The following is a 67163-nucleotide window of genomic DNA, read 5'->3' as shown; positions in this document are numbered from 1 at the left end:
CAATGTCCAAACGTTCTCCAGCTTCAAGTCCATTTCCCAGTGTACCTTCATGAATAGATGACTGTTTTATCAACATGATTTTTATAGACTATATTTTTAGAACTTTCTCCTTCTAATGATATTCAGACTATCTAATGACCACAGCAATAGGAGAGAAATACAGAGCTTCCACATTGGGAAAGGTGTTCTGAGCTTCAAGTAAAACCCAACCAGACAACTGAAAAAGCTAATTTTTTTCAACTGAAGAATAAAGGAAACAGAACATTACCGATGATCCTTCACCAGTCATGGTAAGCAGAACTAGATATGATAGGTAGACATAATTTCTCATTCTAGTTTATTCATCTATCTCTTTTTGTTACATATTGTTAGATTTCCAGTTTCTCAATAGAAACTTACATATTCCACCTGAATTTATGTCTACCAGATACTCGGCTATTTCTGATTTTCGGCTTCTACTAACTAACCCTCTAGAGTTTAATAACTAGTTTTCAAAAGACTTACCATCCAGATGTTCCCGAAGCGTTCCATTGCCAACATATTCAACCACTATAATCCGCTCGTCTCCATGCTCCAAATATCCATATAACCTTACCAAATTCAGATGTTCAATCATGGACAAGGTAAGTATCTCATTCTTGAACTCCAATGCTATGAGCTTGTCATATGTGGCCTGTACAAAATTTCACGTCATTTTGCAAGAAAACAGCAAATGACATTAACTATTGTCCTAACCATGCTTTAGCAATTTCAAAGAATACTACCTGTTTCCAACAGTGATATCATTTACTCATCATATCAATGATTCTACTCATAAATTCTTTCAAGAAAAGGGAAGCTTAAGCAATACTATTATTGCAATAATCTGTATAAGGTACTATCACAATTATCGAGGCATAGTTGTCTATACCTTCTTGGCACGCTTTACAGCAACAAGAGATCCATCTCCAAGCCTTCCCTTGTACACTGTTCCAAATGCACCCTCACCAATCTTATTCGCTGGAGAGAATTTTTCGGTTGCTTTGAAAATCTCTTCGTAAGAAAAATTCTTCGTCTCAATTACTCCACTCAGAGCACTTGAAGAATTATTGGACTGAGAGAGCTTAAACTTTGATGAGCTCTTAGTGTCACTCCATGTTGAAATATCAGTTGAAGCTGCAGGGTACAAGAAAATATCAATAAAATCAAAATCAATTCTCTCTGCATGATATTTGACTTTTGAAAGGACCCCACCAGCTAAACCATTCTATGCACTATATATAGAAATAGCATCTACCAACCAATCTGCAATATATATGATTATATCAGATTGATGCAGAACCAACATGAAACTTACAGGAAATCCCGCTGATTCGGGTATTAGTTCTTGTATCAATCACAGCAGCACCTTTTGGGATGGCCTCTCTTTGTCCAAAAAGAAGAATTTTGAAAACGCCAGCAACTTTCTTCACAGCAGCCTTCAGGGCAGCAAATCTCTGGTGCTTGGGTTTGTTGTTGTTGGCATCTTCATATTGGAAATTGGAAATTGGTTTTCTTCTGTTTGAGTGCAGATTATGAGGACTTGGTGTGTTCTTCATTTCCAGAACTTATGAAGTAACTTTTGACCTACTGATGTGATATTGATCATATCTTTGCTGGAATGTAACGAAATTGGCATTTGTGGTTTATATTCAGCCTTCTTGTATTTATGGATCTCACCTATAAATTTATTACATGTGTTTATGCATTGTGAGACTAATTCAAGCAATTAGTCGTGATTCCATGTCTAATGAAAGACAACTCAGCAACAGTAATTTGAATTTTTAAACTTTGTATGAACCGGTCAGTGAAAGAATTTTATAAGGTAGCCCAAAAACAAAATTAAGAATATTTTTTTTATCATTTGGTCAATATTGGACAGTATTTAATAGTCGGCAGTGGCACATCCTCAGCACAACTCAAGTGTGGGCCTAGAAGCCATTACTTCCAGAACGGAAAAACCCAGAAAGCCCAATGATTGATTTGAGCCATTTGAAATATTAATTTAAATTTGGATATCGGGTAAGAAAGAAAATGCTACTGTCAGTCGTTCTCGTAGAACACAATGAGGGGAACTAACAACATCTTTGAAACACAGAAAAAGAAGAGTGAATCCAGCATCACACCTCTGAAACACATTTATACATATCTTTTACAAAATTTGGTAAACAGAATCCCCATGTGCACCTGAAACAAACTGTTGATGCATCAGGAAGAGGAAAACTAAAAAAATCCACTGTACACATTTTGGATTGATACAAAGGACAAAAAGGTTATTTATCGATACAGAGGATGGCTTCCGACATTCTGTACCATTCCTCATGTCTGCCTTCCCACATTCTGTCCAATTCCATAAGTCTGCTCCATTAGCCACAGTTGAACAAGTATAACCATTATCATCGACAAGCGATATGATGTTGCCAGCACCAGCAGTCTTAGAATGTCATTCATGAGCTGTCAAGCAAAATTAATGCACACACAGGAATATAAAAATGTGTAATGCTTAAAAGGTACAAGTATAACAAAGCAATAACAAATTGATCATAGTTTATACCCCCATAGTTCCACCCATAAAATGGGTTCCATGAATTTGACCATATTCCAAAATCAAAGTATTTCCTTAAAATGTTGTTTAGAAAGCTAACATCTGGTGACTGAAAACTACATGAATGGTTTTTGCAAAGACAGTGTCATGTAATAGACATTAATCCTACAAAATCCAACTAAGAAAAGTTTAGAACCCTCCATAAAGGAAAAGGGGGTGGGGTCGGTAGGAATATTGAATTCAAACAATCAATCAAATACAATAATACTTACTAGGTTCATCAAAATTTACTCTCTCTCCAGTAGAAAATACGTTGTAGAAAAGGGCAGCAAGAACATATAAGAGTGATGTAAACAACAGAAATCCCTGGAAAGAACCCACAAGTTCAACAAAGAAACCAGCTCCAACGGTTCCCAAAATGGCAGCTAATGTTCCACCAGTATTTGAAATTCCTAACACAAAAACAAAGGGTTGATAATATATCGTACAAAGTTATAATATTAGTATTTCACTGATTTACACTCCGCTCTCGAAGCATTTCATATATTGAAAATTTTATTCTAGTTTCCCATACCATGTAAAACACCAGAGTATTGTGGAGCGATTTCCTGGTTAAAGAAAGAAAGAAATAATTAAGGCACAGAAAAAGTGAAGAATCAATTCTAAGTGTACTAACAGATATATGACTCAAATATCACTATGCCAACCTGAAGATTCACAAGAAAACCAGAGTGACTAAAAGATTTCAGCCCTACTGCTAAAGTAAGCCAAGCAGATGCAACTGCTGGACTTTTTGCTGTAGTTAAACCCACAAGAGCTATCCCAGGACCAAGGAAACCAATTGACTGCACAGAAAGAACAAATATTCACATTCCATAAAGCATGACCAGAAATTAATTTCATATGGTATATATAGTTTCTTAAAAGAACAACTTTGACAGGGCTACTTCTTTTTTCTTTATGGTACTATCACAGAAGATGAGAAGAACTTTTGATCACACTAAATTTCCAGATTACAAGTATACAATATAATTTTTGCAAATAAGCTCAAACTAGGAAAGTTTCTTTCTCATCTATTCTATTGATTATCCAATTCCTATTTGAAGTGAGACCTTCAGATTATGGAGGACCATCAGCCTTTTAGTCGAAGGCTGCATTACAGTAGAACTAGTATATCAAATTTTATTTCTTAGACATACCTGCATGATCTTTCGAGTTAAAGTGACACTCATGCCATTCCGTATCATTATGTCTGACCACAACCCACCAATATATCCCATGATTGCCATGACAGTCCATGGAACAGCACTAAACCAAGCAGCTTGTCTGAGGTCAACATGATACACCTGTAGTAGTGAGTCATACATAAGCTACATAACCCTCACAATACAGAGCGGAAAAGAAATTATAGCTAGGTATTAGGCCTCACTGAGTTGAAGTAAATGGGCATCCAGGAAAGAAAAATGAAAAAACCCTGCACAATTTGAAAAAGTCAAAAAAAAAAAAAATTATGAGTTCGTGTAGACATATAATTTCCACACAAGGGTAAAATGTAAAAATGAGTTTTTGTAGACATATAATTTCCACACAAACGTAAAATGTAAAAATGATCGGACACAAGAACTATCTAAAGAAAGTTTGCTCCCGCTTAGATGATGATATATTCAACACATGTAAGGGACAATAACAATATGATTCTCAGAGTAGAATAACCTGGCATGAGATATATGCATTACCCAGCTATGCATGGCATTTGCAATTATTAGGGACCAGGTTGGCAGTTTAGAAAGCAAGCGCCTGAAAGGAGGGATCACTTTGGTTGTCTTAGGTTTATTCTCTACCAAGGACTTCTTCCGCTCATTCAATATGTACTCCAATTCATACTTTGATATCTGAGGATTTCGGTCTGGAGTACTTGATGTTGCAGATAACCATACCAAAACCCAAAGAAACCCGGATAAACCAAAAATCACAAATGGTCCGAATATACCACCTTGTGACATGAGGATTGGAGAAAGCATGAGTCCTACTGAACTTCCAAGCTGAAATCCAGCCATTGCAATCCCAACAGCCCTGGCTCGTTCAGTTTGTGGAAACCATCTGAAACAAAAAGTTGATACTTCGATTAACATCTTATCTTCACCTACTGTTAACCAAAAATAACCTGTTCGGAAGCACATCTTGTATATTAATTAATGTAAATTGAAAATAAAGAAAGCAAGTTTGTAGGCCATCTTTACCTTGCTACCATGTTGTTCATGCAAGGAAGAGCCACTCCTTCTGCAATGCCGAGGAGAGCTCTCATAGCAAGGAGAGCCCATAGAGAAGTCTCTGCAGCCCATGGTGTCAGAAAGGTAGCTAAAGACCACAAAGCCACTCCCCAGGCCATGACTACCTTACCACCATAATAGTCCACAAGAGTCCCTCCAGCTATGGGAGATATGAGGTACCCCCAAAGGAAAGATGACTGCCATAAGTGATTTTTCCAATAAGTTTCAAGTACTTTAGACTATGTACTCTCATATAAATAAAAAATTTAGAGCAATTTTCTTGAAAACCCATGAGTTAAACTGTTTTAGCTAAAATAATAACACTGCTGACAGTACATTAAGTCGAAAGATTGAACATTTTCAGATATTTGAACAGCTTCTTCACTCCCCAATAAAATCAATCACCAATTATTTGTTAGATAATTTTTGGTCCACTCTTTGGTGATTGGAAGTCAACCTAAGCAAATTACTCATTTTGCAATTTTCATTTCTGTAACAAATTTATTTAAGAGATAGATCAGTCCCTCAACTGAAAGGCATTACAAAATTCAAACTTTCTGTGCTTCTAGATATCGTAAATTCGAAGAATTTTACTTCAACCAGAATTAAAAGAGATATACCAAACAGCTAAAAATATATATAAGCAGCAAAATCACCTGAACAATACCAGCAAACGATCGGCTCCAACCGTTAGAGAGCGATAACGGTACAATCGCCACCGACATCACAACCCGGTCCGCGTTACAGAGAGCCAAAGCCAAAGCAAGCATCGCCACCACTTTGACCCTCTCGGAGGTGATGAACTCAGCGAAACTCGGCGCCTGAGCTTCGTTCTCGTCCGGAAACGAATCAAACTGAGCATTTTTGGAAGAAACCCCAACTCGGTGCGAGAGAGCGGTGCGGAACTCAGCCGAGTCATGCCGAAGTCGAGTTCTCAGCAGCGAGCTACCGGAAGAAACGTCTCGGAATCGGTTGTTTCGGTTCGTCGAGTCGAAGAAACGCGGAAAAGGTTGTAGCTTCGGCGTTTCGGGTATCGGAACGCTTCGGTCTCGAGTAAGAGTGAGATAAGAACTGCGGATTGCAGAGTTCATGGTGTGTGGCGCGACGGCAGAGAAAGTCACAGTCCGCAGAGGACTGAGTGACGACGAAAATCGGGTGTAAAATGTTGTCCTGTTAAAATTACGGCGACTGCCCTCTTGTTTTGCTTAAAGTGCGTTAGGTGGGTCTGTAAATTTGGTTAAAGATAGAGGGTTAAGGTGTTCATTAATTTTGCATCCATGGCCGTTTCTCGTAATTATCAGCGTACAGTGGGTCCATTTCAGTTCAAATGGCATATTAGTGCTGGTGTTTTCAGATTACGTGTTAATAGTTATACTTTTTTCTTTCATTTTTTCAATCTATCAAAGTTAGGAAGGGCTGCGGTGAAAATCACATGCATGATTCACGTGTATTATTAGGGTTTGAATTTAGTACCACATTAAAGGTATGTGTCAATCTAACTAACATCCTGTTGGCCTACTTTTTATGTGATTACACGCAATTAGTTTTAACGAAAATTTTACTTTCTTTTTTGCCAAAACAAAAGTTTTGATGAAATATGATGATAAGGACGATAGATCAAATTTGTGGAGTGAGAACTTTGAATAGTTGACAGATTATATAAATAAAAACTCTTAAATGTTGTAAAGTATAAAGTAGTGGAGCCCACTTACTATTTTTTTGTAGACTTTGGTGCATGATTGTATTGTAGATTCACAGGTGGATTGTAGATTCACGGGTGTTATCCACCCTTTCCCTATAAAAGGCTTCTCTCTTATGCAAAGAGAGACAATGATCTATGAGGAAGAGAATAGAGGGAAACGGAAAGAAACAAAGAAGAGGAAAGAGAGAAGAGGAAAGAAAGAAGAGGAAAGAGAGAAGAGAGAAGAGGAAAGAGAAGAGGAAAGAAAGAAAGGGAAAGAGAAAAGAGGAAAGAGAGAAAATGAAAGAGACAAGAGGAAGAGAAGGAAGAAAGAGGAAAGAGAGAGCAGAGAGAAATTCTCCTAGAGAGAAAATTCAGTGAGCCACACATATTGTAAACACTAAAGTTGTAGCCCTATTATTTTACATAGTGGAAAAGTTACTACTGCTGCTCTCCGGGGACGTAGGCATAGCCGAACCTTGTTAAATACTGTGTCTCATCTACTTTACGTGCAGCTCAATATTCGCACATATTTCAGGTCATTTTATAACATTAAATAGATACTTCTTCCACCCTTATTTCTTTTCATATGAAATACAAAATGACTATTTTGAAGCGCTAATAATTTTTGTTATGTAATTAGTTTCATGTGTATTTTATAATCGAGGTCATTTTTTAGTATTTTAAATGTTTTATTATTTTCTGCATTTTACTATATATATATATATATATTACTTTTTCTTGTTATTATATAAATTATTTCTTTTATAATAAAAAAATCCCTAATTGAAATGGGAATGGTCAGTTGTCTATAGCAAACCATACGATTTGATTATGTTTCTTCATTTAAGTATTAAAAAGAATACAACTTTCGCATATTCATTAGAGCATTGAATTGAAGCATGGTTCACCATTAAACAAAACACAAATTAGGCAAGAGCTACCATTTACACTCCCTATATAAAACATTAGAAAGTTTAGCATCCATGTCAATAGAAGGCCAACAAAGAATAATAAATACAATACAATGGGGAAGAATAGACCAATAATAACCAATTGGTCATTTGGTCTCTGTCCTTCCAAGGCCAGCAACTGCGCCGTGAATGTTAATCCATACCATTGTCAACATTCTGACTCTTTAATCAATAAAAAATAATCAACTATAAATAGAAAGCAATCCCAAAGGAGATTCAACCTTGTTCCCCCACCCCCCACAAGCAGTTCGTTTAATCCGGATATACTCAGAGTTTGCTAGAAGCTTGTGTACGAAACATTGAAAGTCTACCTTCAGCAATAATCTCACCAGTTGCTTTGTTTCTCACAAGTACCAACGTTCCAGTGTAACCTCCTCTTTGCCCTAACCTTTTTGAGATGATCTCTAACTCATCCTGCAATTTTGACATCAAGAGAGGTCATATGTTAATAGCCCTTTCGGGGCATCCACTAAAATTGGAACGATACAGAGTCAAATGTCATAGCAAGCCAGAAATCTTAAATGCAGATTTTATATCAAGAGAACATTTCAGCTCACCTCCCTTAATTGGCGGCGAGCATTGCTACCACATCAACGGCGGTTGGATGAGTTTAATTTTTGTGATTCTTGTAGCATGTGAATTAAATCACACTCATCCAATGTCAATTAATGTAGTGGTATGCTCACCACCAATCAAGGGAGATGAGTAAAAATGCTCTCTTATATCAAACACACATAACAACGAAGATCCAAAACACTAGAAACAGAGAAGAATAGCCAAGATATATCAGGTGCTATATGCATGGGAGTGATAACCACAATATTTTTTAGGATTGGTGACCATTTTAACAACCACATTCTGCAAATAAAAACATGAATGGACATATTTCTGATCAACTGAAGCCACATTTGATGTCAAAGAGAAAATCTGTTGGGGAGGCTTGCTTAAATGTCAAAGAGAAATGGGGATTTGAGGGGAAGGCTTTTGCTTACATCAAGCTTGGCAGTTGAGAGATGGGAGATAGACATATCCACTGAAACATTCATAGGTAGACCCTCAACAAAATCTACGGAAATACCGACAACATCAACCAGGTTTGCAATTGCCCCACTGGCCAACTTCCCAGTTCTATCCTGCAAACAAATTAAAGAACCAAAATAAAATATTTGGCAAATAAAAATACCAATTGTACAGAAGTGTCCAACACAAAAATCAAAGCTGTTTGGTCGAGAGATCTCATAAGTTAAACATAGTTATACTAGGCACTTAGTTCAACTAAGTCTATGGCATGCTCAACCCACATTCAAGACCGGATTTCGGGCGGTGAAATGCATACACAAATTATCTTTCTTCAGGTGACCAGTGGCTGTTAAAGTGAGGTTTTCCGCTCCTTCCTAGTCTAGAATGATTAACACCTTATCATATTCGAAAGGGCAATGCAGAAGTTTAAGCTTCGCACCATGTCAAAATAATTCAGAACAAAAACTCAGCCATTATTGGAAGAGACCCAATAGTTAAAGAACACTAATTTGCTCTTATGGATAAAAGAGTGATTTCTCCCTACAAGCAAAAAAACAAAAATAAATAAATAAATAAGTCCAACTGGGCATAGGTTAAATTGTAAATTTGAAATTTGTCCTCAAATTGTAAGGAGAAATGATTGTTCATGCATAAGTAGCTACAAGACGAGAACTTTTAATAGTTAATTATAACTTAAGGCAATTAGTGGAACAAATCCCAATACAACGTGAGTTACAACTTTCATGGAGTAACTAATTAAGCAAAATAATATCAAATTACCAACTAGAAATAATCAAGCTACAGCTGAAATTACCTAAATTTTTAAGTTAAAAACAAAAATTCTTCTCAAAATTTTGGGCTGAAATTAAAGAACCCATTTTCAATTTGAATTTTGAAGAAATTAATTCGAAAATGTACTTGCAAATACAACCAAACGAGTGACTTACAGTGAGGCGGGGAGGGACCTTGAAAGAACAGACGATGAGTCCGGGTTCGACTCGGACGACTCGGTTGCCAGCAAGAGCGAAAGTGTCGTAGAAGCTCTTCCCTTCGCCCGCTTGCCGTTCTGGAACGGCGAGTCGCGACACGGCCTCGGACTCGTCCTGACTCAGCCCCAGAAACTTCTTCGCCCTCTCCATTTCTCCTTCGTCGTTCGGATCCGTCTCTCTCAAGACTCGCTCCAGACACTGGTAAATCAACGTCGCAATGTTAAGAGCATGCTGCTGGCTCGAAAATGACGGCACGTGATCGTTACGTCTGAGGAATTATAGGCCTAGATTGCCAGTTCCCCCATAATTGCAATAGATTTGGATATTTGTGTACTCACTCATGGGCCATAACCCAACATTGTTTTGATTTTAAATTAGGGGTCCAACTCGGGTTGAGCCAATCCAGATATTTGAGTTGATACAAGCGATGTTAGCGGAAAAATGCGTATAGATAAATGATCTTAACCACTTGAATTATAAGCTCCGAATTATGAATTCAACTTGCTTTTTTAATCCCGATTGAATATGTTAGAAAAAGGTAAAAACTTTCATGAATTTGAATATGACGTCATCCAGATTATTTCTTGATTTAAGTTGGGTAAAGGCCTTGTCAGCCTGAAGTACTTGCACTCTTCCTGTGTCACTGTTGCGCACGAGAGTGGATTTTGAGTAGAAATAACATTTTCTTTGAATTAAAGATTACAACATTTAGCGTCGAGTCACAAAAAGGCCAAATAAAGAAGAATCTGGGCCAATAACCTCGTCTCTGTCCTTCTAGGCCAAAAATTGGCCATGCTTTTAATAAAAAAAATAATTAATTGCAGAAAGACAAAACAAACTCAGAGTTTGGGAATGGGACCAACATGTGAACGAAACAATGAATGTCGACCTTCAGCTATAATTTCCCCAGTTGTTTTATTTCTCAAAATGACTATTGTTCCAGAACAACCTCCGACTCGTCCTAACATTCTTGAAGTTATCTCTAGCTCATCCTGCAATTTTACATTAAAAACATAATCATATGTTATAAGTCTCTTCTCGAACATCTGGTAAAATTAGAACGATACAAAGATCATATGCATGTGATGAATACACCACACATATGTGACAAGTAATTATGGTAAATCCCACAACTAGAAATACAAAATAATAGCCCAGATGAAATACAAAATTATGAAGCCTGCTGGGGTCAGCTTAAATAACTAGAGTGGTAGGAGAAATGGGTTAGAATTAGGAGAAATTCTAGGGTTCGAATCAGGTCAAGCATACGTTGCCGTATACGCAAAGTGCACACAAGAACTGGTGCCTCTCCTAATCATTTTATTTGCAACCAAATTTTGCAAGTAAAAAGGGAAAAAAAACTAAAGGAGACATTTCTAATCAGTTTAAACCGGACATGTATCAAAAAGAAATGGGGACTGGAGTCGAAAGCTTTACTTACATGAAGTTTGGCTGTTGACATGTAGGAGATGGAAATGTCCACAGAAACATTCATAGAGAGGCCTGGAACATAAGCTACGGCAGCACCAACTATATCAACAAGGTTTGCAATTGCACCATTAGCCAAATTTCCACTTCTATCCTGCGAACAATTTAAAACTCTCTCATATTAAACAAAATCTTTTCAATAGCCAAGTTAATTAATGAACCTAACCTATAAAGATTTATAAAATAAATAAATAAATAATTATAAGGGCTTGTAGCTCAAGTGATTAATTTCGAGAAGACTCACGGTGAGGCGGGGAGGGACCTTGAAAGAACAGACGACGAGTACTCCGGGTTCGACTCGGTCCAGTCGGATGCCTCGAAGAGCGAAAGCATCGTAGAAGCTCGACTCGCCGTATCGGGTAGCTGGAATGACGAGTTGCGAGACCGACTCTGACTCGTCCTGGGTCAGCTCCAGAGACTTGTTCACCTTCCTCATCTCCATATTTGCTTTCCCACCTACCTACCGAACCTTCGCTTGGATCCAAAACTGAAAGAATCAGCCCGACAGGGTAGACTGGCATTAAAGTGAAAAGTGCCTTACCGTAGACAATGTCAACTTAGACATATAAAAAGCCGCGTGATGCATACCCAAAATAATATTCATAAATAATGGATAATAAAATAATAATAATCTAAAAGAAAGAACACGCATTGCTTCGACCATTATAAAATGGGAGATTTATTATTATATCTAATGTGAGTGTCCAAATTATAAAAATACTTTATATGAAATGGACTTTAGAAACACACAGAAAAATTCATTTACAACATAATAAAGAGGCTTTTAACTTCTAATAAATTACAAAACTGCCATCAATTTCTTAAAACAAGTTCAACCCCAAAATCTCATAAAAATACCCAAAACACTCAATAGGACATCAAAGTAATTTAATAATTAATGTTAAATTCAATAGGGCTAGCTGTGAATTTTTTGATTTTTTTTTGGTTTGTTAATAGAAATTCAATAGTGTAGGGTTTATTTATAATATTAATGCTAAGAATGGGTATATCACTAAATATCTCTTATAAGATCAACATTGCAATGTAAAGAGCATATTGTTGCTAAACGATGGGCCCCTGGACTATCATGGGCCATAACTCAACATTGTTTTGTGAACTCCCTGCGACTATGGTGGAGCACACTATTCTGCAGCATTGTTCACTGCTTCTCTGTGGCATTGTTGGTGTAGAAACTGTATATTCGATTATAATATTTGAGATATTACAACTTATATTTATACCCAAACTATAAGATATCTTCTTTGTGGTTACAATGAAACGGAAAACCCATAAGTATCTTAATAAAGGCTAATAACAACATAACAGCTAAAACACTAATATATTGTCATTGAAGACCCTTAACTATAGTAACTCCCGTAACCCCCTAACAATTGGAAATTGAGATGTAATTCCATTTTAAAACCTGGTTATGAGCCTCTGCCATATCCTCATCACACACACGATTCTGCAGTATGCTAGTGAGTAGTTTGAGATTAATATTGTTATTAATATTAAACCTAAAAGAGAAGTCATTCAAATCCAATGGAGTCCTCCATTGTAATTGATGTTGGTCTGCTAAGGGACTCTAGTGGAACATGGATATGTGGGTTTTCTGCTAATCTTGGGACTAGAAATATGATTGAGACTGAGTTGTGGAGTTTCTTTAGAGGATTGCACATGACTTGTACTAAGCCCATTAGGTCCCTTTATATCGAAGGTGATTCCATGTATGTTGTTTATTTGATTACTATACTTGTTAGCAGTCTTACCCTCTCCTTTGCTTGATTGAAGATATTGTGAGGTTTTACTGAACTGTGATTGGAGACTAGGGATGGAAAAAATCCCCTTCGGGTCAGGTTCCCGACCCTAATGGGGGAAGATTTAGGGGGGAAAACGGGGATGGTATTGTTAACCCTATTTCCAAACCCGGCCCAATTAATGATGTATTTGTTTTTAATTAGTAAATGTATAATACAATATATTTAAAAAAAATTAAAAAGTTACACTAAACTTTGTAAGATGGTGAAGCTTTGGGTTAATCTCAATTTAGCACTTTCAATTCTCACCCTTAAGGCATGTTTCCCTTTGAACTCTCAATTTTAACAATCAAGTACCCTAAACTTTTCAGTTTTTTGCAATCTGATTCCAACATTAACTTCATCATCAAAATTTTCATTAATTGCCTACGTGACAGGCCTGGGTCTTACTTATTCACTTCTTTCAATGTCAGTTGAAGGGTATTTTCGAACAATTGGTGTATTCTTGCCCAAACTTGCAGAAAATGTGTTAAGTTTTTAACAACAATACTTGCGGAAGATAAACTGGCAGAAAGAGATAGCCCCTATTTTGAAAACATTTGCAGAGCCGCTTTGGAAGAGGAGGCCTTAGTTCCTCCTCCCCTTTCCTCTCCTCCTTCCCACTTCTTCCTTCTCTCTCTCTCTCTCTCTCTCTCCTCTATGAGAGTCTTCTCTCTCCTTTGTGAGAGTTCTTCCTCTCCTCTGTGAGAGTTTATGTTATTTTTCTGTTTGCTTGTTTTTGCTCCTTACCTCTCTGATTCTTCTCTCCAACTCCTTCTCATCCCTTTGATCTCCCCCAAGTTCTCCTCTTCCCCTTTCCCCATGTTTGACTTCCTTTACCTCGTCCTCTTCACCCTCACCTTAAATTTCCCTAAATTATGCCCAAATTTGGAAAAACTTTTGTCTTCCCCACCCATAAATATTGTTCTTCAATCTACACTTCTCATCTCTATATCCATTGCCCCTTCTCTGTTATGGTGTCCTCTACACATTCCCTCCGACTATGTCCCTACTCAAGATCTCAACCACTAGCCACTGCTCCTCAGTTCCATGGATGAGGATGCTTCAAAAGTGCTCTTTGCACTAGCTTCTAGGATTATGGTAGCACTCTTTGCGTGGGTGGTTTGTCCACCACCATTCTCTGTTCTAAGCAATGGTTTGTCTAGTTACTGGTTACCCATCTTTAGCGGTTGTGGATTTGCGATGGAGGCGCAGTAGGAGGAAAGTGGCGGCTGTAGCTTCTCTGATTTAGGGTTCTTCCTTTGTGTTTGTATTGGGCTAGATGTTTGTTTTAGGGTTTTCTTTTATGTGGCTTTTTTTTATTTCTGTTGGGCTGAGGCCTTGTAAGATCAAAAGAAGCAAATAGGTGGGACCCAAGCCTGCCACGTAGGCAATTAATAAAAATATTAATTGTGAAATTAACACCGGAATCAAATCACAAAAAATTAAAAAGATTAAGGTACATGATTGTTAAAATTAAGAGTGCTGGGACAAACATGCCTTAAGGGTGAGAGTTTAAGGTACTAAACTAAAATTAACCTTATTTTTTTATTTATTATAATATGATTTTATTACTCTTGTCAAATTAAATTGGGCTGATTTTGAGTAGTTGAGTGAAATTTTTTAGTTCAGCTGACTATAACTGATGAGTTGAATGATAATTTAAGGTGAAATTTTAATGTTATAATATGAATATATTTTTTAAAATCTTTAGAAAAGGAGTTGGGCCAAATTTAGGATACCATCCCCCCAATGAAGACAAGGACAAGGATTCCTCGAATATTCATATCAGGAACTGGAGCAGGGATGGAAAGAAGGAACGGGAATGGTATCGTCATACTCGGCCCTAACATGCCTGTTTTCATCTGTACTGGAGATGCGATGTATGCCATGTGTATAGGGGAGCAAAGCAAGGGCATGGTTTATCTTCGGGTCTTCACCTCTATAAGTCTGCTTCTAACTCCATCTTAAACATTTTGCTCGATGATGAGTTAGGAAGGGCCCAAGATAGGGTTGTGATTTGTGAGTTTCTTCTTTTGTTTGTCTTTGGCTTCCCCATGCTTTGTAACCAAAAAAATAAAAAGTAGGGGTACAACTCGGGTTGAACTAATTCGAATCCACTCAAATCTAACTTGATTTTTAACCTTGGATATGACGTCATCTCGATTATTTCTTGATTTAAGTTGGGTAAAGGCCTTGTCCGCCTGAAGTACTTGCACCCTTCATGTGTCACTCTTACGCAAGAGTGTGAAAACTTAATTTTGAGAACAAATAACATTTTCCTTGAATTAAAGATTACAACATTTATCTTCCAAATTCTAGCCGCTCTCTCCCTCTATGAGTCCTAAAGAAAAATTCCACATAGAGGGAGGAGGAAGAAGCGTTACTGCCCTCCTCCCCCTCCTCTCTTCTCGTCTTTTTCTTTTAGGTTAGTGAATAAGTCCACTGAGATGTTTTGAATAAAAAGCCCCTTACGGTGGTTTCTTTTAAGTCATGGTTAGATTGAAGTTCCCATAACCCCTTTTAGTCTATGTTCTCAATCAAATCCTACTCCTAAAACCCGCTCTGTAACGCCACTCATGTTCTTTAAGTTTGATTCTACATCGTCTTTGACAGAGGTTGCTGCAAATCACCTAATTATTCTTTGGCAAAGTTGTTGTTTTCGTTTATTTGTTCGCTTTTATGCGCAGGTAGATCGCTGAAAATCATATTTTCCACAAATCTGTTATGAATGCAGTGGTGGGTGTGGCCGCAATGACACTTCTTCAGGTGGTGGTGGTAGAGTTCGTTTAGGCTCATGAGTTGATTTAGGAACTTGGTTATGTTGAGTTTGTGAGCTTTATTTGGGCTTATGGCAATTGTGGTGATGTGAGCTAGTAGTTTTAGTGCTGCTTTTATTTGCATTAGTTTTGCTTTTAACATGTTAGTTTGATGTCTTTGATTGTATTGTTAAAATTTATCTAATAAAATTTCTATTTGATAAAAAAAAAAAAAAAAAAAAAAGACTACAACATTTAGCATGAAGTCACAAAAAGGCCAAATACGAATAGTACAATAAAGAAGAATCTAGGCCAACAACCTGGTCTCCGTCCTTTTAAGCCCAAAAACTTGGCCATGCTTTTAATAAAAAAACAATTAATTGCAGAAAGACGAAACAAACTCAGAGTTTGGGAATGGGACCAACATGTGAACGAAACAATGAATGTCGACCTTCAGCTATAATTTCCCCAGTTGTTTTATTTCTCAAAATGACTATTGTTCCAGAACAACCTCCTACTCGTCCTAACATTCTTGAAGTTATCTCTAGCTCATCCTGCAATTTTACATTAAAAACATAATCATATGTTATAAGTCTCTTCTCCGATATCTGATAAAATTAGAACGATACAAAGATTATATGCACGTGATAAATACACCACACACACGTGACAAGTAATTATGGTAAATCCCACAACTAGAAACACAAAATAGTAGCCCAAATGAAAGACAAAATTATGAAGCCCGCTGGGGTTAACTTAAATAACTAGAGTGGTTGGAGAAATGGGTTAGAATTAGGAGAAATTCTAAGGTTCGAATCAGGTCAAGCAAACGACCACACACACTCTCGTCCTACCCATTTGAGTGTGGTGCCGTATGCACAAAGTGCACACAAGAACTGGTGGTGCCTGTCCCAATCATTTTATTTGCAACCAAATTTTGCAGTAAAAAGGAAAAAAACTAAAGGAATTATTTCTAATCAATTTAAACCAGACATGTATCAAAGAGAAATGGGGACTGGAGTGGAAAGCTTTACTTACATGAAGTTTGGCAGTTGAAATGTAGGAGATGGAAATGTCCACAGAAACATTCAAAGATTGGCCTGGAACATAAGCTACGGCAGCACCAACTATATCAACAAGGTTTGCAATTGCACCATTAGCCAAATTTCCACTTCTATCCTGCGAACAATTTTAAAACTCACATTTAAAACTCTCTCATATTAAACAAAATATTTTCAATAGCCAAGTTAATTAAAGAACCTAACCTATAAAGACTAAAAAAGAAAAAAAAGTGTAAGAGTTTGTAGCTCAAGTGATTAATTTCAAGAAGACTCACGGCGAGACGGGAAGGGACCTTGAAAGAACAGACGACGAGTACTCCTGGTTCGACTCGATCCAGTCGGATGCCTCGAAGAGCAAAAGCCTCGTAGAAGCTCGACTCGCCGTATCCTTTAGCTGGAATGACGAGTTGCGAGACGGACTCTGACTCTTCCTGGGTTAGCTGCAGAGACTTGTTCACCTTCCTCATCTCCATATTTGCTTTCCCACCTACCTGAAAGGGTATACTGGCATTAAAGTGAAAAGTGCTTTACCGTTCACAATGGCAACTTAGACATATAAAAAGCCGCGTGATGCATACCCAACATAATATTGATAAATAATGGATAATAAAATAATAATAATCTAAAAGAAAGAACTGGCATTGCTTCGACCATTATAAAATCAACATCGCACTGTAAAGAGCATATTGCTTCCAAATGATGGGCCCCTGGACTATCATGGCCCATAACTCAACATTGTTTTGTGAACTCCCTGAGACTATGGTGGAGCACACTATTCTGCAGCATTGTTCACTGCTTCTCCGTGGCATTGTTGGAAATGGAGATGTAATTCCATTTTAAAACCTGGTTATGAGCCTCCGCCATATCCTCATCACACACACGATTCTGCAGTCTGCTAGTTAGTAGTTTGAGATTAATATTGTTATTAATATTAAACCTACAAGAGAAGTCATTCAAATCCACTGGAGTCCTCCATTGTAATTGATGTTGATCTGCTAAGGGACTCTAGTGGAATATGGATATGTGGGTTTTCTGCTAATCTTGGGACTGGAAATATGATTGAGATTGAGTTCTGGAGTCTCTTTAGAGGGTTGCACATAACTTACTAAGTGCATTAGGTCCCTTTATATCGAAGGTGATTCCATGTGTGTTGTAGTTATCCATTATTATTAGATCATTACCCGAGTCTATATTTTCCTTTTTTAATTTTTTACTTTTCCAGAGTTATTATAGGTATAAAGAATTTAACACTTTAACGTTTAATACTTTATTATACATGTACATATGTATTTTTCAATAATATATTTGTGTTCTATATATATCTCACGTGTTTTAAAAAGCAAACGTACAATAGTCATATTGTACATGTACTTACGTGTAGAATCTCCTGCTCTTGGACTCATTATAGTAGTAGCAACATCACTTTAAGGGCGGAGTCATAAATTTGTTGGGCATGATAAGTAAGTAGGGATAAGCAACTCGGCCAATTTATGATTCATGTTAGATTGATTTAAGCATCAAACTAATAGCATAATCGAACTAAACAAATCTATTAACTCATTTTAGTTTTCAAACTAGTATGATAGGATAAAATTATACACCAATGTTAACCAAAAACAAAATACCGATAAACCCAATCGAGTTCATTGTGTTATCCTTTTCAAGTTGCAGTGCAACAAATAAAAGATAAATTCACAAAAAAATATTGACAAGAATTAAAAAGCTGATATGGTTTCCCTATTTCGTTTTTACATTGCTTGACTTTTAATTTGAATTGCCCCTATATTTATAACTTCATGGCCCTGTCGTTGAATAAATTGTCTTCCAATTTTGGGTTTTAGTCCAGTTTCTTGTATGGTTTTGTTTTGTTTTTTTTCTTTAAATTTATTTTGTCAATAAAAATATCAAAAATTTTAAATATAGAGGAATAGGAAACTCTAAATTCTAATTAATTCTTTAATCGACTAAATAGGTAATCCATTGACTTTTATTAATTTTTTCATGTGTCAATTTTAACCTTTGAGGTAAATAAGAAAACAACAGTAATTGAAAATCCAAATTAATATATCGATTATTTCCTTCTAAATAGATTTCAGATTTTAAATTTAGAATCCTTCTATTGCCGCCATGACATAAAAGAAGTTCATATAAAACAATGAAAGTAGGAGAATTAATGATGATATCTTCCCAACAAATATTTATCTGACTACTAGATAAATCTATATATATAAAGCAAAAGGCAGAGAATGGTGAAACATTCAAAATACCAGAAAATATCCTTGGTTAATGCAAACATTAAGAACTAAACTTATTAATTAAATGAGGATAATATGGTAAATTCACACTTTTTATAAAAAAAAGTAAAATTAAATAAAAAATAATGGATCCTATTTTTATGGAACACTTTTTAATTCTAAAATTTAAAATTTTTAAAAAAAAATGCCTCTCGCAAGAGCGGAAGTGCATGCAGAGAGGCTAGTATAATATAATATATCTAATTATTGGGTAAATCTATATATATAAAGCAAAAGGCAGAGAATGGTGAAACATTCAAAATACCATAAAATGCCCTTGATTAATGCAAACATTAAGAATTAGAATTATTAATTAAATGAGGATAATATGGTAAATTCACAATTTTTCATATTAAAAAAATTAAAATTAAAAGAAAATTCAGATAATGGATCCTATTTTTATGGAACACAACTATCTATTATCTTTTTTAATTCTAAAATAAATTTAAATTTTTTTAAAAAAAGCCTCTCGCAGGCGCAGAAACGCGTGCAGAGAGGCTAGTATAAGATAATGTACCTAATTACTAGGTAAATATAACATAATGTACCTAAATACCAGGTAAATATAACATAATGTACCTAAATACTAGGTAAATATAAAATAATGTACCTAATTACTAGGTAAATATAACATAATGTACCTAACACATAAGTAGTATACTCTACTCTACCTGATAAATATGTAGATTTTAGATAAAATGTGTGGATTTGAGTGATACAACCAATAATCGTAAAACGCCACAACTAAAATGTGGGAAAAATAGGAAAATCTTGAAGATAATTAACTATCAAGGAACAAAGGAATTGAAAATGATGTGGGAGTAGGGGGGACACAAAACCCGCATATGTTAATCGTTAATTGCATCTTAATTAAAGAAATTATGTGGGAATGAACTTTACAGAAACAAAAACATGAAGAAAAAAAGTGAGCTAAACAAAATCAAATGTAAAACAATGAGAGTAAATTAGTGAGGAATTGTATTATCAAAGAAGAAAACATACAAACAAAATCAGTGAATAACAAAAGCTATGGAAAATAGTAAAGAATATTTATATGTACCTTGTGTACAGGTTGCCATAATGCAAGAATACAAAGCCACAACAGAAAAAAAAAAAAAAAAAAAAAAAAAGCCAACATTCATATAGGAGCATGACTGAAATATAATAGCTATTTCAAAAATTATAGGAGACGCGATTTGTTGCCTTATTTAATTATTTCAAAGATATAATAGCTAATTATTATGACAAAAATAAATTTCTACCTATTTAATTTTTAGGGACATGATGGGAATAACAAAGTAAATTAAAAATGAAAAAACAAATATGTAAGTATCAAAAAATCCAAAAAATAAATGTAATCATACGTGGCAAAAAAGTGAAAGAATTGTTAAACTGGATGAGAGAAAAAAATTATGGTGTTAGATCTATTTTACCAAGTATGGATGGAGTAAGAAAACAACAATGCAGTAGAATTCTGGCTTGTAACTTAAAAAGTTCATGAGGGCTAAAACAGATTTCCTCTTGCCTTAATCTTTCAATCATGTATCCTTAACTGCACTTCCACACTTAATCAATTGTAAAATTAGGTGACTACTATAGTCTGAGGATTGATGCTATATTGGCTGCTCTGGCTGCTGCAGCCACCATGGGAACAAGTGATCAAAACCTTCCTTTCTTCACCCAGTGGTTTTAGTTTGACAAGTATAGCCGCACGGCTATACAATTTAGTAAATAAAAAGTTAAGAAAAAAGCACCATCTTTGTTGCTTTAGTTTATACTCTAGAGATATTAATTTGCTAGTTTCAACATATCCAAATTAGATATTAATCGGCCACTATATAATAATTTAATATATTTGATTTCTATTCAATAATATGTGAGATTTTTTTGTAAAATACGTGAATTTTGTGTGTCTTATTGAAATTTTGTAACAAAATACATGTATTAAACATGAGAAATACTTAACGTAGATTTACAATACGAGTATTGTACGTTTACTTTTTTTAAAAAAGTGAATTTTACTGAGTCTTTAAGACATGTATAAAACATATTATTGAAAAACACGTATGTATGTGTATAATATAGTATTAAAGCGGGGGCAATAAAGACTCGGGTAATGACATGTGGATAATGTTATAAACTACTCTTATCGATAAACGAAAATTAGAGAAAAAATTTAATATATATATTAATTTCTTTAAAAAAATAGAATATCTAGCAGTATAGCTGAGCGGCTATACGTTATAAAATGACTACGAGCGAGATAGAATGGATCTCCTTGAATTCATTCGAACACGACCGTCTTTTAGCCCCTCTCTCTCGCTCAGATAACCGGCGGCGACCTCTCTTCTTCAATCCTCATCTCTCTCTTTCTCGCTCATAGCACCATCGTCATCTCGTCCCAAAATGGAGATTCCAAAATGGTTTTTTTTTTTTCTAGGCGCAAGCTCCTGCCTAGACCGCCTAGCCCCGCCCAGCGACTGCCTAGCGCCCGCCTAGGCCATTTATTCAGTAATATTAACAATATGAGTGAGTGTGTTCAAGTATTTAACTTGTAAAGAAGATTTTCGAACAACAACAGATAACCCAGAGAAGTTTCATGGAGTTATCACAATGGTGGCTGTTGGCCAAGTAAGTCTCATGGAGATGGTGTTATCACAATGTGCTATTTGTATTAATTCTTGATCTTTTCTGTTCTTTCTGTTTATGTCTTGTTTTGATTTGTCTCTGTTACGTGCTACGTTTATTCATTTTAGCACCTCTAGTAGTCATTTTCACCATTAAAGTATAAGGGTTTTTGCTTAAATATCGGTGGCTCAAGCCTGCTTTTGTTAGTTTCCGTTGATTTGTAAATCTTTCAGATAATGTCCCCTGTGTCTATTTGCTTGATATTACAATTTGCAGTTCTATTTTTCTACTTGAAGCCTAGTGCTAGTTCTATTTGACTGAGACCTTTCACTTACATTTCATGAACATTAGTACCCACTTTCTATGAGTAGGCCAGTTATTGTTTTTATTTAGTAAACTAGGCTACTACTTACCTGACATAGTATCTTTTATTTTAAACATCTTTATTTGCTGATTGTAACCACTTTTCCAGTCAAAATCTTCTGGTATATAAATGCTGTGGGCTACATTTCTGAATGTAATTTGGGAAAGCGTGCCAAATGGTTGTGCTATTCATGATATTTTGATGCTTGTTCACCGAATTCTGACTTGTGTGTTTATTCTGAAACAATTGGTTAACGTTGTTGCATCTGTCTTGTAGCACTGCTGTGATTGCTTACTGCAGCATGTATCAAGACGGGGAGGCCTCAGACTCAGAGAGCAATTGAACAGGTGGAGCAGCGGCTCTCAAAAGACGGGTGGCCAGAATACTATGACGGCAAGGCAGGGAGATATATCGGGAAGCAAGCGAGGAAGTACCAGACCTGGAGCATCTCAGGATATCTGGTAGCTAAACTGATGATCGAGAACCCAGCCAATCTTTCACTAATCTCTCTTGAAGAGGACAAGAAGATAGCCAAGCCAAGGCTCACCCGCTCCGCTTCCTTTTGCGTCAAACCAGTGGCCGCAGCATACATGATGCATTACAGGTATATGAGATTTCTCTTTACCCATGAATGCTGGAGGGAAACTAGCTGATTAAACTGATTGAGTTGCAGTTTTGTGATTCATTAACATGATTTGCTAGTATGCAACTGAGATATACAGCCCCTGCATTTTCCTTTTCAGTTTCTTAATATCTGGTTTTGAATAGTAAACGGTCTATAGGCATTTTGGAAAGTAATGCAACATGGCCATTGTTCTGCTTATCAATTATTTGGCTAAGTATTTCAAGCTTTTATGGTGGGAATTTTCCTCCTATTTTCCTGCCAAATTCAGTTTGATAGGTGTGCAAATATTTTTCTTTTGTGTTGTTGATAAAATTATTTATACAAATGTGCCAAATTGTGATTTGGGGAAATAAGTAATGTGAGAAACAATATATATTCAAAAGGCTTGTAGCTCAAGTGGTTAAGACAAGTACAGATTTGTTTTCCTCTCAATATATAGACAGGGGAAAAAATAACTATATATAATGACTCTTAAAAGACCTCGACCCTCAAGTTCAGATTTGAACAAGTGTCAAAGTCTGTACTTTTACCCTTTGGCTGCTGATTATGGCTTTGAGCCCATGCTCTGGACCATGTATGTTCTTTGTTTTTCAGGTGATTTCTTTCTGTAAAATTACTACTGGATCTTGTTAAGAAATGGTAGGGAGAAAATGAAAATTAGTCTTGGGGTTACAATTTTCTCTTCTTGTTTGCACTTTTAGTTCAAAATTTTGGGGTCTTTAGAATTTGGGCTTGAACTTGAGTTGCTAGTTGTTGACCAAATTTGGGTTATGTGATTTGAACTAATTTTGTTATACGACGTCTCTCCTGTTGCCATATCTCATTATCAAAATGATAATGTGAACCAGTTTGTGTAGTGGACTGCTTGTAGGAGTGTTCATGAAACTAGAACTATATGATACTCAATGGAATAGTGACAAATTTTCCGAGTTAGAATTTAGAAATAGGTGCAGACATGAAAGGAATTCGTTATTGCAAAGTACCTTGCCTGCTGGAGGTGCAGTTGATTGTCAATCTTGGCCTTTGAAACAGATTATGGCTAAGATTAGTGCTGAGGTATTATTAGGTAGTTAAAGACTAGATTGTTTAACGTAAAGCATGTTTTGTCTCACCATCTATATTATAAAGCAGGATGCCTTTAGCTGAGCTGAGATTCTTCTCTGTGTTCATGTTCCCTTTTCCTGTGTCTTAGAAAACTTTCATTTTCTTCATTGGTAATTGGCGATTGTCATAGGTTCTTTTGATAGATATCGGTATTGTTGAATAATTTCTGTACTTGGTGTACGTTAAGTGTTTGGAAGGCTAATGGCACAAAGTTGTGATGGCAGATTAAGAGGGCGACAGAATCTGCTGAAGGTTGTGTGAAAGACTTCATCTTTGGATAAAAAGGCAACCTGAAAGAGAAATTGAGAAGCTGGCCCTTAACGGTGCAAAGGAATATCATTAATCTTTTTTTTCGAAAAAAAAAAATGAACGTCCTTAGTTAAATAGGCAGTTAACAATGTATTGAGAATGATTCTGCTGTTCTTGTTAGTTTTATGTGGTGATATTTCATGTTTTGTTTCATTTCATGTATGATCTTCACCTGGCTGCTGAGATAAAACCAAATTCAGTATGGATATGATTCTTGGGCATTTGAGCAGTGTTTTATAATTTTGGAATCCTTTGCATTATTTGGAAATGGTCACATAACGATAGAAATTCTTATTTGATCGGTTAACAAATAGTTCTATTCGAAAAATTAACGACACATATTAATGTTGTCATAGATATGCAAATACAATTATCAATTAGTATTTTTTCTCATGTGGTACGAGATTATACATATAAAAATAGAAAATAGATGGTTTCAACTAAGAATATATTTTAAAGGAATATTCTTTTTATCTACTAATGAGGGGAGCGAAGGTAAAGACATACATCTCCAATGTCCTCTCCTTGACCTCCTCTGTTTGTACACAGACTTCATAAACAAATTCACTTGAAACACAATAGTAATGGATAATGTTATAAACTACTCTTATTGATAAACGAAAATTGGGAACAAAATTTAAAAGAAAAAAAGGATCCCACTATGTATATATATACTCGGTGTTTTAATTTTAATTTTTTTTTAAAAATAGACTTGTTTTGACCCAGGGTGCATAAATAGAATTATTAAAGAGTATAGCCGTGCGGCTCTAGCGTTGAATATCTAAAAGTATAGCCGTGCGGCTATACGCTATTAATAGAATATAATGACTCCGAGACAAAATGGATCTCCTTGAATTCATTCGAACACGAGCCGTCTTCTGGCCCCTCTCTCTCGCTCAGACATAACCGGCGACCTCTCTTCTTCAATCCTCATCTCTCTCTCTCTCTCTCTCTCTCTCTCTCTCTCATAAGCACGACCACCTAGCGACCGCCCTAGCAACCGCCTAGACTGCCTAGCCGCCCGCCTAGGCCATTTTATTCAAGTAATATTAACATATGAGTGAGTGTGTCATGATTTAACTGTAAAGAAGATTTCAAACAACATCAGATACCAGAGAAGTTTCGACACAGACTATCCTCTCAGGAACCACCCATTGCCTTTCCCAATTCCACCAACTGCAGAACTATTCCACCTTTTGGTTTTGCGTTTTAGTATCGCAACTTTGATTAAGAACGTCAATATACGGGGATGAATCGAAGTGCTGTTTCAGTTTTTCTGTTTCTCTGTTTCTCTTACTCTCTGTTTTCTATGTTTCTCCTTCTTCGGCACAGTTGGATCGCCACACTCACATGTCGATGATCCTACGTCATCTAATTGGTTCCTCTTCCATTAGTGGTGGTATGGGATTTTGTTCTGCACATTTCTTCATATTTTACTGTTAGAGTTGCTCTGTTGTGACCTTCTTTTCGGAGCCTCCCTTTCTGTTGCATGGTTTTTGCCCCTATACAAGCCTTGGCAGTTCCAAAGTAGGGAGCAGTTTTTGGCGGTTCATTTGATCCTCTACAAGCATTGCAGGTCCAAAGTTGGGAGCAGTTACTAACGGTTGTGTTGGGTGTTTTCAACGTTAACAAATAAGTTCGGAGTAGTTTCTTGTGGTTTGATGGTTACTACAACACCAAATAAGTTTTGCCTTGTTGGCCATGTTATGTTGTTACATTTAGAACGATCATCTTGGTGTTTTCTTTGTTACTTTTGTTTTCCTTTTGTTGTGTCATTGTGTTTATTTTTCTTGTTTTGTGTCTTTAGTTTTCTTTGGTTTTAGTAGGCTTTTGTTTCTTTTTATGGTTACTTTTTGTTTTGCTTTCGTTTTAGCATGGTCCTTGTAGTTGTTGTCTTGTTTCAGTTTGTTTTTTAAGTTTCTAATAAGTTTCTTCTACACTCAGTTTTGTGTAGTTGTGTTCTTATTTTTGTTTTAAGTAGACATTTGCAGATTGTCGGTTAAGTTCTCATGGTGTGTATGCACTGTTCTTTTTTCTTTTTTTTATTATTTTGTTTCCAGCTTTTGTGCTTCTAACTTTATTTTTTAACCTTTTGTTTGGGTTTTGTTGGCTAGTTCTCTTTTCTTACTGTTCATCCACAACCAAACTTGCATGGAACATGGCATATGCATATCAAAACCAGAGTGTCACTTGTTCCCTCATATATACAAACGTCACCTTAACATAACACAACATACATTCCTTATTCTTTCATGAATTACATGTAGTACATGCAAGCAGCTGACCCGACAAACAGCAACTAGAATGATACTCGAATATCAAGCAATGTCATCAACTGAGAAATGAACTCTGGGTGGCCCGGCCACACTGCTCCAGTAACCAAATCTCCATCCGTGAAGCAACCATCTATTGGATCAGGTTCCAGCCATTTTGCTCCCGACAAAACCACATTAAGCTTAACCGCTGGATATGCAGTACATTTATTTCCCTAAAATTTAGTCAGTTAACAACAATTAGGACATGATTAAAAAAAGTTCATAATGTGAAAATAAGTAAATCAACCCTCAATTTCAAGAATCACCAAAAGGCAAACAGATTACAACTTAAAGGTGGTTTCTTTTTTACCTTGTCATAAAATACTCACTCAGTAAATCAACCCTCTTACAAAATTGATGATACTTTACAGTCTCACCCTCTCCTTTGCTTGATTGAAGATTGCAAGGTTTTTGACGCAGCACAAGCAACAAAGGTTTCAAGCGAAACCGTGAGTAACAATAAAACTGGATTCCACCAGAAAATTAAGAGAAGCTCTCTTGGAATAATATGATTAAAAGTTGAGTTCCAGATACATTAGACAAACCTGTCTAAATACACATTTCTCAACAACCCTCAACCCTTCAACTACTAGGGGAGTTATTACATAAAACTGAAAAAAACAGGATTAATTTGGAGTCTTAATAACGTAACTCCTAAACTGTCCAAAACAGAATTTATTGGAAAATTAACTACCAAACTTTAACTGCAGTTTTGGAAGGCCAAACGACCTCAGAATGCCAAAATCCACCTTATGTCACAGCAAAGCTGTGAGTTACACTCGTGGCTTCGTTCCCTTTCCGAAAAGGTATTTTGCGTCCTAATCGGAGCTTGGACGACAAAACTGCATATTCCCGCTACGTCCTTTTTCTAGCTCAACCGCGATAAAATCTGCCATCTGTTCTACATCAGTCCCCTCCACCTCCGAGGAACTCGACCCCGAGTTATGATTTGGATAAAGGACCTCATCTTCACGGAACTCATATAAATCTGCAACATTAAAAATATTGGATATTCCCATGGAATCCGGTAACTCAATAACATAGGCATTATCATTGATCCGTTTGAGCACTTTGTAAGGACCATATTTTTTTGGTTTAAGCTTGCTATATGTGCCAACTGGAAACCTCTCCTTCCTCAGAAATATCATCACAGAATCACCTTCCTGAAACACTTTAACTCGCCTATGCTTATCCGCAGCAGCTTTGTACTTAGCATTAGTTTGCTCAAGTTTCTGCTTGACTTCATCTCGAACAGCCACTACTTCCTCCGCCAAATTTTTTGCTGCCACACTGGTTTGTTGGCCTCTAGGCAGTTTCACCAAATCTACAACATGGTTAGGCATAGCAGTATAAACAATGGAAAATGGAGACTTCCCGGTGGCACTATGGACTGCACTGTTATACGCAAACTCCACCTGCGGTAATGCATAATCCCATTGTTTTGGCTTCTCTCCACAGACGCTGCGTACCATATTGCCCAATGTTCGGTTTGTAACCTCAGTCTGGCCATCGGTTTGGGGATGGGCAGTGCTGCTACGATTCAAAGTAGTCCCAAACAGCCTCCACAAGGTGATCCAAAAATGGCTCAAGAACTTGGTGTCACGATCGGATGTAATGGATGTAGGGACCCCATGCAAGCGAACAACCTCCCTGAAAAACAGTTTGGCTATATTTGATGCATCAGCAGTCTTCTTGCAAGCTATGAAATGCGCCATTTTTGAGAACCGATCAACCACCACAAATACAGAATCCACTCCCCTTTGTGTTCGGGGCAAGCCGAGGACAAAATCCATAGCAAGATCCTGCCAAATATCGTTAGGAACTGGTAATGGCATATATAATCCGGTGTTTTGTACCTGCCCCTTCGAAGTTTGACAAGTGTAGCACTTGCGCACAATAGTTCCAACATCTCGTTTGAGCTGTGGCCAGTAAAATCTCTCTTCCATCCCTGCAATTGTTTTATCACGACCCAGGTGGCCACTCAACCCTCCACCATGCAAGTCCCGAATGAGCTTCTCCCTCAAAGAGGAAATTGGAATACACAGCTGGTTGCCTTTGAACAAGTATCCTTCATTAAGAAAGTAATCTGCCATCGGCTCTTGATTGGTGCACTTAGTCCAAATTTCCCGGAAATCAGCATCATCTTCATACAATTCCTTCAGACATTCAAACCCCACAACTTCTTGAGTCAGCGTAATTAACAATGAAGCTCTTCTACTTAGCGCATCCGCCACACGATTTGTCTTGCCGGAAGTATGCTTGATAACGAACGAGAATTTCTGCAAGAAAGTCACCCATCTAGCATGCATTTTATCAATATTTTTCTGGCTGTTAATATACTTCAACGCTTGATGATCTGCAAATAAAACAAATTCCTTCTGGATAAGATAGTGCTCCCATTGCTTCAAAGCCCGAACAACCGCATAGAACTCTTGGTCATAAGTACTCCACTTTTGACGTGCATCGCTCAATTTTTCAGAGAAGAATGCAACTGGCCACTTGTCTTGTGAAAGCACAGCTCCGACTCCCACACCGCTGGCATCACATTCAACTTCGAAAACTTTCTCAAAGTTTGGAAGGACTAAAACTGGCGCGGTGCAAAGCTTTTCTTTTATTTCTGCAAAGCTCCTCTCTTGCTCCTCTCCCCAACTGAACTGGCCCTTCTTTAAACACTCTGTGATAGGTGCAGCGATAGAGCTGAAATGCCTCACAAATATCCTGTAAAAGGTGGCCAAGCCACGGAAACTCCGAACTTCAGAAACTGTTTTTGGAGCTGGCCAGTCAAGGATTGCCTTGATCTTCTCGTCGTCAACCTGGATACCATTCTCACCAACAACAAAACCCAAGAACAGTAGCTTATTTGTGCAGAAAGTACATTTTTTAAGGTTCACAAACAGTTTATTTTCTCTCAAAACGTCTAAAACTTGCCTCAAATGCACAAGATGCTCTTCTTTTGTGGTGCTGTAAATTAAAATGTCATCGAAATAAACCACGACAAAAGAGCCAATAAATGGTCGAAGAACCTGATTCATGAGTCTCATGAAGGTGCTAGGCGCATTTGACAATCCGAATGACATCACCAACCATTCAAATAATCCGTCCTTGCTCTTGAACGCTGTTTTCCATTCGTCGCCAGGTCTGATGTGAATCTGGTGATAACCGCTTCGCAAATCTATCTTGGAAAACACCTTTGAGCCGCTAAGAACATCCAGCATATCCTCCAATCGTGGAATGGGAAACCTGTACTTCACTGTTATCTTGTTGATTGCTCAGCTGTCAACACACATTCGCCAAGTCTCGTCTTTCTTCGGAACCAACAAAACAGGAACTGCGCAGGGACTCAAACTCTCCCTGATAAATCCCTTCCGCAGTAATTCTTCAATCTGCTCTCTGAGGATGTCATTCTCCTTGGGGCTCATCCGATAATGGGGCAGATTCGGAAGGCTAGCTCCAGGCACCAAGTCAATTCGGTGTTGTATGTCCCGCATAGGTGGCAACTCGTTTGGCAGATTTTCAGAAAATAATTCCTGAAATTGAGACAAAATCTGCTGCACATCTTGTGGAATGTCACCTCCTCCTCGGCCAAGTTTCAACAACCCCTTCAACACCAAGGGACAAAAACACTCAGCTTCCTTGACTGCCTCGTTCAACTCCTGCTCGTTGCTAATTAGGGTTAGGAAGCTAGAATTCCTCGTCTTGGCCTCAACAGAGGGTTTTGAGGGCTGTGTAGTTGCCATTGCAATTTTCCGGTTGTTCCAAGAGAACAGAATGACATTATCTCGTCCCTTGAAAGTCGCATCCACATCAAATTGCCAAGGACGCCCTAATAAAATATGGCATGCATCCATGTCAATAACATCACATAAGACATCATCTCTGTAATGCTTACCAATAGACAGCGGCACACGGCAAGTCTCAGCTACACGAACCGAAGGGCCTTTTTTAACCCAACCTAGTGAGTAAGGGCTGACATGTGGTTCCGTTGATAGCTGCAAATATTCCACCAATTTCTTTGACACGAAATTCTCGCAACTTCCATTGTCGACGATCACATCACAAACCTTGTTTTTGATTGAGCAGAGGGAACGAAAAATATTATGACGCTGCCCCTCCTCCTTTGGTGCCAAAAGAACTCTCTGCAAAACTAGGGTAATCTTCTCCATTCCTTCTTCAACTGCAAATTCAGCCCCTGCATAATCATTTTCCCCGACTTCATCGTTTTCTTCATCTTCATCGGCTTCTTCGATAAAGTTAGCCTGCTTCCGCTCTGGACAAACATTAGAACGATGCCCTGGTTTTTGGCAACGGTAACATATGTCCGTCATGGGCTTAGCATACAGATTCTGGGACTGGTTTCGGAGCTGCCCTCTGTTGTAATTCCGGCTGCTGCCCTCGTTGAAGTTTTTGTTTTGGCCAACTGTTGTTGGTTTTGTCATCCCTCCAGAACTCTGCTGCTGTGCTTTCCCCTTATCTCCTGCGCCACTAGAAGCACCAGCAGTATAATCAGAGGCTTCCGTCGCATTCCTGCGGAAGTTGGGTTGGCGTTTCTCCTTCTCCAACAGTTCAGCCTTCAATGCCATGTTAATCGCCTCCTGCAAAGTCCATATATTCTGCATGCCAATTTTTTCCTGGATGGAAATTTTCAGCCCATTGTTGTACCTTGCGACCTTTTGATTGTCAGTTTCGGTCAAATGGTTTCGCTCTGCCAAACGCATGAACTCTTCGGTATACTCAGAAACCGAACGGGTGCCTTGCGCACAGCCTAGGTACATACGGTAGAGAATCTGCTCATAATCTGTGGGCAAGAATCGTTCCATCATAAGCGACTTCATCTTCCGCCATGTTCGAACCCTCTGTTTTCCTTGCCTCCGCCGTAAATTTTGCAATTGATCCCACCAAACAGCCGCTGTAGCTTTAAGGCGGAAAGCTACCATCTTCACCATCTTATGCTCAGGAACCTCCATAATATCGAAAAACCTCTCCACTTCTACAAGCCAATCCAAGAAGTCTTCAATCTTCAGATTTCCCCAAAAGTTAGGAATTTCTGCTTTAATCCGATAATCGCCAAAATTCTCGTAATTACGATTATGATGACGAGGATTATTAGCCGGCGGTGGTGGTTCTTCAAGTTCTTCTTCTGACTCGGACTCACTATCCGGATTAAGTTGCCTCCTATTGTCTCTTCTCTCGCCATCTCTTCTTTCGTTATCTCTGCCTTCTCTCCTATTGTTGCCACCAAGAGCTTGCAACAACAATTCTCGCATCTCCCCAAATTGGTTGGTTAGGTTGTCGATCCGTCGGTTTTGAGCGTCCAGATCTGCTCGGGTAATTGGGGTTGGGACATCAGCTTCTCGATCACCCATAATAAGATAAAGACAAGAATACCGAGACGGGAGAGACCCGCTCTGATACCACTTGACGCAGCACAAGCAACAAAGGTTTCAAGCGAAACCGTGAGTAACAATAAAACTGGATTCCACCAGAAAATTAAGAGAAGCTCTCTTGGAATAATATGATTAAAAGTTGAGTTCCAGATACATTAGACAAACCTGTCTAAATACACATTTCTCAACAACCCTCAACCCTTCAACTACTAGGGGAGTTATTACATAAAACTGAAAAAAAAACAGGATTAATTTGGAGTCTTAATAACGTAACTCCTAAACTGTCCAAAACAGAATTTATTGGAAAATTAACTACCAAACTTTAACTGCAGTTTTGGAAGGCCAAACGACCTCAGAATGCCAAAATCCACCTTATGTCACAGCAAAGCAGTGAGTTACACTCGTGGCTTCGTTCCCTTTCCGAAAAGGTATTTTGCGTCCTAATCGGAGCTTGGATGACAAAACTGCATATTCCCGCTACGTCCTTTTTCTAGCTCAACCGCGATAAAATCTGCCATCTGTTCTACATCAGTTTTACTGAACCGTGATTGGAGAAATCCCCGTTGGGTCAGGCCCCTGATCTTAATGAGGGAAGATTTCAAGTGGAAACAGGGATGGTCCCGAACTCGGCTCAATAAGTGATGTATTTGTTTTTAATTAATAAATGTATAATAGAATACAATATAACAATTAAAAAGTTACACTAAACTTTGTAAGATGGTGAAGCTTTGGACTTATTTTTTGGGTTAATCTCAATTTAGTACCTTAAGGGGTCGTTTAGCACGGCGGACTATCATGGATTGGACTAAATCTTGAGACTGTTTCGGATTAGCTCGGATTGGCCTAAGCTGGATTAAGTACTGACCACTAAAAAATAATTCTTATAATATTAACATTTAATTGGGGTTTTGACCTAAAAGATAAATAAATGCTACAAAGAAACCCAATTCAAAGATTTATAACAATATCTGGCCAAAAAAAAATATTACAGTCTCATTTAAGTTAGTCTCGTCTCTTACCAAACAAGGGTTTTGAGTACTATTTAACCCAGTCCAGTCTAGTGAGGCGTACCAAACATGGCCTAATTAACTCTCACCCTTAATGTATGTTTACCCATAAACTCTCAATTTAAACAATCAAGTAACCTAAACTTTTCAATTTTTTACAATTTGATTCCAACCTTAACTTCACCATCAAATTTTCATTAATTGCCTACGTGACATGCCAAGGTCCTACCTATTCACTTCTTTTGATGTGGCAGTTGAAGGGTATTTTCGAACAATTGGTGTCTTCAAGCCCAAACTTGCAGAAAATGTGTCAAAGGTTTTTAACAACAATACTTGTGGAAGACATCAATGCCCCAAAACTATCCTTCAACGAAGATCTAAAGAAGCAAATAGGTGGAACCCAAGCCTGCCACGTAGGCAATTAATAAAAATCTTAACTGTGAAGTTAACGCCGGAACTAAATTACAAAAAATTAAAAAGATTAGGGTACATGATTGTTAAAATTAAGAATGCAGGGACAAACATACCTTAAGAGTGAGAGTTCAGAGTACTAAACTAAAAACTAACCCTATTTAATTTATTCTAATATAATTTTATTAGCCGTGTCAAATTAAATTGGGATGATTTTTAGTAGTTGAGTAAAATTTTATAGTTCATCTCACTATAATATGGATATATACAGTCCTGATCTCTTGGACTACAGGGGTCCAAGAAATTTGTGGTCACTCACCGTTGGATGTAAATTCAACGGTTCACTCACTCTTGCACTCATTTTTAAAAAAAAATTTCAACCATTGGATTAATATCCAACGGTGGGTGACCACAATCTCTTGGACTCCTGTGGTCCAAGAGATCGGGACTGTGGATATATATATATATTTAAAATTTTAGAAAATGAGTTGGGCCAAGTTTGGGATACCATCCCACGATCAAGATAGGGACAAGGATTCCCAAATATTCATATCGGAAACCGAGGCAGGGATGGGAAACGGGAACGGGGATGGTATCTTCATACCCGGCCCTTGACCTGCCCGTTGTCATCTGTACTGGAGATGCGATGTATGCCATGTGTACAAGGAGCAAAACAAGGGCATGGTTTATCTTTGGGTCTTCACCTCTATGAGTCTGCTTCTAACTCCATCTTAAGCATTTTGCTCGATGATGAGTTAGGAAAGGCCCAAGATAGGACTGTGATTTGTTAGTTTCTTCTTTTGTTTGTCTTTGGCTTCGCCATGCTCTGTAACAAAAAAAGAAAGCTAGGGGTACAACTCGGGTTGAACTAATTCGAATCCACTCACATCCAACTTGATTTTTAACCTTGGATATGTTAGAAAAAGGTATGAACAAAGGGTGGGTCACCGAACCAAGACAAATCGACAGCCATAACAGCCCACCACCACTACAGAAAACCGAAGCCTTCAATTCACCGAACAGAATGTTCGGTGTAGGTCAGTTTTAGTTTTCAAGACAACGACGCCGACTTTACGATAGAACGAGAAGAAGAAACGAACTGCATTGTTGTGATGCCTAAATTTGTACACAAACATATTTTATACTCTTTAAAAAATAAAAACTAGTATATTATCAACTATAAACTCTTTTCCACTCCTCATGTGTCACTGTGTGTAAAAACTTAATTTTGAGTGCAAACAATATGTGAAAAAAGAACTCAGAGTTTGGCAATGGGACGAGAAGAAAAGAATGACTGTCGACCTTCAGCTATTGTCTCCCCAGTTGTTTTATTTCTCAAAATGACAATTGTTCCAGAGTAACGTCCTATCCGTCCTAACAGTCTTGAAGTTATCTCTAACTCATCCTGCAATTTCACACAAAAATAAACAAAATTATGAAGCTCGTAATGGTTAGCTTAAATGACAAGGGTATGGTGTTCTATGACTCTCTTGTTAAGTTGGGCATGCGAAACGTCTTAGTATCAACTTGAGGGGGAGTGTTGTCGAGTCCATACTTAGTTGTTCGATTGGTCAATGTCGACTATGGTGTTCTATGACTTGCTTGTCGAGTTGGGCATACAAACAACTAATAGTAAGGACTCACGCCTACAGAGGGTGCGTGGGGAAATGGGTATTGGATTGGAGCGGGAAAGCTTTGCTTACATGAAGCTTGGCAGTTGACATGTAGGAGATGGAAATGTCCACAGAAACATTCATAGGGTGGCCCGGAACATAAGCTGTGCAAAAACCAAGTACATCAACAAGGTTTGCAATAGCACCATTAGCCAAATTTCCACCTCTATCCTGCACAAATGAAAGAAACTTACATTAAAAAATCTATCATCTTAAAGAAAACATTTTTAATTTCTAGAAAACAGATTAAGAGGAAATTTCGACAAATGTGATCTTAAATGGGGTCTTTGTAATAACCCTATACCTAAAACTACTGTAGAATATGATGTTTTAATTAATTTAAGGTGTAAAAAGAATTTTGGGAATCAAATTACGATTTTCACTTTTATTTTTTTGTTTTAAAGTATTTTGGCAATGCCCTAATAATGAGTGAAAAGAGTTCTCTCTATCATTAACATTTTTATGTGCTATGTATGTTCACCTAATATATTTTTCATGTAATCTTTTGAAAGTAGAAAATCAATTCTATATATTGGATAGATTTGCAATTTTAAATGAAAATGACCAAAATGCCCCTATACGGGGAATTATTTCACTATTCTGGAAAATAATATTTTAATACTCTAAATGTTCATAAAACCTGTTGCTCATCTATTTTGGAATGTAAAATTTTGTTTCTTACATATTTGTCTCTGGGAGTTAGGTGAAATTATGAAAATGCCCTTATACATATAACTTTGTGCTTCTAAATGCTCTAAAAACATGTTTCTTATTCATAAGATGATTTTTTAGAATTTAGTTAATTTATTCGGAATATTTGAATTTGTGTGTGAAAATACCAAAATATCCCTAGGTGTGTTTTTAGAGAAAGAAAATGAAAATAAGTTTTTTGTTCAATAGATCATCAAAATTTTAAAACGTGGGGTAAGCCTCCAGCTGCACATGGAGCATTCAAAATATCTCAAACACTCAATTGCAAAGCTTTAAACACCCCACTTGGCCTTTAACCATACATAGTAACCAGGTAACTTTGAGACCCAAGTTCATTTCCAACTAGTTCTTAGCCTATAAAGGGGCAGCTGGTGTTCATCTCCTTACAGACTACAACTCAAGGAAAGACATCATGCAGAAACAAAGTGCATTTGAGAGAAAAGTTATAGCTAAAGTCACCTCCCTCAACAACTTCCATTTTTGCACTAAGGAAGCTCAAATTCGAATCCAAGCTTCCAACCTTCTCATCACCACTTCATAAACATCTAGTGTAAGTATATGAACACCTACCTAAAGTCTTTATACTTAAGAATGGATCAAACATGAAAGAACGCCTTATTCTCTATTTTTAAAAACGTCACGTCTGTAAAGTATTCATTTTCGTGTTATATTTTATGTTTTAGCTTCAAATAAATATACCATCACAATCTACAAGAAAACCAGTTGAGTTTAGGCTTTTGAATCACCTAAAAATGTTAAGGAACAAGAAAGTTAGAGCTAAAACAAGTTTTATGAAATCCGGTAACAATTTTCCAGTTCCCAGCAGTTCTATGATAATTTTGCTGTTTTACTTTGTTTTAATCTGATTTAATGCTTCTATATATGTCTAACATGATTATATACTTTATATGTACATTTAGAAAGAGTTTTTAGCATCAAAGTTGTTTCTAAAATCAAATTGCTCAAAACTTTTCCGCCCAAACTCTTCGGAAAACTCGAAAGAAGTTCATATAGTTTCAATTGCTGATATCTCACTCAATATTCTCAACCGTTTTCAACAAAATTTATGTTCTTATAAAGGTTATGATGTTAACTGTAAATCTATAGTTTTGGGTACGCAACGGATCAATACGTAAAGAGAGGACAGATCAAAACATAAACTGCTCAGTTTAGCTTTATCAAAACAGTTTACTAATTCAACTGATCATAACTTCCTCAATTATTCTCAATATGGTTTTTAACAAAACTTTGCTCATACCTTATTCATTTCTAAATGCTTTTCAGTGATCTTTATATGAATTTAAAGCTCATGTTCTAAATTATTAAATCTGGATATTTTGGTAATCAATTGACTAACACACCGAGACAAGGCACTCTCGAGCAAAGGCATGACGAGATGATTTTACAAAGCTTGTTCGTTCATGAGTTATGGATTAAAACCTATGATTCTCATTCTTTTTATATACCATTGAATTCTTTGGGAGAGGTCCTTTAAAAATAGTTTATTAACATGCCTAAATTGGACACAAAATGAATTAGTTAACAAGAAAGGAATTTACTTATGATTGTGAATTGAATTTAAGTAACCATTCTTAAGTATTTATGAAATTCACTATGAGGAGAAGTATACTACGAAGATAAAGTATTATACATACTACAAATATAAAGTATTCAAAATACTATGCGTGTATCTTACAAAGAGATTAGTGTTTTACGCAAGTTTTTGCTATGCTTGATTTATGAGATTACATTGGTGTTCATTGGAGTATTGTTTAATCCTATGATGAGAAGAATGATTATAAGTATATTGACTACATGAGATTATGGATATTGGTGAAGTATTAAGAGAAAGAGCTTGTGGTATATTTTAGACAATTTGATGTCAAATATCAAACATTAAATTTGAATTTGACGGCTTATGTGACAATTTGATATATAATAGAGTTTTATATTCCACCCAACATGTCAAATTAAAATATTATTTTATCACATAGTGTTTATTGGTTTATTACTTTCTAGGTACAATAATTAAAAATATATATAATGAAATAACATCACAAAATCAAACAACCAATAATAACAACAAAAGAGAGAAATGTTATTCCACGTAGGATTTAACATTTCGGTTAGAGTGAATCTCTGCTGTTTTTTCTACATGTTAAAAGTGCCACGTTGGATTTAACATCTCCATTGGAGGAGAAAAACTTCCCGGGATGCTAGGGTAAGCATTCAAACTAAGTATCCCCAACCTTAGTCGCAGTGATGGGGTCACGAAGCTTAGTTTAATGCTTACCTTGGCATCCCCATGCCAGAGAAGTTTTTCTTCCCTTAGAGATGCTCTTAGAACTACATAACGTGCACAAAGTAACATGACCTAAAATCACCTCAGAATAGACAATGAGTTTGTAGTTCAAGTAATTAAGAGCATTTGCACATTTCTCGACGTTCTATGTTTGGATCTGCAATCCCAATATCGCTTGTATAAAAATAAAAATAAAATATATCATCATATGCAACTTCTCAACAACTACCACCTATTCATGTCTCTGTGCTTCTTTTTCCCTCCCTCTATCTCTTCTAAGGCCATCTCCAACTCATGAGGCATAACCCAAATAATCTCAAATTTAAGCCCATTTCATCTCCCAACCCAAAAAAAGTAAGGGGCTAAGACTTGAGAAAATCCAAACTTGAGGCCAAATACCAGTTCAGCTATTGCTTGGACTAGATTTTTTTGTGTGGAGCCCATTCAAGGCTGATGCAGCCTATGTGCAAGGAGGTATGAATGGGGCCCGTGATTGCTGTGCAGCAGAGAGATTTTAGGCCATGGCGCTTTTGGCTTTATTTTTTTTCTTTCCCTTTTTCTTTTTCCCTTTTTCTTTTACTCCAACAGTAACCTAAATCAACGATCCATAAGTTATTTTAACGTAAAACAAAAGATCAAACGACTGAAATTTAAATCCAATGGTCAAAATAATATTTTAAATTAATTTAAATAAGATCCAACCCCAAAACTCACTCCAAACTCTATAAATACTCACCCATTTCTTAAATAAAATTATATTTGTGGAATTTCAATTTTTTAGGTCAAATTATTCAAAAAAAATTAAATTATGACATTATTTAAAAAGATTAAATGAAGAAAAGTGATTCATGAAAAGAATTAAAATTAAAAAAAAAAAATTAGACTTAAACCATTCTTAAACATTTCATAAAGTTGTAGACTTAAAATTTGAGTCTAAAGGTTTTGGGGGAAAAACGGTTTGAGTCCTGACAAAACCTAAATAGTTACTTTTTAAAAGAGGAAAATTTGGGTTTATGACCAAATGAGTTGGAGAAGGCCTAAGGCCATCTCCGATGCACGAGGGCCAAACCCAAAATTTCTTAGCTGAAAAACATCCCCGACCCAGGCGTTTGACGAATCAAATTTTCAAATGAGCCCAATACCAAGCCAATTTTGAGTCCAACTCAAAATGGTGGAGACAAGCTTCGGCTGCTGGGCGGCCAACGTGAAGACGCTAACGATGGTGGAGCAAAGCAGACGTGCGTTTCGGCCACTACGGAGGAAAAGTGGCACGACCCATGGTGGAAACATAGGACTTGCCCTTTGAGATCCACGGCTCCTATTGAATTGCTTTTTTTGTTTTCTAAATTCAAACACTATGACTAACTACATCTAATCTAATGGCTATGATTCACTCTTAGCGATTTCAATGGGAAACAACTTATCCAATAGTCCAAATTAAAATCTAACGGTTAAAATAATAAGAGTCTCAAACTCTATAAATACCTATTCATTTATTAAATAACCCACTAAAATCTATTTTTCCCTTTCTCAATTTGTTAATTTTGTTTGTTGTCCTTTCAAAGTTGTTGTGCACACATTTACATGTCAATATCGTTGTACTCATTTTTATTTTAAGTGAAATAAATCACAAAGGTATAAACAAAATTAAACTCAACAAATATTAACCAAAAACAAAGTTAAATCAATTTTAAACAATTTAATAAAATTGCTTACTCCAAAGAGGTTGAGGAAAAAACTATTTTAATCCGGAGCATGCATAAATAGTTGTATTTTAAGGTGGGGAATATTTGGGCTTGAGTCTAGTTAATTAAAGAAACAGAGAATCCAAGTTAATTTCGGGAAATGAATTAGAAAAGTGAGTGGGTTTAGAAGACTCACGGTGAAGCGGGGAGGGACCTTCAAAGTACAGACGACCAGTCCGGGTTCGACTCGGTTGACTCGGATGCCTCTGACAACAAAAGCATCGTAGAAGCTCACCCCGCCGGTTGGGATAACTGGAACGACGAGTCGCGACACGGCCTCTGACTCGTCCTCGGTCACGTCCAGAGACTTGTTCACCTTCTTCTCCGTCTCCATATCAGCTTCAATGGAAGAAACCTTGGTGACTTAGATGAGCCAACTCGCGTGCTGATGAAGAGTAAAGAACGCAAATTTGCATCTAATTCGAAACTTACATCTCTGCTGAAGGCGGGACCCGCGCATGAGAAAGTTGAGAAACTGTTCCTTTTTTTGCGCAACATTTCTGAACAGGCGGGACCTAATTGGACAGTGGAGATCATTTCTTTGAGCAAATCAACAGCCAAACTGCTATTTATATTCAATTGAATTGTGAAACACGTGTAAATCCTTTCAGTGGAGCAATTATGTTAGTAAATATATCCCACGATTTAAGATGCTTGCAATAATTGCATTGTTTACAGTTTTTTGGAGAAAAACTTGCATGTTATGGAGATATCATTGTTTCGTTATTTCTAATTAATTATGTTGTGTTTTGTGTGATAACGTTTTTATAAATATTCTAAGTGTCTGAACGAGGAGCAGAATCTGATTGATTGAAGGTTTTAAATGTGATAAGTTATTCCCATGATATGCAAATTCTTTTTCTCGCAAGAACACCTAGAACATATCTACATTGAACATGAGACAAAATCAAAATTATATTTGCTTGTTTGTTAGAGAAGTTATGGAAGCGAAAATGTGTACGGTGGATGTAATATTGCTTTGCATGACCAATAAAGCAACAAAGGATGACAACCGCAGAGATTGTGAAATATTGGATCCTTGACGCAATTGAATGAGTGTGCCTCATGTTTCTCCCTATTTAGGCAACAAGCATTCTTCTCATGCTCTATTTTTTAATTATCTTCTCTTATTAAGTTTTTTCTAAAATAAATATATGCATCTTAATTTTAATTTTAATTTGAAATTGAGTATTCTAGGGTTTAATTAGGAATGAATTATAATTTGGAGATTTTGTTGAAATTAAGTAGGTCTTTGATTTTAGGAATTTTGTTGAGATGTTTTATTTGTGTGGGGGCTTTTTTCTTCCAGCAGCTACAAATGGGATGGGCTACTGTAAAGAGCAGATGGATGAAATTATCCCATGTGCCTGAGTTCAAAGATCAAGCCCCAAAAATGCTTCGAAAGGACAGAGAAGCCTTAGGAAACACTTTGGTTACCTTTACCAATGAAAATAACAATAGCTTACCGACAAATTTTCTAAATTGGCATGAGAAACTTGTGGCATGGGAGCAAAATTGTCATGAGTTTAGCACTGAAGAGAAAACTAAGTGTTCTTGGGGGGAAAAATAGGTATTAAGGTAGGAGATGAAGAATTTACAGAGAGGTTTGGCTAAGAATAAGGAAAAAGAGAGGAATGGGTGGCTTGAGTATTATTTCCGGCAGCTTGACAGTGACTCTGTCAAATGCTAAAGTAGCCTGCCATAAGGGGGAAAAATGGGGATGATGATGAACAGAGTACGAATTTGCTGGGTGTTGGAGAGGAAGCTTGCTCTCTGAAAATGTGGGTTGTCCTTGGTTGGGTAGAAGAGGCCCCTTTTATAGCCATTGGAAGCCATTTTTTTCCAAGAAACCCTAATGGTTTCTATCTAATTTGGCCAAGCTTTTTCCTTCATTTCTCCTACCCTTCTTTGACTTATCTTATTCTAGCAAAATCTTCTCTATCCAATTCACATAATCAAAGATTTTTGGGAGCTCAATGCTCTTTCCCGCAGCTGCCTCTATTTCCAGTCATCTCTTTCTTTTCTTTTCTTCCTTCTTCCATGGCCAGGTCTGATGAGGGAAAGAGAATGAGTATGCATGCTGGTTCAAAAGGCGATTCCTCTCCTAGCAGGTTGCGCGCCAATATCCTTTAGTCCCTTGGGTGTCTTTTGCTTGAAACTTGCTCTTTTGCCATATGCTGGAACCTCCCAGCAGCTTTGTATAATGGACCTTCAGACTTCCCCTTCGTGGCTTTTGTTTTTCCAGCCAAGTGCTGGGGCTTTGCAGCTCTTTATTGTGATTGTATGGGCCAAGTTGATTTACCAAGTAAGTGGGATATCCTTATCAAGCATTGGGCTTTTTGGTTGAGTTAATGGGCTATTTTTCTCTTCGTGCTCACCCACATGTTTGGGCCTATGAATTGGGCTTGAGTCCTGAGGCTCCCAAACAACCCGGGACTTCCATTTCTCGGCCCATCAATAGGCCTCATGATAATTTATTACCATCCATACCACAACCCACTCAAGCAAGTCTAGGGTATTTGAGTGGCTAGGGCCCACTTAAGCTTGTGGCGTGATTGAGTGCGAAATAATAATTCTTTGATTGGCGTGGCATATCTTTGGCGTGCTTCAATTTTATCATCCTTGAAGAGGGACACGGTGCTTAGTTTAGCATAGGCTTGTATTTTATAATATTATCTCAGTCTTTGGCATGACAAATTATTTATTTAGCATGACATGTGGACTATGACTTGTATATGACGAGCCTTCGTGTACTCCGATATGTCACTTTTCTTAATACAGTATCATGTTGGGCCGAAAACTTATTTGGGCTTAACCATGGACTTTTTTGGGCCTCAACAATTTGTTGTTTGTATGTTAATGTTTGATTAAATGCATTGATGCTATTATGAGAATTTGTTTGATTTTTTGTTGGGATGTTTGATTAAATAAGTTATTTTTTATTATGTCGGATCACAATAGGAAACCCTAAGAAAACAAAGATTTTTCTTTTTGTGAGTATGAATTTGTTCTCTTTTTTTAAGAAAAATAATGATAGGTCATCATCTAGTACCATGCCTCCCATTTGTGATGATCAAAATCTTCCCAACTCTCCCATTGTCAAGCCTCAAGTTGAAAGAGATGAGACCCAAAGAGTCGATATTGGTCAAGATTTTTTTTGTTAAACTTTTATTTTTATATAGAGATGCATATTTGAGGGTAAGGATCATTATGTCCCCTTGTCTAGGTGCATATTTTTATTTTTATGAACGAAATTCACTCGTACCGTCGAGTTTTTAAAATAATCTTCGCCTACTTAACTTTTAAATCCTGAATCCACCACTGCTTCTTAGGACCTATAAAGCATTGTCAGTCGCATAGATTGTGAACTGTTGGATCCTTGATGCAATTGGATGGAAAATATTAAATGTGTGAGCAACTATCTTTAGCATCACTCTTATTAGAGATTGTGAACTATTGGATATTTGATGCAATCGGATGTAATATGTCTCATTTTATCTGGTGTGAATGCATGCAGGAGTTTGAAATAAAAAAGAATCCAAGTCATTACAAGGCCAATAATTTGGTTATTTGGTCTATGTCCTTCTAACATTCCTATCTTTTATTAAATAAAAAATAAATGAATACTTACAAAAAGAAAAGCAACCCTAATATGGAGAGTTCGCTTCATACATGGTTTGTACTTGTAAATGGAAAGGACTCAGAGTTTGCTAGCAGCAGGTGAACGAAACAATGAATGTCGACCTTCGGCTACAATCTCCCCAGTTGCTTTGTTTCTCATCAGGACTGATGTTCCAGAATAACCGCCTTTTTGTCCTAACCTTTTTGAGGTGATCTCTAACTCATCCTGAAATTTGACAATGTTATAGCCAGAAATGTCCAAATGCTAATCATATACCACCAGCACACATGAGGAGTATGGCAAATCCCACCACTAGACAAAATAATGTGCAGCGGAACGATTTTGACAAACGACTCACCAACACATATCAAACTCAAGTTAACGAGATTTGAACTTGAGACCTCCAAGTTGAGAGATGCCATGGACCAAGAAATTTGGCAAATCATTATAATAACCAAACTCTTCGAATCGAAACACGTAAGGAAATATTTCTAATCCATTGAACTCATATTTCAAGGGAATTTTGAGCACGAAAGTATGTTAGATTGAACATATAAGGTATGGCCAATTCAGATGTTGCTAAAAACCATATGAATGTGAAAGAAAAATGGAGAATATATATTACTTTGAGTGGAAAGCTTGCTTACATCAATCTTCGCCTTTGACACATAGGAGATGGACATGTCCACTGAAACGTTCATGGGGAGACCCATAACATAAATAAGAGAAGCACCAGCTACATCAACAAGGTTTGCAATTGCACCATTAGACAGATTTCCATCTTTATCCTGCCAACACAAGTCCAAAATTGGGCACATTAATTACCAATTAATTACCAAACGAGTGATGGGTTAGAAGACTCACGGTGAGGCGAGGAGGGACCTTGAAAGAACAGACGGCGAATCCGGGTTCGACTCGGTCGACTCGGATGCCTGTCGTAGCGAAAAGATCGTACAAACTCGGCTCTTTTCCGACTCGGATTTCTGGAACGACGACTCGTGACACGGCCTCTGACTCGTCCGGCGTCAGCTCTAAACACTTCTTCGCGTCCTCCATATTGGATTTTCGCTCTTCTTTTTCTTCGTACAGAATTTTTCCACATCCATAAGGACTTGCACCTAATTTGCCAAAAATAGAAACTAGAAAGAAGTAGAGAATTTACCAAAAATAGAATTGGTGAGGAAGGGATCTTTGAACAAAAAATATTGTGAGGAAGGAAAAGAAATTGTGTTCGATCTTGACATCATTGTTCTGCAAAATAAAGTCATTTTCATTAGGCTAGACCCATTACGTTTGAGATATATTAGATCCTTTCTTAGGAGAAAACTTCCCTGCACCGGGAATGTCCCTTTGGGTTGGGAGAGTCTTGATTGTATTTTCTTTAAATCATATGGCCAAGCCGTATAAGACCTTCAAAACTCCCTTTATAGTTGATGAGTTATTTATTTATTAATTTATATAGTTTGATTGTTCATGTGTTTCTAGCTAACATTTTTTTTGGTGAAAGGGGATACACTAATTGTTCCAAAAAGAATTCCCTCGTGACCCAAGTCTTGTAATGTAATTGTAGATCATACTTTTTGACACTCCTCTCCTCCCCTCCCCTGAAGCTGTAATGATACAGTCTTGTAATGTCATTTACATAATTGCCTTGGAAAGATCCAAGTGATGATGCCATACATACCCCACTATCTACTTTGAAAATAACAACAAAAAGAAAGAAGATCTCCACTATTCTCTACCTAATTTCAAATCCCTCTCTGATCCCTTACCTAACATAATGAGTTTGAGTCAGATACTGAGACTAATAGCTAAATGAATCTGGAAATTAGAAAGGAGAATCAAGGAGAAATTAGGAGGCAGTTAATTACAACCGAGGAAGGAGAATTTAGGATAAATAAAAACCCGTGTTACTGAAATCTAAAATGAAAAAGAAAGCCTGTCTTTGAACAAAAATGCAGGACCAGGAACCACAGTGAAAATTGGGGTTAAGTTTTTTTGTGTATGAATCAGCAAAAACATGAAGTAAAAGTAGTCCCACTGAATTCGATTTTGAGGACAGAAACTGCACCATGTATGTTGGTCCATAACATTATACCTGAATAACTTTATTGCCAAGATTCTCAATCTTTATTCAATATGAAAAACAATTAATTACAAGAAGAAAGTTTTATTCAACCTATGCCTCAAGGAGTTCCCTCCATATATAGTTCATATATATACATAGTACTACATGCTAAAGTGAAGGACTCATAGTTTGCTAGCATGTCTACCAAACAATGAATGTCGACCTTCAGCAATAACCTCCCCAGTTACCTTGTTTCTCATAAGCACTATCGTTCCTGAATAACCCCCTCTTTGTCCTAACACCCTTGAGGTGATCTCTAATTCATCCTGCAATTTGACACCAGGAGAGAACATACATTATAGCCAGAAACATCAAAATGCAAATCGGATAACGCACACACATATGACAAGTACGGTAAAGTAAATTGGTCATCATTGTAGAAGCCAAATTTTGCAAATAAAACCAGGAAAGAAAATATTTCAGGCAAATAGAAAACAGTGGCAAAGTTGGGGTTCTATACAAGACAAGTTCCTTTAAGATTTTTGGGCACATAACTTCAAGCATTAGCAACAAACAATGGTGACATTCAAGAAATTCTGTTAAATTGAACATAAGCACGATTGAAATCGTATACCACACACATACGACAAGAGAGGTAAAAACCACCAATGGAAGCACAAAATAGTAGCAAAACTCGGAAACAAGCCTTAACAAATTGTAGCAAAAATCCATTCAAGAAAGTCCAACAAATTGGACACATACATGGATGTATGACCAATTGAAAGGCAGCTATGTAAAGCATATATGTCAACGAAAAATGGGATAGCTGAGTGTCAAGGTTGCTTACATGAAGCTTCGCAGTTGACATATAAGAGATGCACATATCCACTGAAACGTTCATAGGGAGGCCCTCAACATGAACAACGGCACCACCCACTTCATCAACAAGGTTTGCAATTGCACCATTAGCCAACCTTCCACTTCTATCCTGCAAAAATAAACACACGAACCACTCAACCACATAAAAAATAGTTCAATTGTAGCCAAAATTACCCAAATTTGTAAGTTAAAGAACCTATTTTGATACTCTTACTAATGAAATTATGAAGAAACAAATTTTAATTTCGATATAATTATGGAAAATTTTGCTTGTAACCAAACGAATGAGCGGGTTTAGATGACTTACGCTGAGGTGGGGAGGGACTTTGAAAGTACAGACGACGAGTCGCGGTTCCACTCGGTCGACTTGGATGCCTCTGAGAGCGAAATACTCGTAGAAGCTCGGACCGGCGCCGGCTCGGTGAGGCGGAACGGCGAGCCTGGACACGGCCTCTGACTCGTCGTCGGTCAGCTCCAGAGACCTCTTGGCCTTCTCCATACTGGGTTTTCCTCCTTCATTCTGATCCATTTCAGGGGATGAGTTTGAGGGAAGTGGCTAAAACCGTTGAAACCAAAATAGCGTGGTGGGGCCGATTTTAGTAATACTGGGCCGATTTGTCGGCCCACTTACGCTTATGATGGGCATACATATGCCAACGGAAAATCGAGTAATTTTCTGGTGTAATGATAACACAACGTGTCATGTTGATGTGGAATTATAAGTCTACTCATATAATACTTGTGCGATTCGCAATATCTAAACATTAAACTTGAAACCCTAAATAGTGAACCTAGATACATATTATAGACCAAGTTTCCACTTATTTATAAATAATAAAAAATTAGAATTACATTATGTGAATCACATAGCTAATGTATTCAAAATTGTTGTTTATATTACATCATGTCATGTTTACTTATAGGGAATGAATTAGGATGATTATTGGAATTATTCATAATCCATACATTCTATGTTTTATTAAAATATGAATATTAGAATTATTTTGATTCCTAATCTTTATGCAAAATCAAAAAGTATGTAGATTCCACATTACAATACTTAATCAAATACTTTAAAAATTAGGAATTAATGCGTGTTTGACATTTCTTATTTGGGGTGATAAGTGATTTTTTTTAATTTTGGGAAGCTCAACCCGTTTAGTGAACTATGAGAAAATCACTTATTGTTAAAAATTGTTGTGATATAAAGCTATAAGGGAAAACAGTTAATAAGATACTTTCATTTTCTGATTATAAAGAAATCAGTTTTAAAGAGGCGCTGAATTTAATAATTATGCGGAAATCAGTACCAACAACACTTTTAACAAAAAGTTTACCAAACACCATACTGCTTTATCTCACATCGATTATTTTCACAACACAATAATGTCAAACTAGCCCTTAAATTAATTAAGAAAAGTCGTTAATATGTTCGTAAGTTCCTCGATTCTTCACTTTTTGTAAACATGTCATTACTTTTAGAAATACCATTAGCTCGAAGCCTTCTGGTAATTTCATTTTTAAACGTGAAAGTTGAAGACAAACATTGAGCAAGTATTTCAAGAATGAATATACTAGTAAATCAAAGATTCTTGGGCTCTTATTTCCCAGATCGGTTTTTGTATTTTAAAGCACATTGTTTGGGAATGCTACATTATTGTGTATTTCTATGCCAATGGTGGTGTCCCTAGTGGAGTTGACCTAAAGTTTGTGCGCACGTCCACAAGGAAGAGGTTGGATTTGGCATTTGTGGCCTATTATAGTCATTTTGCAAAGAAACCAAAATCCAAGAAAGTGTGCAGTGCACTGATATCGTGGGCTTACTGTGGGCCTAAAAATTGTTGCTTTCCTTCATCTTCACACTCTTATCTTTGCTTGCTCTTCTTCTGCTCCAAGCAATGCCCAAGATTCAATAGCAAGTTTCATTTGAGAAGATAATCATGAACAAGGCGATGGTTTAACTTCCTATCAAAATCACTTACCATTTACCAATAACCATGAACAAACTGATGTGTCTATAAACAAAGAATTATTAAGATAATGTGAGAGCATGCGAAGTTTTTATCCGAATACGGAATCATTTCTCCTTACTTCTTACAAATTACGGCAGCACAATTCATATAAAAGTACTTATTGTTAAAACACAAAATTAACTCATCAAAAGTATGTACACATATCAATATTGAATTTGTGCGCAAGCTTCCATGTTAGAAGCTAAGTATTTTTCATTTTTACAATAAATAAGAGTCCATTTTTTTCTGTAAATTTTTTTGTAAGTGTTCTATTAAATAACATTTTAATTATATTTGAGCTGTAAAAAAGGCCATAAATTCCTTTGCATAGGATTCTTTTTTTTTGTGTCCTTGAAAGAAATATAGATCCTGCTGCACTGCATCTCCGGAAAATAGAAATTCATGGATGCAACAAAACAACCATAAAATCCCAAAAAGGGGGTTTATCTGGGGTTTCCTTTTTTGTCAATTTCCCATTCCGACCACAACTTCAACCGCTCTCTCTCTCTCTCTCTGAGTACCCACTTCCTTCTTCTTCTACCATGCACCCACTGTCACTCTCCACCACCACCCCACATCTGCAACCCTAAAAAAGCCATGACCCTATACCGCCAAACTCACCGCCTGTCCACCTGTCTCCGCCACCCTACCAAACCCATCACCGGCTTCTGCGCCCCCTGCCTCAGTGAACGCCTGGCCGGCCTCGACTCCGCCGCCGCTGCCGCTCACCCCCAACCACCGACCCGGAACCCCCATTCCGGGTCCGAGCTCCGGCGCAGCAAGTCATGCTCCGGCCAGAGACCTGAGTCTTCATCGGCCAACGCCCCCGACCCGACCCGGCGCAAGTCCTGCGACGTTCGGGCTCGGAACACTCTGTCGGAGCTCTTCAACATCGACGACGACCGCAAAGGCCTGCCCAGAAAGTTTGAGGTCGAACTGAGAGGAGAAGAGGAGAAAAATGATAGTGGAGACGAAGCTAGGGTTTTGGATTCGGATGCGGAGTTCAAGACGATGAAGGAGCTGATAGATCTCGAGTGGGAGAGGAAGAAGGGTGCGGGTCGGGATTTGAAGGAAATCGCAGGGACATTTTGGGGAACGGCGTCGGTTTTGAGCAAGAAGGTGAGGCAATGGCGGCGGAAGCAGAAGACGAAGAAGGCGGAGAACGAGGGTTTCGTGTGCCAGAAGCGGAGGGAAACCCAGTCGGAGGTTGGAGAGTACGCATTGGGGAGAAGATCGTGCGATACGGATCCGGTTCCGGGTCGAATGTCGCTTGACGAGCCTCGGGCTTCGTGGGACGGGTATTTGGGTCCAAGAGCCCACCACCCGAGGCTGACGCCGATGGTTTCGGTTGTGGAAGAGAGCTTGGAGAGGAGCCCAGGTGGGTCAGCTCAAACCAAAGACTATTACTGTTCGCAGCGGCGGCGGAGCTTCGATCGATCGGCGGCGGAGGTTGATGAGTTGAAGTTGGTAACAAATGCCAGAGTGTCCCCTGCGACTACAGAGTTGTTCTATGGCGCCAAGTTGCTAATTACAGAGAAGGAACTGATGGGTTCGGGTTCGAAGTTGAAATCTGTTGAAGATGAGTGTGAGGAGGAGGAGGAGGAGGAGGAGGGTGGTGTTGGGGTTGGCGTTGAAGCTGTTTGTAAAAATGCTGCTGTGGAATCAACCAATGGGGTTGATCATCAAAAGCCGAATAGGCGGCACAAGAAGTGGAGTTTTTGGGGTTTGATGCAGAGGAGAAGTGAAAAGAAATGTGTGGATGAAGACAATGCGGATTCTTGGCAAAAGCTGAGGAGGGTTGCCAATGGAGAAGCCAACAGTGGGTCTGTGAGCCAGAAGCTGATTCGGAGTTACAGCGTTAGCTGTAGGAACTCGTGCAAAATGGTTGATTTGTTCAGCAATGTGAATGACGTTGGTGTCGAGAGCAAAAGCAATGGTTTGAAGACTCTGCAGAGGAACAAGAGTGCTCGGTATTCGCCAAGCAATCTTGATCATGGATTGTTGAGGTTTTACTTGACGCCATTGAGGAGCTACAGGAAGAGTGAGTCAGGAAAGAGTAGGCCAAGCAGCAACAACTTACAGTCTCTGCCCAAGAATGTCTTGTAAAGGTGCTTCATCGCATTCGCATCTTCTTCCATGGATGTCTTGTTATGTTGTAAAGCCATATATAAATGCATTTTCTTCTAGTATGAGGGCATACCTCTCCCTAACACGTTTCTCCTAACAAAGCCAAATTGCCAATAAGGCAATAATCAAAACCACAACTGTTTCCCTTTGACAATCTTTTTAAGTAGCTGCCTATGATATTTGAGGAGCCTTGTAATAATACAATTCAGTCTTTTTTTCTTCGAAATCGTTTGTTTGTCACCTTATTTTGTAGCTGTGTTGAATGTTTATTTTGTAGATCAAGTGTGTCTTTGTTTCGAGCATTTCTTTGTGAAGCGCTTTTGCTTGGTAGCAGTTTTGTTAGAAAGAAGCGTATCAATGTTGCATAGAAAAACCCAAGTCACTTTTTGAGGAAGCACACAAAATGCTTTTATCCAAAATAGTATGCTTTTCTATTCCAACCAACAAAGGCGATGTAGGAACTGGGAACTAAGAAAGACACTAGTACTTTTGATAATTGTATTTTTAAAGTAAAAACATGAAACGAAAGGAACAAGGTTTTGCACACAAACATATGAACTCTTCGCATAACCATACAATTTGCACCCAGAGCTTACCATCCTAACTTACACTCACTCAGCGTCACCTACGTAGCCCTTCTCTTGAAGCTCCTGAATGACCTCATTCTTCATCCTCAACCACAGCTTCTGAGCTTCCTGATCCAGCTTCTTATTCTGCAACTCCTTCTGATAATTAAACGCATCTTTGTCCGTCTCAACGAACCCTTTCGGGCCAATTGTCGTGCCGATCATTCCCCCCTTGGCAACAAACTCTTCCATGGCTTCTTCGTCGCCCGGGTAGGGGAACTGTCGACGCTCGTACAGGTGCGCCAGCTCCCTCTCTTCCTTGGGCTTAGGCTTCAGCGTCCACCAGCCGAGTGGTGATTTCTCGTTGTAGAGCCACGCTACGCCGAAAAGAGTGTATGTGCATAGCAAAGCCTTGCCTATTTGTTTCCAGAAGTAGTAGTCTTCCTTGCCCAGTCCTATCTTCTTCAAGTACTTCTGAGCGTTCAACGATTTGGCCAATTGGTACCCTGAAATGTAAATAAAAAAGAAGAAAAGCTTAAGGTTTTTCATTGAAGCATTTCATCAAACAGTTGGAGAGTTGTAGCAAAAACCAAAAACAGAAGCACAAAGAGCGAAAACTATTGTCTTTGATTTGCTATTTGCCCTCTCGTAGCACATAATTACCTGCTTTGACATCCTGATAGCGTTTGCGAATCATTTGCGATCAGAGAGTAGTGAGGACAATCGATCTCTTTTCTCTAATCGTCTTCTGAATCAAAACTAATATCTTGGCAGTTCCACGTGCTAGAAGATGAAGGGCCTCAAATGGCTAGGGCAAGAGAGACTTGGGCTAGGCTTCAGTGCTTACTTGTCACAACTGAGCTTGGGTTTATATTTTCAGACCCACCAAGAAAGAAACCCATATAAGAAAAAGAGATGAAATTAACTGGGTTCAGAGACAGCGTTGTAATCCATTTACATAAAAGAAATCCCAAATATTTAAGCTTATTTTATTGGGTGAGTTCCACCAAATGTTTGGGGATAATGCTTATTTTATTCAAATGATTTTATTATTTTATTATAAATTTAAGAGGATTTTTTTTTTTTTATTTTTTTTTTTTTTCAGATGGATGTCAGTTTAGAGTTTGGTAAGTATTTAGTGCCAGTTTGTACAAGGAAATAAATGGGAAGCAAAGACAAAGATGGAACTTGTGGTTCACTTCTTTCTTAATCATTCTTGCTTAATTGATAGTTTCACACCATCATATTAGACTCATTCATCATTGTAGTCTCTTAGCAGAATGGCATACACAAGCACAATGCTCCTAAAACAGACTATATATATACACAAGTGTTTCAACAACCAAAGTAAAAAAAGCTAAAAAACACCAGAGTGAGTGCAGAAAACAACTTCTTATGTGGTATCACTCCCTTTAGCGATCAACGCAGAGTTCCGACGGTCTTTTTATACGTGTACCACTTGGATATCAAGAGATATGCTCCTAGGTTCAGAACACTCAGCACTGCCAATAACCAGAAGAAATAATCAAGGTGTCCGTAATTCAAATTGTTCGGTATCCATCCAGGATTCTTGTTCTTCGTAGTTGTCTTGGTAACAATGGTCACAAGAATAGAGTTGAAGTAGTTTCCTAGTGCAACTGTGGAGAGTGCGAGGGCAGAACACAAGCTCCTCATGGCATCAGGTGCCTGATCATAGAAAAACTCCGACTGTCCTATGAATGTGAAAACTTCTGCAGCTCCTATGAGGAAATACTGAGGTACTTGCCAAAAAACTGACATGGGCATGTGCTCGTATTCATAATAGTTATGCTCTCGAACACTTCTGAGTCTGATGAGTTCCAAAACTGCAGCACATATCATGGAAAATATGGAGATGAAGAGGCCAATCCCCATCCTCTGGAGTGTGGTTAGGCCATTCTTGTGACCAGTGTATTTTCTAGCTACTGGGACAAGGACTCGATCATATATTGGGACCCAGAAAATGACACTAAGGGTGTCGAAGATGGAAAGAGATGCTGCTGGGATTTCGAAGCTAGAGTGGCCCACACGAATATCCATAAGGTTGCCTTGCAACACAAAAAAGTTGCTCATCTGATTGTAGACAGCAGCAAAGATGATACCAGTTGCCCATATGGGAAGCAGCCTTATGATTGATTTTAGCTCCTCCACTTGAGTAACTGTACTAAGTCTCCATGGGTCTTTTGAGTCCTTTATATGGTCGGATTGTACCTCCACTGCTGCTTTGTCAAAGAACCTGGACAGTAAAACTACAGGTCAACAGAACAGCAACAACAATGCAAGTAAAACTACTCAATCATTATTGCAATTATTGCAAGAGAATCAAAACCAATTTGTACAAAAGAATTCTCAATCTTATAGTTTGATTACTCAACTCAACTAGGCCTTAATCTGAATTGGGACTGCTTACATGGATCCTATATATGCAAAACTATTTAGTATCTGCTACATGAATTTACTTTGCCATCCAATCTTATCCTATGAAAATCAACTTTTATAAATAATCCAAGCTTTTTTCAGTTTAGATAAGAAACTAACCTAAATTCATTTGTGTGATCAAGTTTGCGGCTTCCTTGGATGGACGAAGACTCTGCATCTGCAGTCTCATACAAAAGGGACTTGTCTTCGGGAACTTTCACCTTGTATTTTCTCACAGATGCCACCAGCACCTGAATTATGCGTGTCAGAGGGCTACCTCCAGGCTTCTGATTCCTATATAACCGAGAACCTGAAAAGAAACTCACTACAGCAATTGCCATGGCAACGGCTGGAACGCCGAAACCCCATCCCCAACCCACATTTTCTTGTATCCACACCAGCACAGAGCTGGCAATCAAAGCACCAACATTAATGGAAAAATAGAACCAATTGAAGAAAGAACCCTTGTGTTTCTTTTCAACCTCATCATCATCATCAAACTGGTCTGCTCCATAGGATGAGACACAAGGCTTAATCCCACCAGTCCCCAATGCTATTAGGTAAAGTGCTATGAAAGTTGCTGCAGTTTGTCCACCATTTGCATGGCAATTGTCTTTTCCTGAACAGGTTGGTTTCAGTCCCGGGACCGATGCTGACATTGTCAAAAGTGTCATCCCCTATGCAAATTATTACAGAATCAGTAAGTGTCTATTGAGAGAGTAATATTAAACCCAACAAGAAACAAACGTCAACAACCAAGGTAATGTTTTTAGAAACATTAAGGCATTGGCTATGATTCTAAGCTTGTATTAAGCTAATAGGGAATCAATTAGGATAAGCAAAATAAAAGATACCCAGAATGAAATGCCCATCCATGGGGTGTTCAAGTTAATCATTTTGCTTCATCAAGTTGACCTCAGCTGCTCATGTATATATAAATACGAAGGTAAAGAAACTTACAATTACATAGATGATTGAGAAGGAGGCAATAGTCTTGTATCTTCCCAAATAGGCATCAGCCAGAAAAGCTCCAAGTAAGGGGGTGAGGTAGCATGTTCCACTCCAATTTGAGTTATTTTTGGCAGCAACAGCACTGGTTTGGTGTAGTTGAGTCTTGAAATAAAGCACCAGATTAGAGCTCATCCCATAGTAAGCCAATCTTTCACAGCATTCATTCCCTATTCACAAATTAAACCCAAAAAAAAAAAAAACATAGATAATTAGTATCTTACAATAATCTACAGGACCAAATTCCATGAGTTGCTGCTGTACCTAGAATAAAAGGGCAGGCTTTCCAGGTTCCTGTGGCATTTCTCTTAGCTGGGTTTCCATGAAAATCCACAGTCCCATCTTTGGTGTATACATCTTCTGCTGCTGCTGCTTTGGTGGGCACATCATCTTCTGCCATGGCTTTCAGACTGTATGTGCTCTTTGCCCTTTTTGGGGATATACCCAAAATTCAATCAAACAGTATAGACTCTCTCGAATCAGCTAGAAACCCAGCAACTGCATTAAACAAAGCGAGTTATAAACCTGCATCATCAAATTTGTTTCACAAGAGGAGAGAGAGAGAGAGAGCGCATTGAAATTTAAACACTAGATAGACTCTTTGCCCAAATTCAAATTCAAATTCATACCAGAGGCCCAGAGGCATGCACAGGCTGAGGCGCAAGAGTGGCAGAAGTTGCAGCTTCAGATGGATATTAAAAATGTAAACTTTGTTATTACTGGGGCAAGAAAAAGCTAAAGCAGAATGCTTTGTGATGGTCCAGAGGCCAATAGAGAAAATAAAACTAGCAATTGCCAGTTTGCTTTGACTTCAAATTCAATTATAGTGTCTCGCAGACTCAGCAAAGTCTTCTGTGTGGGCCCTATAATACTGTATGCCTCCTGTATGTGGCCAAGAATATGTAAAATATTACATTTGAACTTTCGCTTAAGGACAGATTCCGTCGTGTCGTCACGCAATCGGCATGGGTGGATATTCCAAGTCTTCGACAGCCGTTTGAGAATACAGTATGTGAATATCGACTTGTACATGTACCCAATCGCATTCAGTTGTGACTAGTCTATTAATATTTCTTTTATTAATATTGTAAGAGTTTTTTTATTGATCAAGAAAAATAAAAGGATGATTGTTAATTTAGAACGGACTTCATAATTAAGTACTTGGAAATTTATGATTTATAATCTTTCTCCTCGTATGTCACACGATTATACTGAGTATAGCTCATGCTATAAAATACATATCTAAAATAATAAATTGAATCTCACTTGAGTAATCAGCTGAAAGATCTGTATGGCATTTTTATGGACCTACCATAGGGAAAGTAATGAAAATGAGAGAGAGTGAATTATAATTGGATCAATTATTTCTCTAATCAATCTAATTTCTGATTTTTACAGATATTAAGTTACATATTTTAATATCAAATCTACTTACTTTTTGATTTCATATATGCTTAATAAATATATAAAATATTAAGAATCATAATAATTTCAATACTCACACGGGTTAGTAAATAGGAGAAAGTTTTCCAATATTAATGCGTTAGAATACGTGGCTGGCTTTATGACTTTAGTCATAAAATATATGCATTCACATCATAAGCATGATTAGCTTTAGGATATGCTTAGAATATGGAAAAAAGAGCTTACAAAAAGTCAAAAGTATGTTCCAATATCTACATGCAAATTGTTTTTGTGATCCCAGGAAAGTGTGAATCATTACAAATAATCATGGGTAGTAGATAATAAGATTAGGCATTCTAAAATGTCTGCCTTCTGTTCTTGATGTTCTTCATGGTTATATGAGACAGCTTTAATATTTAATTTATAATATAATTTATGTTTCTGCAGAAGAAACTTAACGTATCAAACTATGCTTATATCAACCTGTCAATTCATATGGTTTACTACTCCGTAACGTTGGCTTCCACAAAAACCATACTTTAAAAGCACTTGACCTTTCAAACTAAAAATATATTCTGATAATAAAAATAAAATACATATCAGATTTCCAAGTCAAGTGTGAACCAAAATCATAGCCGACTTCTGTGCGTTGATCTAGTTGGAACTGACAAACACAAAAGGGCAGAGAGAAAGTGATGTTCAATTGTACAAAGGATTTTGGAAGGGCTTAGCCTGTCCCATTTCCACCTTTCTATTTCAGCATAGCTTGCAGACTCCGATATTAGCTTAACTCAAAAACCAACGGCTCCATTCAAGCGGCCAAAATAGATTACGCCAGTTGATCAAAGCAGTGTGCTCGCTCTTTTACACCTGGACAAGACTAAACATACTCACTCACAGCTATTGCTCCGGATTGTACCCGTGGGTTTACTTTGTAATTTTGTTGTGTATCAGTCCTTATTTTCTTCTTACCTTTTTTTTTTTTTTTTTTGCTCGAAGCTATAATTGGTGTATTAATCGTACGCAATTCTATTTGGATTAACATCTAATCTAATGACAATCATTTGACCGGTTCTCAAGGACATTAAGTCTGCCATCTTCCCCTAATAATGGCATGCCGAAGAATCTCTACCTAATTCGTGAATCACTGATGACCTAAAAGAAAAAAAAAAAAAATTGTGCATCACTAAAAGTTGTCAATATACTCATCCTTCTTCATAAATTACACAACAAAAATTACCCCCTCCTATTACATGCCACTTCTTCCCTACCCTCTTGCACATTCATAACCCTTTAAAAAAATTTCTTTTTCTTCTTTTTTTTTTTGGGGGGGACAACATTGGGTAGTGTGGTGGCAGCTACCCCCACAATTACAGCCGTACATCAGCCAATGGAAGGCCAAGCAACCACGCCTGCACGGCGAGTAATGGTGGTGGCGGATCCAACCCGAGAGTCAGCGAGCGCGCTTCAATATGCGCTCGCTCATGTAGTGCTCGAACACGATGAATTAATCCTCTTCTTTGTCGAGAACCAAAACACGTGGCGAAACACATTCACGACGCTGCTCAAAATACCTAGCATTGCCTCCACGGCCATAGCCACCATGTCCTTGGAAGGGATCAACGCAGACGAGGGCGTGGATTTTCTTAAAGAAATGAAGAATGCATGCAAGCGTGTTAAGCCAAAGCTGAGTGTGCGTGCGGAGAGGATGGGAATGGAAGATGGCAAGGACAAAGCCAACACTATCCTACATCAAAGCGATGCTCTTGGGATTGATATCATAATTATAGGGCAACGGCGGAGAATTTCTATCGAAATCCTAGGGTGAGTTTTCTTGTACATGTTACATGTTCTAGTTGTTACAATGTCTTATCATCCATATTACGTGATAAGCGATGTATCAAGTTATATAATACAAAGTACTTGACGTAATAACTGAATTCTCACTTGTCACATGATGCGATTCACTAATATACCCTAAACATGTCTTTTGTCTACTTCTAAGAAATTAAAGTGCCATCAAACTTTTTAAAATTTTTTGTTTTAGGTCAAATTAACAGTGCTGTTGAGATGTAGTATATGTGAAAACAGATTATTCAGCTAGCTATATTATTTGCTAATTAATTCTTTGGTTTGCTCCTATGAAACCAGAACATATACGTGGCCTGGAGCCGGGCGAGGGACGACTAACAAAGCCATAGACACAGCAGATTATTTGATTGAAAATAGCAAGTGTGCTTGTGTTGCTGTACAGAAAAAGGGCCAGGATAGAGGCTACCTTCTCAACTCAAGAACCCACAAAAACTTCTGGCTTCTGGCTTAACCAAAGTCAGCAGATTATGCTTCATCGATCTCTCATTTGTCTTTAATTTCTCTTGGTCAAGGAGCCAACCATATGTACATAAAAGGAAATTGTACATATTTCGCAAAATTGCTGGCTCCTACAAAACCATTCATTTGACAAATGCTAGGTTGCAGCCGACTGTACAAAGTCACCCTCTTTGTTAATGTGAAACACACACCCTTTGGTTCTTGGACAGATCAGGGGCGCACCAGAAAGCTGTAGATCCTCAGTTTAGGCAAATTGTAATTTCAAAGAAAAACACTGAGAATTTGTTCTGAGAGCCTTCAGGGCAGCTCTGACCTACCTACCTTGCTACTTTACCAGAAAAATACTTCGAAACAATGTTGTTTTAAAGAAAATGAAGTCCAAATGCAGTTATCGTTCCTTCGAATTCTTTATGTTTTGTTTCCATATATTTTAGTGTGAAAGTCAAATTTAGTGTCACATGACAAATGTGAGTTAGGTCAACTGATTAAGAGATATTATACTCGCTATGTTGCACTCGAGTTTAATTATTCTCCCCGTACATTAGAATAATTTAAAATATCATTTTATAGAAAATAAAAATAAGACCTTAATGTCACATGATAAGTTGTTGAAAGAAAAAATGATACAAATTGTGCGGCCAAGTTCTGACTGAGCAAGCGAACATTGGTTTGATGCCTGCATATTCCAAGTTCTGAAATAGGTTGGGCTTAAAAGTTTTGATCCAAACTATGGCCTTCAAAATATGGGTTTGATCTGTTTTGATAGATAATATCGATCTGGGCCAGTCTAACAATATAACAAAGAGCCACAGAGACGTTGATATTTGATTAATCAGTCAATAGAGATATTTGCATTGTTTGAATATTATATATTTCACAATGGTAGTTGAATTGATAGAAGACTGAATGAAAAGGAAAAGAAAAAAAACCCAAAAATGCATGTTTTAGAACTTTAAATTCCATGTTTTACTTCCATTTCGCGATGGTGGCCGATTAATGAAGATACGAGAGGAGTGCAAAATAATCTTTTTGGAATGTCAATAGAAACTCTCTTATTAATTTATCGTATCACGATAGCATGTCGACCTCATACAATTGTTATACCAAAGATTTTATCAAAAAGAAAGAAAAAACGAAAGAAAATGAAACACTAGACCAAACTGGGAAATGACAAGACATATATGAATTAATTTCATGTGTGTAATTAACTCATGCAAGGTTAGATGAGCTGTTACCAACCCCTCTCTAATCTTTAGCTTTCAGAAAGCAAACCTTTCCGGTCGATTTGGCAATCCAAAGACAACCATCGCTCAACTATAAAAAAATTGGTTCGTGTTAACATCCTTTATGTATCTATCGTCCACCCACCACATTCAAACACACGTTCTTCACCAATTATAAAATGGATATGGAAAAAATTTCCATATTAAAGTACCATCTTTAATTAGTTATGCTCGTAACGAAAGATCATCCTAATTAATTTGTTTAAACACATCAAATTAGAAATACAACCAACGAATCAATTTGTTATCGATTCGGAAAAGCCTAAAAAGTGTGCTCGATATTCAAACCTCCATTTTGGTAGTCCAAATGTTATATCCAGTCTCCGTTTTGGCAGATGATGATTCAAGTTCAAATCTCAAAATCTTGTTGATGACCAGTGAAAAATGGAGACTTGCAGACCAGAAGTCTTAGGTTCGAATTCCCTGACATCATAATTTTATGTGTGTAAAAGAAACCATCTTCCCTTGTAGTTCAGAATATCGCTTCTACCTAAAAATGGAATAGATCAGCTGATGATCGGACAAATTAAGTTCCTTTTTAGAGTAATAATGACTTTTGGTCTATACCACTTTTTGTTGAAGCCTTCTCTGTTATATTCTGCCACGAACTTAATGCAAGTGAATATAATATGTAGATGTAATTAGTCAATAACAATATAAAACAAACCCAAAAAACAAAAACAAAAAACAAAAGGAATAATCAAGTGGGTGATTCTGTTGAGCCAGTGCCTTGTTGTGTATGTCATCTCCTTGACCTTGGAGAGCTTCCATGGTTGGAAAAGTAAATCGATAGCAACTTTTTTGTTAGTTAGCTGGGGTTTGGGTGTACTTTACCCAATACGGCCACCAAACCATGCAGTGGCTGATCTGATCTGACCACCCAGCCCAATTAAAGAAATTGACATCAACCTTATACACTGGCTTCAAATCAAACCTAGTGTTTTAGTTGACAGATAACTACTTTGCGTGAGACACAAGATAATTAAGATCAAATAAGTTTCTGGCCTGCTGCGGTACGTATAAACAAGTTTTTTATTTATATGCAGAGCTTCATTCTCAAGTATCCCTTCATCTACCAAACTACGCAAAAACGACATGGCAGCAGCACAGCACTACGTAGTTTTTATCTCTTTATAAATTTGGCTTGGTCAATAGCTTCTTTTGCAGCACAGCACTACGACATAGAACACCAAAAAAAACACTGAGGGTCTCAGAGAGAGAGAGAGAGAGAGAGAGAGCTATAAGGATCAAGAGAGAGAAAAATGGAGATGGTGCGTGTGATTCGTGCCTTGGTTTTGGTGGCTTGTTTGTTGTTTCCAGCATCAGTGGAATGCATGGTTCGACATTACAAGTTCAATGTAAGTATAACATTAATTTTTGAGTTAATTATGTCAATCCCCTTGTTTTGCATCTATTTTAGAGTAAACTGTAGCTAGATGCCACCCTGCAGCCTTATTCTTTCATTGACATAGGGTTAAGACATCTAATGACTAATATAGCTAAGAAGATGGCCGGCAAGAGTTCTCGAGTGCAAAGATAAATGCTTTATTATTGAATATTCATGATGCTGTCTTGTATATATGTAACACATTGAATGCATACGGGGTGAGATTTGAAATGGTTTATTTCATCCAATATATACATGCATGCTAGCAGGACATGCAGAAGGTTGTCTACATGCGTCTAGTTTGCTGGGTATGGTTTATGTCATTCTTAACTATGAGTTACTCTAAACTGATGTTTGAGCAACAGCAACATTAGGGAAAGCTTATGCCTTTTTTGCGAGTTTTAAATGATAAGTTTTTGTATTGATCATAATTATATTACATTATCCATAAGCCACTTGCACAAGAAAATTAAGGCTTCTACAGGGAGCAACACGGTTGGCCTCTCTTAATAATTAATTACATGCTTGCATGCTGCTCTTATCGTATATATGCATGTTTTTGTCTCTTTCTTTCTTGCTAAATATTAATCCAATCCCAGCTTAATTAAGTAATTAAGTTGAGGTGACTAGCCAACGTACAAAATTGAACTCTAATTCTGGACAACTACATCATTTATTATTTTCTCGTTTCTTTTTTTTTTTTTTTTTTTTTTTAAGAACATTTCATATTGAAATTGGCGATAATATACTAAACTCACACATACACACACTACACAAATATTAAGACTCGAACCCAGAGCTTTACATGAGAGAGCAATTGTTTTTAACTACTACACTAGTGCGTCATTTGCTTTTCTTAATTATTCTTGATGTTGATAAAAACTTGCCTAAACTCAGCTTGTCTCTCACCCAGACACAGCAACCAAGTGTTCAACCATTCAAGTCGTCAACATCTAAAGATTTTGAAAAAAGTTGAAGATAGATAAAATTGGTTGTCTCTCAGATTGGCTTGTTATATATAAATAAGCAAAACTTAATCAAACAGCAAAGCGTGAGGGGTGTGGGGTGTGGGGTGTGGTTGAGGAAGCCACCAAACTTGTGAGAGTGTTGTTACAGTTTTGACTTGATGAAAACATGTGTGGGTTTCGTAGGTGGTGCAAAAGAAAACCTCAAGATTATGTTCAAGCAAGCCCATTGTCACAGTCAATGGAAGGTACCCTGGGCCCACCATATATGCTAGGGAAGATGACACAGTGCTGATCAAGGTGGTCAACCACGTCAAATACAATGTTAGCATCCATTGGTAATGTCTCCAACTTTCACTCCTATACATAAATATGAGTTTTCAATTGTTAATAATCGTCATTACTTTGTATTATTATATTTTTCAGTATTTAATTTCTTATTACTAATAATAATATTTCCGTAAAAAGGCATGGAATCCGACAACTGCGGACGGGTTGGGCTGATGGGCCGGCATACATAACCCAATGTCCAATTCAACCCGGTCAAAACTATGTGTACAACTTCACCATCACTGGGCAAAGGGGCACACTTTGGTGGCATGCACACATCCTGTGGCTCAGGGCCACACTCCATGGCGCCTTGGTCATCTTACCCAAGCTTGGGGTCCCATACCCATTTCCTGCACCCCAAAAAGAAGTTGTTGTAATCTTAGGTGCCCCCATGATCCAAGTACCCTTTCATATTTCTCATAATCCATCAAGTATTGTAAGATTGCTTATGATTATTGTAAACTTGTAGGTGAATGGTGGAAATCAGATGTGGAATCTGTTATTAATCAGGCTTTGAAATCTGGCTCAGCCCCGAATGTCTCTGATGCTCACACAATTAATGGTCATTCGGGCCCTCTATCTACCTGCTCTTCACAAGGTAAATACACATACGTGTACGAGAATGCCATATTAGTTAATCATATAATGTGACAGTTGATGATGCGGATCAATTAATCTCACTAAGTAACTGACACATCAACTGTCACATTGTATAGTCTCCCTCGTATCACTCTAGCCATCTACACTATTTTGATCAATTATCACCAAATTTAAACATGATGTGCATACGTGCAGGAGGGTTTAAATTACCAGTAAGACCTGGCAAGACATACATGCTAAGAATCATCAATGCTGCGCTCAATGAAGAGCTCTTCTTCAAGATAGCCAACCACAAACTAACCGTGGTTGAGGTTGATGCTGTGTACACAAAACCCTTCAAAACTGACACCGTTCTGATAGCCCCAGGGCAGACCACAAACGTTCTTCTATCAACCAACCATGGCACAGGCAAGTACTTGGTTGCAGCCTCACCTTTCATGGACAATCCAACCATCCTTGTAGACAACAAAACTGCCACTGCTACTTTGCACTATACGGGCACCCCCGAAAGCACTAGGACCACCCTCACAGCCCCACCTCCTCAAAATGCCACACTAGTTGCAACAAAGTTTACAAATTCCCTCAGAAGCCTGAATTCAGTCAAGTTTCCTGCTAGGGTTCCATTGAAAATTGACCACTCTCTTTTGTTCACTGTTGGCCTTGGCCTTCACACTTGTGCTTCATGTGCCAATGGCAACAGAGTGGTGGCAGATATCAATAATGTCACATTTGTGATGCCCAAAATCTCACTTCTTCAAGCACATTTCTTCAACATAAGTGGAGTTTTTACCGATGATTTTCCCGGAAACCCTTTGAATCCTTATAATTATACGGGCCCACAGCCGACGAATATGCAGACCATGAAGGGGACTAGGCTTTATAGACTTGCTTATAACTCTACAGTGCAGCTTGTGTTGCAAGACACTGGGATGATTGCCCCTGAAAACCATCCAGTTCATCTTCATGGGTTTAATTTCTTTGAGGTTGGGAGGGGATTGGGGAATTTCAACCCAAAGACAGATCCAAAAAGATTTAATCTTATTGACCCTGTTGAGAGGAACACAATAGGAGTGCCATCTGGTGGATGGACTGCTATTAGATTCAGGGCTGATAATCCAGGTAAACCATGACAAATTTCCTCTTATGAAATATATAACTTATTATATTGTCAGGCTGAATCTAATCATACATTCGAACTAAATGTTATATCTATTAATTGAGAATTTGACAACATAACATGTCTATTACGGAAGAAAGTTTCCAATATAACCATATTTTTCCTTTTATATGTATGCAGGAGTTTGGTTTATGCATTGTCATCTTGAAGTGCACACAACATGGGGGCTTAAAATGGCATTTGTGGTGGACAATGGCAAAGGCCCAAATGAATCTGTTCTACCACCTCCAAGCGACCTTCCCAAGTGTTAGCTTTAAATTGTTTGCCAACTCAATTCTCAACTCATAGCAATACAAGGAACAAGAGCTAATGGGAAGAATTCTTTGGAGCAAAGCTAAAGGGAAAGCTGCTCTACATGTGAATAAAAGGGAATTGGGCTTCTTTATAAGATTAGCTTGCTGGGCCATATATCTTTTTCTTGCAGAGATATATGTCTATGTAAATGTGATATGCTACTAATGGAAGCAACAAAGGATTTTTGTTCTGAAAGATGATTTTATTTTTATTTTTTATAATACAATATGTTTTCACTTCAATTGGTACTAACAACACAAAAACAATAAGGGCCCGTCTGTTGTCGAAGAATGTTTTTCGAAAATATTTTCAGAGAATGAAAATGAGAAAACAAATTTGTATATTCTGGATTCGAGAATGCTTCTAGTAGATTAGTTGGAAAACAAATTCAGAAAATAAAAATAGTGAAAACGTGTCTGGTAATATAATTTAAGAATAACATAAATAAAGAATATGTAACTTTAATTAAAATGTATCCTATAATCTATGTGAGTTATTTTTTAAGGCATTTTAAATAATGTTTTACATAGACTAAAAATATAATAAATTTCTAATGTAAAAGAAAAGAAAAGAAAAAACTAGAATTATCTTAAAATACTGTTAAAAAGAATTATCTTAAAAATGCAAAATATTATCGTATACAAAAGACAACCACCCATGTCTAAAGGAAAAACATAAATAAGAATTAAGAACACCACCATTCAATTTCCCTTTTTCTTTTCTTTTTTCCTTTCTCTCTCTCCCCTCTCTAGTTCTCTTTCATTTCCTCTCTCCCCTTCAGCAATTTCTCTAGCTCTCTTTTCTTATCTACCCTACCCAATCTCTCATTCTGGTTCCACTAGTTGATGGTGGTGATGTGAATTGGGTTCAACTTGGGCTATAGTGGCTATTATGGTCTGAGTGATTGGGGTGGCGATGAGGTTCGATTGGGTACGCGTTGTGGTGTTGCTGGTGTAGATAGAGTTTGACTGGGTGGTGGTGGTGACAGTAGGGGTTGGAAAGGTCAGAGGTTGTGGCTATGGCGGTGGTTTGATGATTGAGGATTTGGCGGGTTTATCTCTGGTGGTTAGGCTTTTGATTAAAGGTAAGGATATGACTTCTGAAAAAAAAAAATGGATATTTGGATTATAAATATACAAAAAAAGAAAGCAAAAGGAAGAGAATTGTGAAACATTCAAAATACTAAAAAATACATTTGGTTAATATAAACATTAAGAATTGAAATTATTAATTCAATGAGGACAATATGGTAAATTCACACTTTTTATATTATTTTTTTTTAAATTAAAAACAAAATCAGATAATGGGTTTTATTTTTATGAAATACAACTATTCATTATGTTTTTTAATTTTAAAAGAAAAAAAAAAACTAATTGGCACACGCGTGGGGCTAGTATAGACTTATAGGCTTATCGTTGGATTTGTTTTTTGTTGGAAATTTAATATTAATTAATATTAATTTTCCTATTTGAATGGAAATTAATAGAGTTCATTAGACTATGGTATACTTTGTCAATTTTTAGAAGAGGTATCAAAGCACATGTTTATTCAATGAATGCATTAGTTGATTTTTCTTATTGGGACATAACCCTTTTGAAAAGGGTTCTTTAGTATCTATAAACAGAGTAGTCTTCCTGCAACCAAAAAATTGAATTGATTTAGTCCATGCATATCCATTTGAATACGGAGAGTCTTATTTTAGTCATTGATTATGGTCTGTTAGAGGGTTTCCTACAAAATCTGATTCAAAGAGTCCTTGTGAATTGTGTTGGCGTGACTTGTGGATATTGACTTACTTTCCTTACACACCAAGAATTCCTATTATAATTGTAATTGATTTACTTTAATTCCTGATTTCCTACTGCAAATAGATTTAGGAATTTAATATTTACTTGCCCATTCAGGTTTCGTTGTATTATAAATATGACCTCCTACAAGGAGAAGAATATACAGAAAATTCCCACAAACAAATATTCTCTCATAGTTTTCATATTTTAGCATGGTATCAGAGCGGCGATCTTAGAATTGCTGACTCTAGTTTCAAACCCCGCCGCTGCTATGGGGGTTGATGATTTTTTTTCAACCCTCATGGAGGTAGCACCACCGACTCCTTCTCTCATTCTCCACCAACCATCATTGAGTTGAGTGCCCAGATGGCTCCGCTCCTACAGATGCAGACTTTGACCCCGAACCCGATCCAGAATCAGGATCCTTTTTTGACGACCCCGACCCCGACCCCGACTATGACGACGACGACCCCGACCCCGACTCCGAAGACGACCTCGACCCCCACTCCGATGATGACCCCAAACCCGAATTTGTCTCTGATTCAGACCCTGATCCCAATTTCGACTCTGACTCCGGCCCCGACTCAGGCTCAGATTCCGATCCCAATTCCTACTCAACCTGTATCCTCTGCATCTTCCGCTGCACAAATTATGACTTCTAGACTAACGACCCCGACACGTGGACTAGATTGCGCATATTGTGGTGATCCAAGACACACTTGTGAGACTTGTTTTAAATCGCATGGCTACCCCAATTGGTGGGCTACTCTTATAGATCGAGGACAATGCAATATGACCAGTAATGGTATTGGTTATGGATTCCATACTTCCGATAAGATTGATTCCATGAGCTGGATAATTGATTCCGGTGCAACTGATCATATGACGTTTGATCTTGATGATTTTCTGAATACTACACAACCTCGACGAACCTGTATTGCAAATGCCAATGGTGTTACTTATCCTGTGACAGGGGCTGGCACTGTTGCACTCTCATCCTCTCTCACACTGTCTAATACTTTACTTGTTCCATCTTTATCCACTAAATTGTTGTCAGTTAGTCAGCTTACAATTGAATTGTTGTGTACTCATTTACCCGAGTTTTTGTTTGCTTCAGGATATTCACACTAATGAGATTCTTGGTCGTGGTACTAAGAGAGGGGGGCTATATTATGTCGATGACTTTAGTCCCGTCCTGGCTAACAGCGTGACACATCCCTTTGATAGCAAACAAAAGCAAATCTGGTTGTGGCACCGTCGATTGGGACATCCTTCTTTTAGTTATATGAAGCATCTTATACCAGATTTATTCTCAGGTTTCAAGGACTCTGACTTCACATGTGAGACTTGTATTTTGGCCAAGAGTCACCGTGTGTCCTACCCGTTGAGTACGAACAAGTGTACTACTCCATTT

General features: G+C 37.5%; 13 protein-coding genes across 19 annotated transcripts in view; 3 read left to right on the top strand and 10 right to left on the bottom strand.

The window, feature by feature from the left end:
• LOC18775353 (calmodulin-binding receptor-like cytoplasmic kinase 2) overlaps positions 1-1710 on the bottom strand; it is a 3466-nt gene extending 1756 nt beyond the window's left edge. Inside the window, exons 1-4 of the mRNA XM_007208086.2 lie at positions 1337-1710; positions 911-1155; positions 505-673; positions 1-45 (exon numbers count right to left, since the gene is read on the bottom strand). The exon at positions 1-45 is cut by the window's left edge and continues 45 nt beyond it. Of these exons, the coding sequence (XP_007208148.1) occupies positions 1-45; positions 505-673; positions 911-1155; positions 1337-1577 (700 nt within the window). The 5' untranslated portion in view covers positions 1578-1710. The remainder of the gene's footprint in view (positions 46-504; positions 674-910; positions 1156-1336) is intronic.
• LOC18772985 (probable anion transporter 4, chloroplastic) lies at positions 2090-6155 on the bottom strand. Of its 4 annotated transcripts, XR_002272189.1 has the most exons (11): positions 5490-6155; positions 4804-5030; positions 4300-4663; positions 3993-4037; positions 3763-3909; positions 3271-3408; positions 3138-3171; positions 2836-3015; positions 2573-2741; positions 2332-2472; positions 2090-2215 (listed from the first exon to the last, which is right to left on the bottom strand). XR_002272189.1 is itself a non-coding variant. In XM_007208414.2 (9 exons), exons 1-9 carry the CDS (start codon positions 5922-5924, stop codon positions 2462-2464), a joined length of 1581 nt encoding a protein of 526 aa, XP_007208476.1. In that variant the 5' UTR covers positions 5925-6093; the 3' UTR covers positions 2090-2461. The 4 variants fall into 4 exon arrangements, 1 of the variants encoding a protein (XP_007208476.1); XR_002272188.1 differs by having other exon boundaries at positions 2090-2472; XR_002272190.1 differs by having other exon boundaries at positions 2090-2472; positions 2573-2728; positions 5490-6103.
• Positions 7428-9828, bottom strand: LOC18775480 (acyl-coenzyme A thioesterase 13). Its single transcript, XM_007205997.2, has 3 exons — positions 9456-9828; positions 8481-8621; positions 7428-7902 (listed from the first exon to the last, which is right to left on the bottom strand). Exons 1-3 carry the CDS (start codon positions 9645-9647, stop codon positions 7756-7758), a joined length of 480 nt encoding a protein of 159 aa, XP_007206059.1. The 5' UTR covers positions 9648-9828; the 3' UTR covers positions 7428-7755.
• LOC18774447 (acyl-coenzyme A thioesterase 13) lies at positions 10161-11505 on the bottom strand. 2 transcript variants are annotated; one of them, XM_007208541.2, is made up of 3 exons: positions 11230-11505; positions 10939-11079; positions 10161-10489 (listed from the first exon to the last, which is right to left on the bottom strand). In XM_007208541.2, exons 1-3 carry the CDS (start codon positions 11425-11427, stop codon positions 10337-10339), a joined length of 492 nt encoding a protein of 163 aa, XP_007208603.1. In that variant the 5' UTR covers positions 11428-11505; the 3' UTR covers positions 10161-10336. The 2 variants fall into 2 exon arrangements, with proteins under 2 accessions (XP_007208603.1, XP_020422164.1); XM_020566575.1 differs by having other exon boundaries at positions 11248-11505.
• On the bottom strand, positions 15795-17128 carry LOC18773636 (acyl-coenzyme A thioesterase 13). 2 transcript variants are annotated; one of them, XM_007207496.2, is made up of 3 exons: positions 16877-17128; positions 16579-16719; positions 15795-16094 (listed from the first exon to the last, which is right to left on the bottom strand). In XM_007207496.2, exons 1-3 carry the CDS (start codon positions 17072-17074, stop codon positions 15942-15944), a joined length of 492 nt encoding a protein of 163 aa, XP_007207558.1. In that variant the 5' UTR covers positions 17075-17128; the 3' UTR covers positions 15795-15941. The 2 variants fall into 2 exon arrangements, with proteins under 2 accessions (XP_007207558.1, XP_020422279.1); XM_020566690.1 differs by having other exon boundaries at positions 16895-17128.
• On the top strand, positions 21509-23924 carry LOC109949472 (cytosolic invertase 1-like). Its single transcript, XM_020565118.1, has 4 exons — positions 21509-21526; positions 21757-21829; positions 22188-22491; positions 23841-23924. Exons 1-4 carry the CDS (start codon positions 21509-21511, stop codon positions 23875-23877), a joined length of 432 nt encoding a protein of 143 aa, XP_020420707.1. The 3' UTR covers positions 23878-23924.
• On the bottom strand, positions 34260-40003 carry LOC18773803 (acyl-coenzyme A thioesterase 13). Its single transcript, XM_020566588.1, has 3 exons — positions 39610-40003; positions 34746-34886; positions 34260-34447 (listed from the first exon to the last, which is right to left on the bottom strand). The coding sequence occupies exons 1-3, from the start codon at positions 39805-39807 to the stop codon at positions 34301-34303; spliced, it is 486 nt and encodes a 161-aa protein (XP_020422177.1). The 5' UTR covers positions 39808-40003; the 3' UTR covers positions 34260-34300.
• On the bottom strand, positions 42947-45072 carry LOC18775513 (acyl-coenzyme A thioesterase 13). Of its 2 annotated transcripts, none has more exons than XM_007206453.2 (3): positions 43960-45072; positions 43743-43883; positions 42947-43320 (listed from the first exon to the last, which is right to left on the bottom strand). In XM_007206453.2, the coding sequence occupies exons 1-3, from the start codon at positions 44149-44151 to the stop codon at positions 43174-43176; spliced, it is 480 nt and encodes a 159-aa protein (XP_007206515.1). In that variant the 5' UTR covers positions 44152-45072; the 3' UTR covers positions 42947-43173. The 2 variants fall into 2 exon arrangements, with proteins under 2 accessions (XP_007206515.1, XP_020423071.1); XM_020567482.1 differs by having other exon boundaries at positions 43978-45072.
• LOC18774267 lies at positions 45173-46607 on the bottom strand. Its single transcript, XM_007208574.2, has 3 exons — positions 46350-46607; positions 46011-46151; positions 45173-45489 (listed from the first exon to the last, which is right to left on the bottom strand). Exons 1-3 carry the CDS (start codon positions 46569-46571, stop codon positions 45346-45348), a joined length of 507 nt encoding a protein of 168 aa, XP_007208636.2. The 5' UTR covers positions 46572-46607; the 3' UTR covers positions 45173-45345.
• On the top strand, positions 48398-50486 carry LOC18772967 (UPF0503 protein At3g09070, chloroplastic). Its single transcript, XM_007207307.2, has one exon. The coding sequence runs from the start codon at positions 48652-48654 to the stop codon at positions 50158-50160; it is 1509 nt and encodes a 502-aa protein (XP_007207369.1). The 5' UTR covers positions 48398-48651; the 3' UTR covers positions 50161-50486.
• Positions 50589-51827, bottom strand: LOC18775174. The gene is made up of 2 exons (XM_007205979.2): positions 51411-51827; positions 50589-51253 (listed from the first exon to the last, which is right to left on the bottom strand). Exons 1-2 carry the CDS (start codon positions 51442-51444, stop codon positions 50793-50795), a joined length of 495 nt encoding a protein of 164 aa, XP_007206041.1. The 5' UTR covers positions 51445-51827; the 3' UTR covers positions 50589-50792.
• Positions 51936-54971, bottom strand: LOC18775077 (protein NRT1/ PTR FAMILY 8.2). Its single transcript, XM_007208230.2, has 5 exons — positions 54821-54971; positions 54456-54689; positions 54144-54361; positions 53304-53860; positions 51936-53001 (listed from the first exon to the last, which is right to left on the bottom strand). Exons 2-5 carry the CDS (start codon positions 54589-54591, stop codon positions 52167-52169), a joined length of 1746 nt encoding a protein of 581 aa, XP_007208292.1. The 5' UTR covers positions 54592-54689; positions 54821-54971; the 3' UTR covers positions 51936-52166.
• Positions 60361-64204, top strand: LOC18772568 (laccase-4). Its single transcript, XM_007207034.2, has 6 exons — positions 60361-60567; positions 61748-61899; positions 62030-62274; positions 62361-62489; positions 62687-63610; positions 63789-64204. Exons 1-6 carry the CDS (start codon positions 60472-60474, stop codon positions 63917-63919), a joined length of 1677 nt encoding a protein of 558 aa, XP_007207096.1. The 5' UTR covers positions 60361-60471; the 3' UTR covers positions 63920-64204.

Source organism: Prunus persica, chromosome G6 (genome assembly GCF_000346465.2).
Source record: "Prunus persica cultivar Lovell chromosome G6, Prunus_persica_NCBIv2, whole genome shotgun sequence".
Taxonomy (NCBI): Eukaryota; Viridiplantae; Streptophyta; class Magnoliopsida; order Rosales; family Rosaceae; genus Prunus; species Prunus persica.
This window is presented reverse-complemented; position numbering and strand designations above follow the sequence as displayed.

Excerpts from the sequence above, each read along its gene's own strand:
- LOC18772568 (XM_007207034.2), top strand. The coding sequence starts at position 60,472 with ATGGAGATGGTGCGTGTGATTCGTGCCTTGGTTTTGGTGGCTTGTTTG. Across the intron at positions 60,568-61,747 it reads TTCGACATTACAAGTTCAAT|GTGGTGCAAAAGAAAACCTC; the intron begins GTAAGTATAACA and ends TGGGTTTCGTAG. Across the intron at positions 63,611-63,788 it reads ATTCAGGGCTGATAATCCAG|GAGTTTGGTTTATGCATTGT; the intron begins GTAAACCATGAC and ends ATATGTATGCAG.
- LOC18773803 (XM_020566588.1), bottom strand. The coding sequence starts at position 39,807 with ATGGAGACGGAGAAGAAGGTGAACAAGTCTCTGGACGTGACCGAGGAC. Across the intron at positions 34,887-39,609 it reads AGGTCCCTCCCCGCTTCACC|GATAGAGGTGGAAATTTGGC; the intron begins GTGAGTCTTCTA and ends TCATTTGTGCAG. Across the intron at positions 34,448-34,745 it reads TGTCAACTGCCAAGCTTCAT|GATGAGTTAGAGATAACTTC; the intron begins GTAAGCAAAGCT and ends GTGAAATTGCAG.
- LOC18775513 (XM_007206453.2), bottom strand. The coding sequence starts at position 44,151 with ATGGAGGACGCGAAGAAGTGTTTAGAGCTGACGCCGGACGAGTCAGAG. Across the intron at positions 43,884-43,959 it reads AGGTCCCTCCTCGCCTCACC|GATAAAGATGGAAATCTGTC; the intron begins GTGAGTCTTCTA and ends TTGTGTTGGCAG. Across the intron at positions 43,321-43,742 it reads TGTCAAAGGCGAAGATTGAT|GATGAGTTAGAGATCACCTC; the intron begins GTAAGCAAGCTT and ends GTCAAATTTCAG.
- LOC18775174 (XM_007205979.2), bottom strand. The coding sequence starts at position 51,444 with ATGATTCGCAAACGCTATCAGGATGTCAAAGCAG. Across the intron at positions 51,254-51,410 it reads CTATCAGGATGTCAAAGCAG|GGTACCAATTGGCCAAATCG; the intron begins GTAATTATGTGC and ends TTTACATTTCAG.
- LOC18774447 (XM_007208541.2), bottom strand. The coding sequence starts at position 11,427 with ATGGAGATGAGGAAGGTGAACAAGTCTCTGGAGCTGACCCAGGACGAG. Across the intron at positions 11,080-11,229 it reads AGGTCCCTCCCCGCCTCACC|GATAGAAGTGGAAATTTGGC; the intron begins GTGAGTCTTCTC and ends AATTGTTCGCAG. Across the intron at positions 10,490-10,938 it reads TGTCAACAGCCAAACTTCAT|GATGAGCTAGAGATAACTTC; the intron begins GTAAGTAAAGCT and ends GTAAAATTGCAG.
- LOC18772967 (XM_007207307.2), top strand. The coding sequence starts at position 48,652 with ATGACCCTATACCGCCAAACTCACCGCCTGTCCACCTGTCTCCGCCAC.
- LOC18774267 (XM_007208574.2), bottom strand. The coding sequence starts at position 46,571 with ATGGATCAGAATGAAGGAGGAAAACCCAGTATGGAGAAGGCCAAGAGG. Across the intron at positions 46,152-46,349 it reads AAGTCCCTCCCCACCTCAGC|GATAGAAGTGGAAGGTTGGC; the intron begins GTAAGTCATCTA and ends TTATTTTTGCAG. Across the intron at positions 45,490-46,010 it reads TGTCAACTGCGAAGCTTCAT|GATGAATTAGAGATCACCTC; the intron begins GTAAGCAACCTT and ends GTCAAATTGCAG.
- LOC109949472 (XM_020565118.1), top strand. Across the intron at positions 21,830-22,187 it reads CTACTTGAAGCCTAGTGCTA|CATGTATCAAGACGGGGAGG; the intron begins GTTCTATTTGAC and ends TGCTTACTGCAG. Across the intron at positions 22,492-23,840 it reads GCATACATGATGCATTACAG|ATTAAGAGGGCGACAGAATC; the intron begins GTATATGAGATT and ends TTGTGATGGCAG.
- LOC18772985 (XM_007208414.2), bottom strand. The coding sequence starts at position 5,924 with ATGAACTCTGCAATCCGCAGTTCTTATCTCACTCTTACTCGAGACCGA. Across the intron at positions 4,038-4,299 it reads CAAATGCCATGCATAGCTGG|GGTTTTTTCATTTTTCTTTC; the intron begins GTAATGCATATA and ends CAAATTGTGCAG. Across the intron at positions 3,016-3,137 it reads ATACTCTGGTGTTTTACATG|GAATTTCAAATACTGGTGGA; the intron begins GTATGGGAAACT and ends TTTTTGTGTTAG.
- LOC18773636 (XM_007207496.2), bottom strand. The coding sequence starts at position 17,074 with ATGGAGATGAGGAAGGTGAACAAGTCTCTGCAGCTAACCCAGGAAGAG. Across the intron at positions 16,720-16,876 it reads AGGTCCCTTCCCGTCTCGCC|GATAGAAGTGGAAATTTGGC; the intron begins GTGAGTCTTCTT and ends AATTGTTCGCAG. Across the intron at positions 16,095-16,578 it reads TTTCAACTGCCAAACTTCAT|GATGAGCTAGAGATAACTTC; the intron begins GTAAGTAAAGCT and ends GTAAAATTGCAG.
- LOC18775480 (XM_007205997.2), bottom strand. The coding sequence starts at position 9,647 with ATGGAGAGGGCGAAGAAGTTTCTGGGGCTGAGTCAGGACGAGTCCGAG. Across the intron at positions 8,622-9,455 it reads AGGTCCCTCCCCGCCTCACT|GATAGAACTGGGAAGTTGGC; the intron begins GTAAGTCACTCG and ends ATTTGTTTGCAG. Across the intron at positions 7,903-8,480 it reads TCTCAACTGCCAAGCTTGAT|GATGAGTTAGAGATCATCTC; the intron begins GTAAGCAAAAGC and ends TCAAAATTGCAG.
- LOC18775077 (XM_007208230.2), bottom strand. The coding sequence starts at position 54,591 with ATGGCAGAAGATGATGTGCCCACCAAAGCAGCAGCAGCAGAAGATGTA. Across the intron at positions 54,362-54,455 it reads AGCCTGCCCTTTTATTCTAG|GGAATGAATGCTGTGAAAGA; the intron begins GTACAGCAGCAA and ends ATTTGTGAATAG. Across the intron at positions 53,861-54,143 it reads TCTCAATCATCTATGTAATT|GGGATGACACTTTTGACAAT; the intron begins GTAAGTTTCTTT and ends TAATTTGCATAG.